This window comes from Hibiscus syriacus, unplaced genomic scaffold (assembly GCF_006381635.1).
Source record: "Hibiscus syriacus cultivar Baekdansim isolate YM2019G1 unplaced genomic scaffold, ASM638163v2 tig00110053_pilon, whole genome shotgun sequence".
Taxonomy (NCBI): Eukaryota; Viridiplantae; Streptophyta; class Magnoliopsida; order Malvales; family Malvaceae; genus Hibiscus; species Hibiscus syriacus.
The window spans coordinates 1,134,463-1,206,551 of NW_024062577.1; the positions used below are offsets into that span (position 1 = coordinate 1,134,463).

Consider the following 72,089-nt stretch of genomic DNA (forward strand, 5'->3'; position numbering starts at 1 on the left):
ATTCAGACAAAAGGTTGAACAAATTCTTCTCATTATGAACTTCTTCTTCCTTCTTCAGATGAGTTCTTCTCATTATGAACCTTCTCTGGAAATGTCAATCCATCAAATGATAGATTTGAATCTTTGCTAAAATCTTTGAAATTCCTGTTAAAAATTCAACATAGATGAAAATGAATGAAAATGCACCTATTTTTGAAAATGCCTAAATATGATGCATGAATGTTAAGTTATTTGATTTCAGATTGGTGAACTGAGTATTTCTTCAGTCGTAGAAACCCAATAGATCTTTCTTCTTCAAATCAGAGAATCTATCATCTTTGACAAATGTAGATATAATGTCACAAAATCTCTTGAGAATAACATTCAATAGTATAGGCTCTTGAAAAGCTTGTATTCAGGCAACATGTTGATTCTGATAACAACTCATCTGATTATGAAGTAACCTTTCAAGATGATTTCACAGATATCGATAGTTCTTCTAATACCAAGAAATCTTAAATTCTGATTCTGCTGAGGAGAATAAACTGTTATACTTGACAAAAATGGGATTCTCAGAGGCTGAAACTTCAATAGCCCTGGAGAAATGTGGTCCAGATTCATCAATTGCAAAATTGATAGATTTTATATGTGCTGTTCAAATGACTAAGGATACTGACGCACTTCTTCCGGTAAAAGATGAGAAGCCATTATGTGATGATCCCAATTACAAGCAAAGACGAAACTTGTGCTATGATTTTTTTTGCAAGGAATAAGCAAAAGAAGCTTGAAAATAAGTTTCTTAATGAAGACGATCATGCGGTTCATCTTTTAATTCCAATGATTGGTTCTGTAGTTCCTACCAAACCAGATCAGATAACTCAAAGAACACTTCCAGAAGATGCTATTGAGTCTCCTTATTTCTACTATGAGCAAATTCATCTTCCAAATTTAATGATTGGTTCTGTCCAACCAGATCAGATAACTCAAAGAACACTTCCAGAAGATGCTATTGGCAAATTCATCTTCTAAATTCAATGATTGATTCTGTCCAACCAGATCAGATAACTCAAAGAACACTTCCAGAAGATGCTATTGGCAAATTCATCTTCCAGTTAATGTTTGGACTAAGATATCACAATGCTTATTCGATGTAGAGCCAAAATTTGTAAATTCGAAGCATTTCCATGCTACTATACTGAAAAGGGCTATATTCATAATTCTGTTAATTAAGAACAGATTTTCTCTTATTCTGCTTCCTCCATGTGCTGATGCTTTTCCATTGGCAAAGAAATGATGGCTTTCATGGGATCCAAGAACAAAGTTGAATTGTTTATAAATATGTACAGGAAGTGCCAAATTGACAGAAAGGATCTGTAAGGCTCTTGAAGCTTATGACAATGAGCCACTTTCGAGTGTCCAGAAGTATGTTCTTGATGAGTGCTGAAAATGGAATCTAGTATGGGTTGGAAGGAATAAAGTTGCTCCACTTGAACCTGATGAGGTGGAAATGCTTCTAGGTTTCCTTAAAAACCATACACAAGGATCTGTATAGAGATATGTTTCCCAGTGATATCAATGTCTTGTTTCTTTTTGCTGGAATCAGTGCTGCAAAGATCGCCTTCTACAGTCTTAATATATCTTTGAAAACAGAGATGCAAGAACTGAATGGTGATCATAATGGAGCAATTGATGAGTAGATTTGGCGGATTCGACCTTGTTGTCGGTAGCATCCTGTGTAATAATCTTGATGTTCATGGTTTTAAGATGATGATGATTTGCTTACTTTGTATTTCATGTATTTAAAAGTATTAACATAAAGTGATATTCAGAAATCTTTAAATTATTTCAAAATTATGTTAATTCATAGAAGAATAAATTGAATTTTCAAAAATAAATTGAATCTCAAATAAATTGAACTTGAAATAGATAGAATTGTATTCAAAGTTATAGCAAGCATAAGAATGATAAAAATTCAAATGTCTCAATAAATTACAAGCATAAGTATTTCTAAATTAATCAAGTTGACACAATTTAGAGAAATGATGTAAGATTTTGTCTGGAAGATCTCAAACGTTGTCGAAATGCTTGTAGATGTGAAGTTTCTTCCAAACTGTCAAAATCTTAAGAGAGTTCAATTGCCAGATGCCTAATATCAACCTGCATTTGAGCCGCCTTTTCAGGTTTTCAACTCAAATCCTCCCTTTGGTTACAAGATGCCCTTTGTGGGTTTTCACCTTGACCCCCATTTTTCTTTTTTTTCTTTTTTTTTCTTTCTTTTCTTCAAGCATAATATTTCTTGACAGAATCCGAGTTTATTGGATTTCTCAGAATTTTTCCATCCATTTCTGCCAAGATCAATGCTCCTCCGGAAAAGGCATTTTTCACAACGTATGGCCCTTCCCAATTAGGCATCCATTTCCCACGGAAATCTTTATGTATAGGCAAAATCTTTTTTAGTACTAGATCACCCTCTTGGAATTCCCTTGGATGTACTTTTTTGTCATGAGACTTCATCATCCGTTTTTGATACATCTGTCCATGGCAAATAGCTTTCAATCTTTTCTCCTCAATAAGATTCAATTGATCAAATCTAGCTTGGATCCATTCAGATTCATCCAATTTTATTTCTCTCAATATTCGAAGTGATGGAATCTCAACTTCAATTGGTAAGACTGCTTCCATCCCATAGACTAAAGAAAAAGGCGTTGCCCCAGTAGATGTTCGAACAGTAGTTCGGTATGCATATAGAGCAAAAGGTAACTTTTCGTGCCAATCTTTGTAAGTTTCAGTAGTCTTTGTAATAATTCTCTTGATGTTCTTGTTTTCTGCTTCAACTGCCCCATTCATCTTTGGACGATATGCCACTGAGTTTGCATGTTTGATCTTAAACTGTGCACAAAGTTCGGTCATCATTTTGTTGTTCAAGTTCAGAGCATTATCTGTAATGATCCTTTCTGGTAGGCCATACCGGCAAACTATCTCTTTCTTTATGAATTTGCAGACTGTGGACCTCTTAATATTGGTATATGAAGCAGCTTCAACCCATTTGGTAAAATAATCAATTGCCACAAGGATGAAACAATGTCCATTCGATGCTTTTTGGTGTGATTGCACCAATGACATCTATTCCCCACATAGAAAATGGCCATGGTGCTGTCATTACATGTAAAGGAGATGGGGGTACATGAATCTTGTCTGCATATATCTGGCATTTATGACATTTCCTTGCATAATCAATGCAATCTATGTACATGGTAGCCCAATAGTATCCATATCTCATTATTTTTCTGGCCATGGAAAGACCATTTGCATGTGTTCCACATATTCCACTGTGTACTTCTTCAATGACGTTTCGAGCTTCGCTGGTATTTAAACATCTCAATAGCATTTGATCATTGCTTCTTCTATACATAATCTCTCCATCAAGAAAAATATCCAGCAGCCATTCTTCTCAAAGTTCTTTTATCAATTTCTGATGCATTTGGTGGATAACTTTGATTTTTGATATATTGCAGAATATCATGATACCATGGTTTACCATCTATCTCTTCTTCCACACTATAACAATGTGCAGGAATTTCATATACTTGTATTTTGATTGACATCATATCAATTTTCTTAGTTGCCTGAAACATAGCAGCTAATGTAGCCAAAGCATCTACCATTTGATTTTCTTCTCGAGGGAGATAATTGAAGGTAACTTTCTCAAATTCTTTCACTAATTCGAGTGTAAAATTTCGGTATTCCAACAATTTGGGATCTTTTGTTTCCCATTCTCCTCGCAATTGATATACCACCAAAGATGAATATCCATATATCTTGAGACATTTGATTTTTCTTTCTATAGCTGCTTTCAATCCCATGACACAAGCTTCATATTCCGCCATATTATTGGTGCAAAAGAACTCCAATCTACTTGTAAAGGGATAATAAACATTTTCGGGAGAAATTAACACTGCCCCGATTCCTCGTCCCAAAGCATTGGATGCTCCGTCAAAGTAAAGCTTCCAAGTTGCAAATGCATCATTTGTTTTGACTTCTTCATTCATGGATATGCACAACAGATCTTCATCGGGAAAATTGAAGTTCAAAGGCTGATAATCATTTGATACACGACTAGCCAGAAAATCAGCTATTACACTTCCTTTTATTGCTTTTTGGTTAACATATACAATATCAAACTCAGATAATAACATCTGCCATCTAGCCATTCTGCCTGTCAAAGCTGGTGATTCCATTAAGAATTTCAAAGGATCAAGCTTTGATATCAACCAAGTAGTATGGTATAACATATATTGTCTGAGTCTTCGAGTAGTCCACACCAAGGCACAACATAATTTTTGTATTGGTGGATATCGGATTTCACCATCAGTAAATTTCTTGCTCAGATAATAAATAGCTTTTTCTTTTCTTCCAGATTCATCATGCTGTCCTAGTACACATCCCATCGAATTTTCGAAGACCGTCAAGTAGAGAATTAATGGTCTATCAGGCATTGGTGATACTAAAATTGGGGCATTGGATAAATATTTCTTAATAATATCCAAAGTTTCTTGACATTCTTCATTCCAGACTTCAGGATTGTTCTTTCAAAGTAATTTGAACACTGGATCACATTTGTCAGTTAATTGAGAAATGAACCGAGATATATAATTTAATCTTCCCAAAAAGCCTCGAACTTCTTTTTTTGTATTGGGTGGTGGAAGATTTTGAATTGCTTTGACTTTATCTGGATCAATCTCGATTCCTTTTTTGCTGACTACAAATCCCAAAAGTTTCCCAGAAGTTACTCCAAAAGTGCATTTAGCGGGGTTGAGCTTTAATTGATACTTCCTCAATCTCTGGAAAAGCTTCCTCAAATTTTGAATATGTTCTTCTTCAGTTCGGGATTTGGCAATCATATCATCTACATATACTTCAATCTCTTTGTGCATCATGTCATGAAACAAAGTTACCATGGCTCTTTGATATGTTGCCCCTGCATTTTTCAATCCAAATGGCATCACTTTATAACAGAATGTGCCCCACATGGTTATAAATGTTGTTTTTTCCATGTCTTCAGGATTCATTTTTATCTGATTATATCCTGAAAATCCATCCATAAATGAAAACCATGCGTGCCCTGCAGTATTGTCCACCAATGTGTCTATGTGGGGTAATGGAAAGCTATCTTTCGGACTAGCTTTGTTGAGATCTCTGTAATCCACACACATTCGAACTTTCCCATTTTCTTGGTACGGGAACAATGTTGGCTACCCATTCTGGGTATTTAGATGCCTGTAGGAAACCTGCATTGATCTGTTTCATCACTTCTTCTTTGATTTGCAACAACATTTCTGGCCTCATTCGTCTGAGCTTTTGTTGGACCGGTTTATATTCTGGATTAATTGGAAGCTTGTGTATCACTATATCTGTGCTTAAACCAGGCATATCTTGATAAGACCAGGCAAAGATATCTTTGAATTCTTGAAGGAGATTTATCAATTCTCGTTTTATCTGGATTGTCAGAGTAGTACCAATTTTCACCTCTTTTATTTCTTCATCTGTTCCCAAATTCACAGTCTCAATCTTTTCTTTGTGGGGTAGAATTTGTTTGTCTTCTTTTTCTACCAATCTTAATAGTTCAGTAGGAACATCACATTCCAGTTCATCCTCACACCCATTGATTTCTTCCAGACATATAGGCTGCTCTAAATTTATCACTGGATTAAATTTAGGAATAAACATGCTATTAACATGGTGACACCTGCAAATTTAAATCGGACATATTTCCGAAAGAATATAGTAAATTTATGAAATAAATGTAAAAATGTAAGAAAATGTAAAGAATGATTGCCATTTGAAAATTTTAAAGAAAATTTCTTATATTTAACATAATTTCCTTTACAAGATAACAAAAAGTTTTCATATTTTTGAGCTAAACATAAAGATTAGTTCTGAATATTACTCTGCGTTAATATTAAAAACTATAGGAAGATCTTCAGTGGTCCAATTGTTGAGTGTTTCTCCAGGAAAACATGGGCGAATCTTATCCAAGTATTTGCCAGTCTTGTTGTCATTCATGATCATGTTGATAAATAGTCCATTCATAGCTTCTTCAACTATGTCTTGATCCTTCGTCAACTTTTCTTCTTTAAAGGCTTCAACAAGCTGCTGTTCTACATTAATTGTTCCCCCTGATCTGAATATGGTTTTCAACCGTGGGAATGACATGTGTTTCCAAAGGATTTCTCCTCCTTTCAATTTTGCCTTTCTGTCTTCACATCTTCTTTTCATCTCTTTGTTCTTTTGCTGAAAATTGGGCTTAAATCTAAGCCCAAAACGATCTTTTTTCATCTTTATTTTGACAGGAACTGAAATCCCTTGAAGATTCTTTCCTAGACCTTTCCCAGCTTTAGCTCCGATGCCTAAAGTTTGTCGTATCGTCATCTTGGTGCAATCAGACAATCTGGGATATGGAATTTTGCTTCCTTCTGCAATAAAGGTTGCATTTACAAATTCAAGAGCTCGGAAAGAGCATTCAAGAGCATCATCATTGGTGTCGATATATGGAACATCACTTGTTACCGACGCAATGATTTCTTCTTCAGCTCCTACACATATTAGTTGTCCATCAACAACAAATTTCAATTTCTGATGTAATGAAGAAGGAACGGCTCCTGCTGAATGAATCCATGGCCTCCCTAATAGACAATTATATGTAGGGTGGATGTCCATCACCACAAAGTCAATATTGTACACGACTGGTCCAATTAACAACGGTATTTCCATTTTCCCAAGCACCTCTTTTTGAGTACCATCAAATGCTCGCACTACATTCTGATAACTCTTCATGTGTGATTGATCCAGAGGCATTCTTTGAAGTGTGACTAGAGGCATCAAGTTGAGAGCGGATCCATTGTCAATCAATACTCCTGGCAACACATGACCATGACAATGTGTTGTGATGTTCAAAGCTTTTACTGACCCCATTCCGCCTTCCGGTATTTCATCATCTGTGAACGTTATGTAATTGTCAGTGGCTATATGTCCCACAATTCTGTCAAGTTTATTGAGGGATATATCTTCGGGGATAAATGTTTGATTGAGGATTTTCATCAAAGCATTTCTATGTGCTTCTTAATTCATTAAGAGATCAAGAATAGAAAATCTCGCTTGTTGTTTTTGTAGTTGTTCAACCACACTATACTCACTATGTTTCAGGAATTTCAAAAATTCTTGGGCTTGTTTTTCTGTCACAGGCTCATTAAATGCTGGAAGGGATTCATCCTCAAATACTTTCTGAGGTATTGCCATGGCTTTTCCTTTTGCTTTCACTTGTTCTGAAGCATTGGATGTTTCGGGAGAGTAACATCTCCCACTTCTCGTAAAGAAACCGACTTCGCTCACTGCTTCAGACGTCGATGTTGTACCCAAACTCTGTATTTTCTCTTCTGTTTTTTCTAGAGGAACAGATCCTCCTACCATTGAAACATTGGTAGTATAATTCCAAGGTACCCTGCGGGTATCTTTTTATGGAAATGGTAGAGGAGCGGTGATAACTACTTTCGGCTTTATTGGTACAGGAATCACCGTAGATGATTTCACATTAATGATCACAGGATCATTTATTCTTTGACTCGGTTTAGAATCCTCTGATGAGCAAACATCATTTTCTTTTTTCCCTGGTTCTTCTTCAAAGAATTCTATTTCTCTGTTGTTCATCAATTTTTGCACCAAATCCCTAAATTCAGGACATAGTTGAATTTTATGCCCTTTCTCCTGATGATATTCACAATAATTCTTGCCTTCATTCTGTTTTGGCCTGAATTGTTGTGGAATTATACCGGCTAAAGAGAGTTGTTGGAATACCCAAACAAACGGAGATTTAATTTCAGAAATGTCAATTTTTGCCTTCTTTCTGTTCTCTTCCTGAATTGCATTCACGTTTTTATCTCCATGATTTGGCAATGGATGATTTGATGCAGATAGTGTATTGAATTCCAGCTTCCCAGTGTTGATCAAATTTTGAACCACCCTTTTGAATGCCAAACAGTTTTCAATAGAATGACCCGTGATTCCTTCATGGTAAACACAGTGTGCTTTTGTATCATACCAAGGAGGGAATGGTGGTTGCATGGGAACCAAAGGGTAAGGCCGTATGACATCTGCTTTTAACAGTGAATCATAGATTTCAGCATATGGTACTGGTAAAGGTGTAAAAGACAACCTTTCATTTTCCTTTCGAGATCCTCTGGAATCTGCACGATTAGTGTTTGTTTCCTCTTTCTTAACCCTTGGCTGGGTTATTGTAACACTTTTCGATGAATCCTTGCTGTAAGAATTTGCATTGTTGACTTCATTCTCCTTTTTCCGGTACGTAGGTCTTTTGGAACTAGACCCATCATTTGATTCAATCTTGCCACTTTTCAAGACATTTTCAATGAGTTCTCCAGAAATGACCAAATCTGCAAAATTTCTGGTTGCATTCCCCATTAGATGATTTAAATAAAGAGCCTTCAAGGTATGAACAAATATTACTGTGGCCTCTTTTTCTGACAAAGGTGGTTGAACTTGGGCCGCAGTGTCACGCCATCTCTGGGCATACTGTCTGAATGTTTCGTTATTCTTTTTCTCCAAATTTTGGAGAGTCCATCTATCAGGGACCATGTCTGTTACATGGCGATACTGCTCTAAAAATGCTTTAGCCAAATCTTTCCAGGATCTAATGTTGGCTTTGGTCAATTGAGTATACCATTTTAAAGCCGGTCCTGTCAAACTATCCTGAAAGCAGTGAATTAACAATTTCTCGTCCTTCACATATCCTGCCATTCTTCGACAAAACATAGTAATGTGGGATGAAGGGCATGTAGTACCGTCATATTTATCAAATTCGGGAGCTTTGAACTTGATGGGGAGGATTAGGTCTGGAACTAAACTCAATTCACTAGCATCAAACCCATAGAATGATTCAGTTATTTCCACAGATTTCATTCGTTCTTCTAAGCTCTTGATCTGTCTGGTCAGTTCTTCATTTACTTTTTGTTTCTCATTCAGCTCATTCAAATCTGGGATCAAATGTTCAGTATTAAGATCCCCTATTTTCATATCGGATATAAGCGGATTTTTGCTTGAAGATGCAGGATTCACTTGTTGATCTTCATGTGGTTTGGCTTCTTGTAATGCAGATGTACGAGCATTGATTTGTATAGGTGTAGTACCAGAGTGATAAATTGGTTCTGGTGGAAAACCTAGAGGATATATGGGTTCTTGGTCTAAAGATACAGGATTTTCATGCATTTTTCCACTGATAGCCTGCCTTTTAAACATGTCCTCTATTTTCTTCATCATACTGTCTTGTGAATTTGCAATACTGGCTTCAATTTTTTCCAGCTTCATTCTCATTTCTTCTTGTTCTTTATGATGATGTTCCTCAATACGCTGTATTTTATCCTCCATAATTCTCTTAGTAGCTTGTCTAGTACCGTAGTGATGTTGTATTTCTCTTTTGGCCAGAATAACTGCGATTGAAAAATCTTTTAATATTATTATTTTTTCTCAAATTTTAATTAATGAATTTTATCTTAATAAATAAAATAATAAAATTATTCATAAAGAAAATTATGAAATGAATGATGAATGTATGCAAAATGTATGTATGCAAAAAAGGTATTGATCCCAAAAAGTTAACTGTCATAGAACAACTTTTATCGGCATACAAAAGTTTCTTTATAATAGTTCATAACTACAGATAAGGCGTAGCTTTCCTATTAAGCTCTATAATTTCTTTCATTAACCATGACACCTTCTTTCCGCACTTAGAAACTGGATCAACGTGATGCTCAATTATTTTGGCTTAAACAGCTAATTCCCCAACATATCTAGCAACTTCGCTCATTTGAACCATGGCCTCGAACACCATATTACTTCTTTCTTCACTTCTTTCCACATAGAAATCAGTTGACTTTTGCCATTGTTCATTCGTTCTTTCAAGAGTTTGCTCTAACTCAGTGATTCTGACTTGACAATTGTGTAGAATTTTTTCAAGATCTCTAATGCGTCTTCGCAGTGAAGCACTTTCCTCATTACTTTCTTTGAGATCATTAGGTCCTAGACGAACCTTTTCTTGAAACAATGATTCTTCAAGTTGCAAAATGTAAGCATTAAACTCTGAGTTTTTATTTCTAGACTGATCCAGATCTTCTTCAAGTTTTGTTCGTGCTTCTTGCGTTCTTTGATTAAGCTTCTGGATTTGAACATCCTTGTTTCTGCATCTTTGCATCCAATTACTAGCCACTTCCTGCTCTACCTCAAGTCTGGTGTTGAAATTTTTTCTTTCTAGCTCCCATTTTTCTTTTTCAATATTGGATTCTTCCATCTTTTGGCCTCTGACTTCAAGTTCGGCAATCAACTGGTTCATTTCAGATTCAAATCCCTTGAACATGATATTTTTCTCGCCTTCAAATTTATCAAAGATGTAATTCTTCATCTCTTCTAAATCTTTGGCTCGATCCCTTTCTCTTTGCATTTCATTCATGATCTCGCGGTGTTTAGCCTTGTGTTTTATAATTCGCTCTCTTCTGTCGACCTCAAAATCTTCCATTTTTTGCTTTCCTTTCTCAAGGTTTTTGAGTAGACGGCTATTCTTTCCTTTCAAATCTTCAACTCGTCTTTTCTCGATGTTCAATTCTCTGGTCATCTGTATTGTTGCTTGGCTTGATCCTGATGCTTTCCGGGATTTATATAACTCCTGGTAATTTTTCTGTAATGCTCTGAACTCATCATCACCTTTTTCTTTATCTTTTCTCAATATTGCACATTGTGATGAATGAAAGTCAATGTCAACCCCCAACATAGCTTTATCTTGTATCATTTGCTCTAATTCTTTCGACCAGCCTTCTCTTTCTGCTTCAAACTCAGCTCTCAATTTCAATCTCTGACGGAACCACCTTAATGCGATCTTCCATAGAGATATCCTCATTTTGATCTGGTAGAGGAATATTTTCATTTTTCCTGGCAGATCTCCATTCTTCATAATCAGGAGTTAGCATTTCTTTTGCTGCTTTAGCTCGGATACAAAAAGTTGTTTTCCAAGCTGTAACGACTTCCATGATGTTTCTTTTATAATTTTTGCTGTGAAATGCGAACTCAGATGACTGTAATCCAGCAGTGACAGGTACAAATTGACGACCTTCATACTGTCTTATGACCAGAAGTGGTGCATATCCAATTCCTCCCCATAATCCGAGCAACATTATCCAGTTGTAATTTCCACATTTGTAAAAGAATTCCCTTTGAATTTGCCACGGGGCTCGCCAAACAATGTCATTGCTTTGCAAATTTCTAAAGGCATTAATCCACATATCCTTCTTAATTTCTTTCGGCCATTCCTGCTCCAAAAATTCTTTTAATGGTGAATAATCCGTATTAAAACGTCGGTATAAAACCTTTTCTGTCCTCCAGAAATGACTACGGATCCAAACATATAACAACTGGGTACACCCTGAGAATCGTCCACCTCCTATCTTTCTACAAGCATTTAACGATCTGAAGGTCTCTGCTAGGATTGCAGAAGCAGGATTAATCTTTTTCGGTAGCTGTTCAAACAAATCTACCACTGCAGCTTCAACATATCCCAATACTTTTGGGAAGATGACCATACCATACATACCCAGAGCAAATAAATCGAATCGTACTTTAATATCTGGATGACTCTGAATCAGTTCTTTAATGTTGGTCCAAGCAATGCCTTCGCTTTCTCCTTTTTGTTTTGTACGGGATGCTACCCATTCTTCTCGTACCCCGGCAATCCTTGCTAATTTAACTCGAAAGGGTTGAGTTTTAATTGACTTTGAATAGATTCGATTTTCCAAAGCCCCTTCGATATGTAACAAAGTTGTGTACTCTTCAATAGTAGGGACCAAGTCTTCTTTATTGAGAGTGAAGCAATTGTACCCTGGATTCCAGAATTGAACTAGGGCTCTGAGTAATTCATCATCAACTTCGACATAGAGCAAATATGGGATGTCTCCGTAAGTCTGATAAAACTGCAATTTTTTGTTTGAATCCCAACTTTCCCAAATGCTTCGCAAATCTTGCATATCATTTCTTTTTAGTGAAACTGGAGCATAACTGGCCAAGTCAGATACATAATCATCCTGCAGACTGTCTCCTTCTTGTCTTTGTAAGTCCTCAGCCCACTGTCTTACTTCTGAGTTTAGAATTACTTGATTTGAACACTTTTTATCCATAGATGAAAGCTTTCCAATAAGACAATTAACACAAGGATCAATGCCTTTTATCCTGTATGATGCTATGCAAACAGAAAAATAAAGAACACACAAAAAGAAAATAAATTAGTTTACATAATAAAGAAATTCAATAATAACATTTACATAAATATTTTTTATTTAAACATGCTTTTCTAAATTTAAATAATTTAAATATACATGTAATTTAATCAGTAAAATAAATAAACTAGAAAGTTAGAATTCATTTCTCCTGTGTGTACACCTATTTTAGACAAAATTTTGGCATGACTTCAGATCGGAAGGGTTTCTAGGGTTTTTTTATATGCAAGGTTTTAGATCTAAGAATAAAGGTACCCGAATTGTCCTTGTTAGTGCCCCCTTGGGTTGCTAACCCTCAACCCTAGTCCATCACAGACTAAAATGGATCGAGTTCAATTCGAGGGGATACATTTCTCTATGCCTGACACGGAGAATAAATTCTCACGAAGACATAAAGCATATGAACCCCGAAAGTTACTTGCTAGGTCTGACACGGAGAATAAATTCTCACGAAGACGTCGCTTTCACTCCCACTTAAAAGGGACAACTCAATTTTAGAGTTTTATGTTATGCAATGCAAGTGTGGTGTATGAGGAGAAATGTTCAAACCTTTGGCAGAAAAATAAATAATGAAATAAAATACTTGCAAATAAAATAAAACATATAAATATTATGAAAATAATAAGTATATATAAAAATTTTGAAAAGAAAGAATTAAAAATTAAATATATGAATTTTTAATTTATAATTAATATAGACAATTTATAATTGATTTTAAAAGATTGACGGTCCCCAGCAGAGTCGCCAATTGTGTTATGGGATTGTAAATGAAGGATGTTGGGATTCCCACAGCATTGGAACATATACATGCATGGTTCAAATGATGCATATTTGTCAGATTCTTTCAGGGGAACAATTAGGGTCGGGCCATATCTGGTGCTGAACCTATTTGTGTTGTGGGAAAATTTAATGTTATAGCCAACATCTCTATTGAAAAATGCGATTTAAATAGTTTTGAAGGGTTGATCAAATTTAACTTCAAAAAAATAAGGATCACATTAACAAAACGTGTACTCTTTAAGGCTAAATTTATCTTTATACCTTACAATTTTATTGACCCTTAACTTTTGACTTTTTTCAATCTAACTTCAAAAATTAGCTGACCCTTATTCCCATATGTAATGGGGTAAGGGGAAGGTAAGATAGTAGGCTGCTCCCAACTCCAGGTTGAGAGCAACTTTCGTGGGAGACCTCCAAATTATGAAATTGAATTAAGATAATAAACTATGATATATTAACTCGTGTTAATTTTTGCTTAAAGGATATAGTTCATTTATTCAATTTTCATCACTCAATTTTATAGCATTTCTCATATTATTGATATACGGTTACAACAACCCCTAGCTACAATTGCCAACTCATAACATTCTGCCAACTCACCAAAATCTCCTAACCAAATAATACTAACATTCAACCTATTCCATCTCAAGACAGCACCTTATTCATGTTGTAAAAAATATTAACCCCTACTGAAACAAAACAAAATAAAATCAAGTCAAAGACTTAGTCAAACCATTTCTCTTTTGATGATGAGCCATATGTAATTAACACGAAGACTGTCATTCTCAACCTTTTTCTTTCAATGAAGTTCTAACTCAACATGTTTTGAACGAACGTGAAAAACAGGATTGACAATCATCACAATAGCACTCGTGTTCTCATTCCACACAACCAGAATACTAACCAGAGTAATTCCCATATTTTTCACCAAAGCTTGCAATCACACAATCTCAGAAACAACATTGACAATGCCTCGATATTCTATCTCCGTAATTGAATGCGAGATCGACCATTGACGTTTGGAGCTCCAAGAAATCAAATTGCCTCCTAAATACACACACGATATCCAAAAATAGAACGTCGATCATCCGCATTACTCGCCCAATCAGTATTAATAAATTCAACTAACTAAGTCAGATCAGAAGATCGAAGAAACACCAAACTAAAGTCAAGAGTACCACTAAAGTAACTCAGGATACATTTTACAGTCAACCAATACCTCACACATGATTATAAATATATTGTGCTACATGATTAACACTAAAAGAGACTAAGTATGACATAAATAAAGAAGTCCCCTAACCACGTTGCGATAGTTATACACATCGTTAAGTAAAGAACCAGCATCACTAACAAGTTTGGAGGAAGCAAACATCGGTGTCAAAACCGGATTAGCGTCCCTCATGTTAGCTTGATCAAGGAGATCTAGAGTAAATTTTAATTGTCGAAGAATAAGGGACTCATCATGACATTCAACTTCGATTCCGAGAAAATAACTTAACTCATCAAGATCTTTCGAAGAAAACAATTCGCCCAACAATCGAACAATGTGTTCAATTTCACCAACATCATCCCTTATGACAATATTGTCATCAACATATAAATCAAATAATCAACTCTATGATGAATAAAGAGAGAAGCATTAGTCTAAGTACCAATAAAACACACATCAAGAAGAAATTTGTGAAGCTTAATATACCATCTTCGAGGTGTCTGTTTAAGGCCATACAACACTTTTTCAAGCTTGCACACCAGCTTAGTCCCATCATCAGCATATGTTTATATCCCGGAGGTTGCATCATGAACAAATCTTCATGCAAATCATCATTCAAAAATGCTTTATTCCCATCAACTTTTTCAAGTTAGTTAATGGAAAATAAAAGGTTAAATGTTTTAGTAGGTGAAAGGCCAAGGGGTGATATAGGAGTTAGTGGTCTTTTATGATTTTTAATATAATTTATTTTTTGTTTTTAGTAGAGTACCTAGTGCCTATATAAAGGCCTTGTTGATTTCATTTGAAAACAACTCAGAGGAATACACAATCACTTGGAAACAGTATAGTAGTTGTTGGTTAATTTGATTTCTATTTTAAAAATTGATATCAGAGCCAATGGAAAATGTGACGGGTCAAATGCCGCTACCACGACTAACGAAGGCAAACTACGAGAACTGTAGCATTTAAATGAAAACTCGTCTCAAATCTCAAGATGCATGGGAGGTGGTCGAATAAGGTTTCGAAAAACCAACAACTACCACGGGATATACGACGGCTCAAACCAAGACGTTGAAAGGGGCACAATTAAGGATAAGGTGGCATTATACATGTTGTTTCGAGCCATTGACGAGTCAGGATTTGAAAAGATTATTGGTGCAACTACTTCAAAAGAAGCGTGGGACATTTTGGGAAAAGTGTTCAAAGGAGCCAACCAAATGAAGCAAGTGCGTCTCCAAACTCTTCATGGCGAGTTGAAAAGCATGAAGATGAAGGAGTCGGAAAGTGTATATGACTACATCATGCGTGTACAAACCGTGGTGAACCAACTCATTTGTAATGGTGAAGCGTTAACCAATGCACAAGTTGTGGAGAATATTTTGAGATCATTAACTGATAATTTTGAGAATGTTCTGTACACGATAGGATAGTCAAAGGACCTTGCGACGCTCACATTCAACGAGCTCACCGGTTCTTTTGAGGCACATGAACAACGTAAGAAGAAAGAGAATGAGGAGACACTAGAGCAAGCACTTCAAACCAAGGAGTCAGTCAAAGAAGAAAAAATACTATATTCTCAAAATTTTTGAGGTAGAGGACATGGTTGTGGAGGTCGTGGATATGGTCGCGGCGGTCAAGGTGACAGTCATGAAGGGTACTATGAGGAGAAGGGACAATCAAGCCAATCAAATTGGGATGGAAAAGGACGCGGTCAAGGAAGAGACGGTTGATCAAACTATTCCAGCATCGAGTGCTACAAGTGTTACAAGTATGGTCACTACGCGAAGGATTGCAACTTTGACAAATGTTATAACTGTGGTAAAGTAAGGCATTTTGTAAAAGATTGTCGAGTCGATAAAAAGATAGAAGAAACAACTAACCTAGCCTTGGAAGATGAAGCGAATGAAGGCTTTCTCTTGATAACTCAAAATGAAGTCAACATCAATAATGACACTTTAGGTACCTCGACTCAGGCACAAACAACCATATGTGTGGTCACAAGTACCTATTCAAAGAGATGCAAAAGATTGAAGATGGTCATGTGTCTTTTTGAGATTCATCAAAAGTGGAGGTAAAAGGCCGAGGTACAGTTTGCTACTTACAAAAGGATGGCTTAATAGGGTCAATCCAAGATGTTTATTATGTACCATATTTCAAGACAAACATTTTGAGTATGGGTTAACTCACGGAGAAAGGTTAATCGACACTTTTAAAAGACCGAGTACTACACTTGAAGGACAAGCAAGGGAGTCTGGTTACTCGAATCGAGACTGAATTTGAGAAGCGTGCGAGAAAAATATTTGCGAGTCGACATAGAAGACAAGGCATCGATGTGGCATATCCACTTTGGTCACTTACATAATAGTGGTCTAAAAGAGTTAGTAAAGAAGAACATTGTAACATCCGCAATACCGGGTTAGTGACCAAATTGTAAAGTTTCAAAATTTGGTGACTAAAGTATAAGAATGAAATAATTCAATGATTATTGGAATATATAATGAAGGTTATTTAGTAATTATTAAAAGAAATTAAGGGTATTATGGTCTTTTCTTTTAAAAGATATTTTTCCCCTTTTATAAGAGTGAAAAACGTGGGAAGAGAGCTATCTGGAAGCTTTCTTCTTCTTGCTTTCTCTTCTTCACGTGGGGCTTAGCTACAATAGGTAAGTTTAATTTCAGTTGGTTAATTCTTGAGTTTTAAGCTTAGTTTTGATTCTTTGGGTATTAAATAAGCTTAAGGAAAGCTTATATGGGATTTAAACAATAAGATAAAGGAATTAAGAAGGAATTTGTACTATGAGTTTTAAGATGAAATTTTGATATGGTATGGTTGTTGAAGTTTTATGGATGAATTTGACTTGTCATCAATCTAATTAAGAAGTATGAAGTGTTAGAATTGGAATTAGAACACATTGAAAATTTAGTGTGATTCTTGAATGCCATGTAAATGATGGAATATTGGGTTTAAAGAAGTGATTATGGAATAGAAATGAGTTTAAATATGTGTATGGAAGTTAGGAATATTAAAGGAAGTAAAATATGAAGGTTTAAGCTGAAATGAAGTGAATTTCGAGCTCAAAAATGTGATTTCTGGGCAAGGGGAATCGGTACCCATTCAAGGGGAACCGATACCCCTTCAAACGAACAAAAAATTTCCAGAATGTCATGAGGGAATCGATACCCCCATAGTAGGGAACCGATTCCCCCTAAAGGAAAAATGTGAATATTGGTTTAATAAGTTCGTTTAAGTTGCTAGTATCCAATTACAAGGTGTATGTATCTAATGATTGCCTCAAAATGTACATTTATGTAGATTCTGCGCGTAAAGCAATTCCGGAACATTTGGCAAGTAAGATCGATCAAGGGAAAAGATAAGAGATTGGAATTGACTAGTGAGGCCAAGGTGAGTGCATACTAGTGATATGTAGTGTTTAATGGAAATAAGACTTGCGATGAGTCTATTTCCTAGAGTAATATGCATGAAGTCATGGACATGATTATGTGTTGTTATAATTATATGTGATTATCTGTATTACATTGATTGTATGTATGCATGACTAAAGATAATGATATGCTTTGTATATGTTATGTGATTATGAATAGGTAGAAAGGAAACAAATGATGATATAAAAATCTATTATAAGATATATAATATGAAAATATGATAATGAGCTATGTGAAAGAACTATGAGATATATGAGCTATGTGAGATATGAATATAAAATCATATGAGAAGTGAAAAGAATTACATGAAAATAGACTAAGTGATTACATGTATATGTGAAAGAAGCTATGAGCTTATATGAACATGTGATATGATATGGAATACATGGTTACACATACATGTGGTATGTGACAGAAGAGAAATGACAAGTAATGTGAACTGTTAAATGATAATGCCCATGTTATGTGATATGAGAGCTAGGGTATAGTTGGCATGCCAAGGGTCGAGGGTTTACCTATGTTCTTCAGGACATATGGACTGTTTACCTATGTTCTTCGGGACATATGGACTGTTTACCTATGTTCTTCGGGACATATGGACTGATTACCTAGGTTCTTCGGAATCTATGGACTGGTCCTTCGGGACATTGATCGAGCTGTGGTGACAGCATATGTGTGCACAACCTCAATGTACTCACATACCTTAAGTTCTCACTAGTGTACATGGGATAATAAAGTGATTAAACAAGCATACTGAATGTGATATGTATACGATGGGTTTATAAATGATTATCAAAGGTAAGTGGTTTGAAATGTGTTACATGAACCATATGATGTTATGTGTGTTTCTTAATGATAATGATAGAGATTATGATAACGATGGTATATGTTTATGTATGCTTTATGTTATATGAAATATTATATTTTTATATGCCTCACTAAGTCATCGACTTAGCATGTGATTGTTTCACACGTAGGTTTGGAAAGCGAAAAGAAAAGTAAAGAGGAACAAGACAGGTCAGTTACTTCTTACCGAAGATCAGATCAGAAAAGATCTCTTGAATTAGATGTATTCTATACATTGAAAATAGTTGGCATGTAATTAATGTTTTTGAATTGTATATGCTCTGATCGGTTTTGTCAAAAACATTTAAGCTCTGAATAGTTCTGGAAATATTTTGAATAAGTTACATGTACAAAAGTTTTAAATTACTCACTATTTTATACGAGTAAAGGTTTTTGAAAAGTCAATGTGACACTTCGGACTCGTATCCTGGTCGGATACGGGTTGGGGGTGTTACAAACATGGTGCTCGGGCTGTCGAATATGGATTATGAGGGCAAAATTTCTGAAAAATGTGTGATTGGTAAGCAATCGAGAACCTCGTTTCAAAAAAAGATATAATATCGAGTTAAACATCCTCTCAAGTTTATTCATACCGACATATGTGGACCAATCACCCCTGAATCTTTCAATAGTAAAAGGTATTTCATTTCCTTTATCGATGATTTCTCATGAAAAACTTGGGTTCATTTTCTAAAAGAGAAATCTGAGGCATTTGAGGTGTTCAAAAAGTTCAAAGTGATGGAGGATAAGGCAACTGATAGACACATCAAAGCCGAACAATCCGATAGAGGTGGCGAGTATACTTCAATAGCTTTCATGGAGTATTACGAGGAGCAAGGCATAAGGAGATTTCTAATCACGCCATACTTTCATAAACAAAACGGTGTGGCTGAAAGAAAGAAACGAACCATTCTTGACATGGTTTGATCAATACTCAAGAGCAAGAAGATGCCGAATGAATTCTAGCCAGAAGTCGTGCAATGTGCCATATATGTACAAAATTGATGTCCATATGTGAAGTTAGATTATCAAACACCACAAGAGGCATGGAGCGGAAAAAACTGATATTTTCTCATCTTAAAGTGTTTGGTAGTGTTGTTTATGCAAACGTACCGAATCAATGGAGAATGAAGCTCGAAGACAAAAGCAAAAGCTATATTTTTATTAGGTATGATGAGAAGACAAAAGGGTACAAGCTACTCGATCCGATGAGAAAGAAGGTGATGGTGAGTCGTGATGTGCGGGTAAATAAAGCAAGCAAGTAGGACTTGAATAATTTGACAGAGGCTATTATCAAAGTCGGAGAATCATCAGTCATTGCACCAACAAGCATACCAACAAACTCTGAAACTACCGATGATGAAGATGAACCACGACAACCCAAAATATGAAGTTTTCAAGATTTTTATGATTCGACAAATGAAGTAAACCTTGTATGTCTTTTGGAAGATGTTAAAAATATCATCTTTGAAGAGGCGTTGCGAGACAAGAAATGGCAAACTACCATGAACGAGAAGATTGAGGCGATTGACCGCAACACATGGGAGCTAGCAGAATTACCGAAAGAAAGTCAGCCTATTGGTGTGAAGTGGTTGTTCAAGAAAAAGATGAATGCTCAAGGCAAGTTAGAGCGGTAAAGGGCGCGACTTGTTGCGAAGGAATACAAGCAACAGGCAGGAATCGACTATGACTAGGTGTTGTCTCCCGTTCCAAGAATGGAGACAATTCGATCACTCATTTCACAAGCTGCTCAATTCAAATGGCCGATATTTCAAATGGATGTCAAGTCGGCATTCTTGAATGGTGTGTTTGAAGACGATGTCTACATCGAACAACCACCCGGGTACATGAAAGTCAGAGAAGAGAATAAGGTGTTAAAATTAAAGGAGGCGCTTTACGAGTTGAAGCAAGCACCAAGGGCATGGAATACACATATCGATGCATATTTCAAAGAGAACGTGTTCAAGCAATGTCCCTACAAACATGCTCTTTACGCAAAGAAGAATGGAGGTAACGTGTTATTTGTTGCTCTTTATGTTGATGACCTAATTTTTATGGGTAACAATGATGAGATGATAGTTAATGGCACAATGACATGAGAATTTGAGATGACAGATTTGGGCTTAATGAAGTTTTTTCTTGGTTTAGAGGTTACACTTGTAGATAAGGGTATTTTTGTATTACAGGAGACATATGAAAAAGAGATTTTAAAGAAGTACAAGGTGGCAAATTACAACCCGGTATCAACACCAATGGAACCAGGTGCAAAATTCTCAAAGTTCGATGGAGGGGAACGTGTCGATGCGAGTAGATACCGGAGTTTTGTAGAAAGCCTTGGCTATCTCACATGCACAAGGCCGAATCTTTCGCTAAGTGTCAACATTGTAAGTCGGTTCATGGAGGATCCAATTTAATCACATTGGATGGCATTGAAGTGAATCCTACGGTACATCCAAGGAATGGTGTCACTCGGGTTGTTATACTTGAAAGCAGAAGATTACAAATTGGTTGGGTAGTCCGACAGAGATTGATGCGGAGACATAGATGATCGGAAAAGCACATCAGGATATGTGTTTTTTTTATGGGGAGACACTGCATTTACTTGGCTTTCAAAGAAGCAACCGATCGTGACACTCTCGACGTGTGAAGCTGAATATGTGGCAGCATCTTGGTGTGTTTGTCATGAGATATGGCTTAGAAATTTGTTGAGCAAGATGGAGCTAAAGCAACTAGGTGCAACCATGATTCATGTTGACAACAAATTAGCAATTGAGTTGGCAAAGAACCCGATGAACTATAAAAGAAGCAAACACATCGATGCTCATTTTCACTTTATCTGAGATTATGTGAAGGAAGGAAGTGTGGAATTGGTGCATGTGGCAAGTCAGGATTAAGTTGTGGATATCTTCACAAAACCGCTACCGAAAGTACTTCTTGACAAATGCAAGAAGATGATTGTCATGACGGATGATCGAAGGACTTAAGTTTACGGGGAGTTTTGTTGAATAAAAATTAAATGTTATTTTTAGTGGTTTTCTTTAAATTTAGAAGTTAATGGGAAAATAAAATGTCAAGAGTTTTAGTAGGTGAAAGGCGAGAGGTGATATAGGAGTTAGTGGTCTTTTATGATTTTTAATAGAATTTGTTTTTTGGTAGAGTAGTACCTAGTGCTTACATAAAAACCTTGTTGATTTCGTTTTAAAACAACTCAAAGGAATACACAATCACTTGGAAACAATATAGTTGTTGTGGGTTAATTTGATTTATATTTTTACATCTCAGAGGAATACACAACCACATGGAAACAATATAGTAGTTGTGGGTTAATTTGATTTATATTTTACAACATCCACCCATTCACAACAGCTAATGAGAGAATGACATTAACAGTTGACGGTTTAACAACCAAACTAAACATATCTCAAAAGTCGTGACCCAGAGCTTGAGCAAATCCTTTCACAATTAAACGAGATTTGTATCGAGCAACAGTTCAATCCGCATTCTTCTTGATCCCAAATATCCACTTATATCCAATAGTTCGATGTCCTTCAGATAACAGAATGATATTTCATGTCTTGTTACGGATCAAGGCACCATGTTCTTGAATGACATCAGCCTTCCATTCAAGTGAGGCAAGTGCATGAGAAATGGAGATAAGTTCCTCAAACGTGGTCCCCGTATGTAAGAAAAATACCCTGATTTGAATACCTCAGCTTTGCTTATCATCACCATGAGACGAGTATTATTTTACGCTGCACCATGAAATGAAGATGCATTAAGAGGACCAGAAGTTGGCAAGTTTCCCGGGGTTGAAACAGTGCCATCATCACAAATATCACCTGAAGAAGTCGAAGAAGACAGAGAACCATAGTCCCCCTCAAAATCGGTATCTCTTGTCGAGTGAGTAGCACCTACTAATGCAACAAAATACACGCTCCCTAAAGACCCCAGTTGTGCATCTTGAGATGGCAACTCAACTTGAAGCACAACACTCACGTTCGCTAAACAATGATCTGCACCAGGAACTAAAGGAACGGTTGCACTCGGTAACTAGCCTCCACCCTGAGAACCCAAGGTCAAGTTAACAAGTCCTGCAAAAAGAAACACATTTTTATCAAAGCGAGCATGTCGAGAGATGTAAATTTTGCCTTCCGGTGCTAAACAAATGTATCCATTGTGTGGTAAACTATAACCAAGAAATGTGCATCCTTCTGAGCGGAAAACAAACTTATGATTTTTAATACGAACGAAGATAGGGAAAACACTTGCACCGAATAATTCTCAAATGATCATATAACAGTTCCTGCCCATGTAATTTTTCAAATAGTTTCGGCGCATGACATTTGTAAGCAAGCGGTTAAATAAGTAAGCAGTCGTGACAACCACACAGGACCAAAATTTAAGTGGTAAAGATGTTTGAGCCAACAACGTAAGTGTCATATCTGTCACATGCCTATGCTTACACTCAACCACGCCATTTTTCTAGGATAAGTGATACTGTGGTGAATTCTTTACTTAGAAAATAACCGAAACTCGTCACCCCAATCACTATGAACTTCCTTCATTATGTCACCAAATTGAGTCTTAACAAGTGGCTGAAATAAACGAAATGCATGAACAACATGCGATTTATCTTTTAACAAGTAAACCCAAGTATATTGAGTGTAAACATCGACAAACGTAATATAATATTTAAACCCACGAGAGGCAACGTGAAGAGGTCCCCATAAATAAGTGAAAATTAATTGAAATGGTTCAATATACATAGAGTGCAAGCTACCATTTCAAGTTGACAAGTATCACATAATATTTCATATGCAAGAGAAGAAGAAGAAACATTACAACCACGACAAATCTTAAGCAAAGTATCATGCGAATGATGTCCTAAACGCCTATGCCATAACAAAGAATTAACCAAAGATCCATGAACAACATGACTTTCAGTATTTAGAACATAATTATTAAATGAACGACGACAAAACTCGTAGAGACCACCTGTTTCATGCCCTTCAGGTAACACCGCATGAGTATCTTCAATACGAACTACACACTTTCTATCATGAAATTCAAGATACATACGATCAATTATCTCGTGCAAGTTTAGAAACCGATAATAAATTCTTTAAAAAGTGTGGAACAATTGAAAGATTATTCAAATGTAAAGATTGTCTTAACCATTTTTTTAAAAAAACAATTAAATATCATTTGAAAAACAATTATGACTTTATTTTTGAAAAATTGATGATTTTATATTAATTTGAATTAAATTGAATAGGAGTCACCATCAAACTTTGAGATAGGTAGGTCGAATACCTAAAAACGTCATTTAAAACAATTTTAGGAATAATCGTTTTGTAAGACAAAAATTGGTCTGCGTTTACCAAAAATCTGATTTAACGGATCCATAAGTCAATTACTCGAGGGGAGGTACTAGGACAGTGAAGTGGGCTGCCCAGATTGATGTCGTGAACTGAAAATATTATCAGGTGGTGTTTTCGGTGGAAAACCATCATTTAAATCCCCTGTAAAACCATAAACGAGACAATATATTAGAAATAGTTGAACGAAAATAGGATCTGAGTTTACCTTAGGAGTATTATCCGTTGTCATCAAATGATTGGAACAAAATGGAAATCCAGTAGACGTGGTCAAGAGGAAGAGGTGGCCACAGTTGGTATGGACTAGAATGACGGAGACGACGAGAACAACAAAGAGGAATGACGAACAGTGCGGGGTCCGGGGTGGAGGAGCGTTGGCATTGTCAGGTTGGTTTCGTGTGCGCACCATCGTGGAGTAAAGAGGAGCGGATGGTATGGAAACTCGTTAGAACAAGAAGTGTTCTTCGTTGATTTCGCCGGTGGTTAGTCGAAGGAGAGCCAATGAGTTCGTGCTTTGGGTGGGGAGGGGAGTACGGTTATGGAGAAGATGAAGGGAAGAAGTTTGGTTGAATTGGGTTTAATTTGGTGTTGTCGTGTGTGGGAGGGGAGGAGAGTTTAAATATGAGTCAAAGTGGGTTTTGTTTTTTTTAATGATAAAGTGTATTTAAAATTGAAAAAGGTGGATGAATGGTGATAGGGTGGGGTCCACGATATAGTGAAAAGGGAAAGGGGAGAAGGTATTGGGAGGTGGGGCGGCAGTGGAATCAAATTAGGGGGAAAATATTTTTTGGGTTTGGCTAACGTACGCCGAGCCCCCTTGGGTTCTGCTAACGTGCACCAGTAATGAAACGTTGCGCACAGCTGGGCCTCTTTGTTTTTTGCTTTGTTTGATTGTGTATTACACTGTAGGTTCCGAAATCGGTACTGTTCGAATGAAATTTCCATAATTCTTCGTCGTTTAGGTTTGAATAAAAATATTTGGTTCCTGCAAAATAAAATTAAAAATTAAATAATGCATACTTAATCGAAATAAAAACAAAAACAAAAAAAATGTAACAGAATTAAAAACAATGGGTTGCCTCCCATGAAGCGCTTTATTTAACGTCGTTAGCTTGACGACATGGTTCAGACTACAGGTTCCGTGACAAACACTTCCACTTCATTCTCTTTTCCAACTAAGAAATTCCTTATGAGAAATTTGAAAATTCTTACAAAGATTTCTTCGGATATTTCCTAATTTTAAAATCTTGTCCAAAAGAATGGCCGTCAAAACATTTTTTTACAAAAAAATGATTTCTTCAAACGATTCCTTGATGATTTCGACTTAATTTTTGGTGCATGCAAAAAGGAAGGTAAATCTTTAGTTTTAAAGGAGTTAAGATCAAATTTGAATCAACAACTAAAATATTTTTCAACTCCCTTTTGTCGTCTTTTTTTATCATCCGATTCCTTGCATAAATCATCAACAAAGTTAGATTCATTATCAACAGGTTTAATAGCACCAACAAAATTAATACTATGCACAGTCTTAGGATATCTCATTGCTTTATAAACATCAAATTTTACGATCTCACTGTCGAACTCCATAGTAAGAATACCGATTCGAACGTCAATTTTTGCATTTGTTGTGCTCAGAAATGGACGATCGAGGAGGATTTCAAAACCAATTTTGCTACGATCATTTTCCATATCAATTACATAAAAATCAGTAGGGAAAATTAAGTCTTCTACCTCTACTAGAACATTTTCTATGAGTCCTACAGGATAAATAATTGATTTGTCGGCTAACTGAAGTGTAACTCTCATCTCCTTCAAAGGCTTGCTGGAAATTAAATTATAGACGGAGAGAGGCATTACATTGATAGAGGCACCTAGATCGCACATAGCTCGCTTGATTTTAACCTCACCAATTTTACAAGGTATTGAAAACATACCTTGGTCTTTATACTTCGGTGGAAGCGGTCGTTGGAAAACTGCTGAGACATTCGCACCTAAATCACTTTCTCGACCCCGATAAGTTTCCTTTTAGTTGTACAAAGATCCTTCAAAAACCGAAAATACCTTGGAACTTTCCGGATAACCTCAAGGAGATGTATGCTAACTTCCACCTTCCGAAATACATCTAATATTTCTTTTTCCTTAGTTTTTTATCCTTTTTAACTAACCTCGATGGAAAAGGCGATGGCACGTCATAGGGAGATGGCGTCAGGTCGTCCATTTGTTCTTCGTCATTCTCTTTCTGGGATCCTGAATCATCAGTCTTCTTCTCTTTTTGGGTTGCTTCATTTGATGGAACATGTGGCGCCACTACTGTACTGCTCCGAAGAGTGATGGCGCTGACGTTCTTCCTCAGGTTTACTTCAGTTTGAGATGGAAGCTTACCTTGTGATTCCAAGCGGCCTACGGTTTGAGCTAGTTGGCTCACCTGCTTGTCTTCTCTTGTAAGTGGGCTTCAGTACGATTCTGGAATTTTTCTTGGGAAAGAGCTAACCTCTCAACAATCAACTCTAATGATGTCTTCTGCGGCTGTGGTGGTGGTGGAGGTCTCGCTTGATAGCCTTGATTTGGTCTTGAATTATGAGCATAGCTGAAATTCGGATGATCCCTTAATCTTGGGTTGTATGTATTACCGTAGGGATTATAAGCTCTTAGGGGGCTCCCGAAAAATTTCCAACTGCATTGACTTGAGCTGCTGCGTCATCTTGAATCAGTGGACAACCGTTTTTCGGATGATCAGGTAATGTACATATTCCACATAATCGGTTTTGTCATGTTTTCCCTGCAATAAGAGAGTTTACGACTTCAGTTAACTTATCTATTTTATTTTCCAAGGAATATGAACTTATCTCATGAACCATTCGAGATGGTTCATTATTTGTGCGAAATTGTTGGGAATTTGTAGCCATCATCGATATTAAGTCTCTAGCCTCAGTAGGAGTCATATTCACCAAGGCTCCAACGCTGACAGCATCTATCATCTTCATTTCCAGGGGATATAATCCTTCATAAAAATATTGAAGGAGTGTTTGTTCAGTTAACCCATATTGTGGGAAACTAGAATATAACTTCTTAAACCGCTCCCAGTAGTCGTAAAGTGACTCTCCATCAAGCTGCTTGATTCCAAGTATTCTCCTTCGTAGTTCACTTGCTTTTTCCGCAGGGAAAAACCTATCAAGAAAAAGACGAGAAATTTGAGCCCATGTAGTTACAGAATTAGAAGGAAGATAAAATAACCACTCCTTAGCCAAATTGGCTAAGGAAAAAGGAAAAGCTCTGAGTTTTATTTGGTCCTCGGTTACTCTCTGTGGTCTCATGCTAGAGCAGACCATATGAAATTCCTTGAGATGTTTGTGCGGATCCTCGTTCGTCAATCTGCGGAATGTAGGGAGGAGATGAATAAGGCCAGTTTTCAATTGGTACGGAGTTTCACCTTGGGGAAAATCAATGCTCAAAGGCACTTGTTCAGTAGATGCTGCGGCTAACTCCCAGATAGTAAGATCATCTATTGGATTTATATTACCTAAATTTGATTCTTCTTCTGGATTTGTTTGTTGTCTTCTTCTTTCCTGAAGCGTCTGCTCGTGGAGTCTCCTAGATTTGGCTTTAATCTCCAGGTCATACTCCACTAATACTCCCGGATTAGACCTGGTCATAAATCAAAAGCAAACAAAAATTAGTAACTTTGGCGAAGTCTCCGGTAACGACGCCAATTTGACAACTGTCGTTTTGAACGTCAAATAAATTCCTTTTTCTCAATTAAATAATAAGGAAATACTTATTATAGAGAAATAAGGGTCGAATCCTTAGGGACTTAGAAAATCACAAATTAATGCTTGAATGGTTCTAACCAGGTGAAAAATAGTAAAATAGAGGGGGTTTGTAATATGAGATTTAAATAGTAATAAAACGATTAAATAAAATAAAAGCAATTAAAATAAAAATAAGAGGATAAAGATTGAGAATAAATACGGTAAAACTAGCCTCAAGCCTTGCTTCGGTTACTTTGTCTACAAGGGCTATCCCCGTGACTTTATCTTGTATATCGAATACCCAAGGCAATCTTTGATTCCAGCTTCGAGAATTAATTCTATCAACATCAATTGTCGTAGATCAATTACCGTTTAAGTTCGTGGTGACCGACTTGGATTGTTGCTTCAATAACCGTCAATTCCGATCTCAATTCCCTCTTGGCGAAGCCATCTCGTCAAGTGTGTTCCCAGGAAGTCGAATTTTCTTTCTATAAGCCGAATCTTCCTCCCACACATTTAATCGCAACAACCTCTTGACCAAAGTCAATCTTTGATTTTGAAAATTGTTTTGATTTTGAAAAATAAGCGTAAAGATTGAGAGATATATTCTAAAGATATTAAGAGTCTGTTTCAATTCTCCCGTTGGAATTGAGTCATCGCGTCAGCTCTCTGCTTATGAAAAATTTAGCTAAGCATGAAAAAAGTCATATTTAGCATATTAAAAACAAAGCTTGAAAATAAAGAAAAATGAAAATAACTTAAAAAGTAAAAAGAGAAAGCTTTTATAAACTAGAGTGAAAAGAATATTGTAATTTGAGTGATGAGTTTAGGCTTACCCCAAGTGGGTATTTATAGCCTCTCAAAGCCTAAGGATAAAAAAGAAAAGAAAATAATCCTAAGATAATTTTTTTTAATTTAAATTCAAACTTAAACTAGTCTCTTAATGCAACTCTGCTCATCAATCTTCCAGAAGGCGTGCGGAGGAAGTCTTCTAAAAGTCATCGCTGACTGGACCTTCTAGAAACTGCCACGTCACACCGCGTCGTACCTAGAGTTGTGTCCACGTCTCCAGCCGTGACCAAATAATACAAAAATGCATAATTCACACGTTTTGTCACTAATTCTGGAAAGTAAGGACCTGTACAAAAACAAGTATAACACGACCAATTCAACAGCAATAATTCCACAAAATCGAAGAAATAACGAGCATAGATTAACGACTATGAACACTCATTTAACTTCAAGAGTGAATGGTCATTCTTTAACTGGTTCAATTTACTCGAACTTCGAGTTGATCATTCTTTGGGTAGAAATGCTCCTTGAGTTGTCCCAAAAACTCATCCCATGTCATAATAGGAAGTGACTTGTCTTTCACCTTGGAACACTTACGTCGGCACCATAAATTAGCAACATTAGTAAAATAATTAGATGTAATATTTACCTTGGTGGTCTCATCCTCGATGCCACTACCGCGGAAGTATTGCTCCATGCTCCAGATAAAATTGTCAAAATCCTATGCAACTCGACTCCTACTAAAAACCTTCAACTTAGGGACGTCGATCCAAGGCCTAGATGTCTGCCCTAGCACCCCATTGTGCACAACAACCTTGTAGACCAACAACTCATTCCTAAGCTCCATCATCTCCCTCATCAGCTCCACCCTCATAGAAAAATACATGCTCTCGAGACCCCTGGTCTGCTCATCCAACTTCTCAGATAAATCCTCGATTTACTCTTGGCTCTACATGCCTTCTTCCTCGGGCTTTAGTATAGATAGACGGGACTCGGTTGAATCCTGAGTCTCCTTGATCTCGTTGTATATGTCTTCAAGCCTACCAACTCTTTATTTAAATGATGCCACCATATCCTTCAAACTAGCTTGCTTCTTTATTGCAACTGCATGGGTCTCAACACCGTCAGCAACAATTGGGACCTTATCTTGGTTTTATGGTTCTATCTCATCAGAAAACCTTGGCTTTGATACCACTTGTTGTGTCCTTGGAACTTTAAATGCCTCAGACGTGCAACATTGGTCGCTTCTTCAAAGAATGCGACCAAGTTAGCCTAAAACAATCCAAACAGAGATGGTTAGATTAATATAAAAAAACAAAAGAACTTTGAAAGAGAAAGCAATCACAAGAACAAGACAATAGGATTTGAGAAAATTCTATGTGATTTCTCAAAATGAAGAAATGAGTAAAAATGAGAAGGAGAGGCCTCAATTTATAGTAGAGGCTCTCCTCAATTGACGACTAAGATCTAAGTACATCGATGGACCAGATCGAATACAATCCCCCAATCTAAAGAATCATAATTACAAGATCTCTATAATTAAAGAAACTATAAAATGGCCTTGATAACTTGCCTTAGAAAGAAGATTACAAAGATTATGGAAAGAATCAAGATGATCCTGCATTAACCAAGTGACTCTTCTTCCACAATTATGCAAGGCTCTTCATCTCCTCGAAATAGGTCAGTCTGGAAGGGTCTAGCAAGGCATAAAATGACATATAGGTTGTCACAGGTTCCTTCTTGCATTGTGACCTCGGTAAAAAAGGCGATACTCTATATCTTTTTCCTTAGGTTGTTAGTTGTTTAAAATAACATTTAATTGCATATAGTTGCATTTAGACCCATGTAGTTACATTTGTTTTGCTATAGCATTTTATTCATGAAATCGATGTTGGTTGAAGAGAAATGTGGTGTTTTGGTGGTGAATTGTGCAGGTGAAGGAGGGTAAAAGAGAATTGGAAAATGTTGCAGTATTCTGGATATCATTTCTAGGCAAAATATTCTGCAGCATTATAGACTGTATTACTGGGTGCAAAAAAAGGACAACAATCTGAAGATATTTTATGATGTCGTTCATGTGAATCCTTTTTTCCAACTGTCACACTTGAATTCCTTCTTCCAGCTGTCCAACCCATATATGTGAAGGGTATATTCCACTATGGAAAAAAATGGAATTTGGGTACAAAACCCTAAGAGCCCTTAGTATAAATAAATAAGGATACCTCATTTTTATGAAGCTTTTGAAAGATATGAGCTAAGAGAAAGGAAAAGGAGGTAGCAAGCAAACCTCTATTATTCTTCATTTTCTTCTTCCTCCTTCGTGGTATCCTTCATAGCCAAGCTCAAGGGGATAGCAAGCTAGGCCTTTGAGAAAAGCTAGCTTTGCTAAGTTGGTTCGAGGCAGCGGTTCAAGCTCACGATAACTCATCTGTTTTGGAGTTTCCTTCTCCCTTGTGCTTTTTATTTCTATTTTCTTTGTGGGTTTGTAATAGGCTAAATGATGATGATGGATGATCTTAAAACTAACTTATTTGGTAAAAGTTTACTTTGGATGATTATGATTTGTTTGTAATGAATGATTTATGTTTTTCAAGTTTAAATGTTGCTTTGTTTATTGTTTAAATACCTAGAATTGTAAGAGATTTTGAGAGTTAGCCATTTTTTATATGTTGGATGCTTAATATTGAGAGAGTTAGGCTTAGATCGATGTGAGCAATGGAGCTAAATTAAGAAGCAAGGCTCTAACCCATCTTAGAGATAAAGAAAAGGTTTTGACGACTAAAAGGGGTAGGACTTAGTCGATATTATTATGTTGCAGTTTACGCTGAGAGATATTATCATAGCATTTTCATTATCAGGTTCCTTAATAGATATAGCTTAGGAACACTTTAGCAAACCTTGTCGAGCAGTATACTCATGTAAGACATGAACCATTCTAGAGACAAAGTATAGGATCCCTTGGTAAACCAGTCATTTATCCTTCTTGTTGCTTGTTGTGAGAGGTTGTTAAGTATCTTCATTCTTACTCCAGTGCTCAACATAATTTTTCCATAGCATTTTGTACTTTTTGCCATAACATTCTTTGTTGTTTGTCACAACATGTCACTCTACAATTCAATACTTCGCCACAACATTCTTACTTAATTGTTTATACCATCTTACATTTTAGTTATTTATAATTCACTGAATAAACCTAACTTGAAGTCCCTTCAATCCTTGTAGTCGACCCTGAGGTCATTTGCTGATACGGTATGACCTAGAAATGAAACTCTAGTAACCAAAACTCACACTTCATAAACTTGGCATACAACTTATGGTCTAAAAGTGTCTTGAGGATGATGTAGAGATGCTAATCATACTTCTTTTCTAATATGGAGTAAACTAGGATGTCATCTATAAATACCATTATGGAGTAAATTGACAGTCTAAAAGACTCGATTCATCAAGTCCATGAATGTCGTCGGGGCATTGCTGAGTTCAAACGACATAACTAGGAACTCATAATGATCATATCTCATCCTGAAGGTTGTCTTTGCTACACTGGAATCCTTGACTTTAACTGGTAATAACCAGACCTTAAGTATATCTTTGAGAACACATATGCTCCCCTCAGTTGATCGAAAAGATAGTCTATCCTAGAAATTGGGTAACAGTTCTTGATGGTTAACTTGTTCAATTATCTGTAGGTGATGCACAACCTCATCGACTTATCCTTCCTCTTGACAAACAAGATTGGTGATCCCTAAGGAAAGATGCTTGATCATATGAAACCCTTCTCTAGAAACTCCTGAATCTGAGTCTTTAACTCCTTTATCTCTGTCGCTGCCATGCGGTAGGGTCAATGGACACTGGAGTTGAACCCGACATTACCTCGATGCCAAACTCTAGTTCACGGTCGGGTAATAAATCTGACAAATCCTTTGGAAACACATCGGGGAAATCTCGCATTGTTTGGATATCCTCAAGTATTAAAACTAAAATTTGGGTGTTGGTCACATGAACCAAGAAGGCCTCACACCCATGATCAATCATCTGTTGGGCTTTTATGGTTGATTTTATCCTCGACTGACTCGATTTCTCGCTAGTCATCACTAACTTGGTTTTATCGTCTGCCCTGAGCTTGAGTTGTTTGTCCTTGCACATTAAATTGGTATAAAGCTCAGATAGCCAATCCATGCCTAAAATCATGTCAAAATCTCTAAAGGGTAACTCCATCAAGTCTACTAAGAAGGTCTGAATTGAATTTCTATTGTACATTGTTTGTGAATCTTGTCTACAAGGATATATAGACCTAGAGGGCTCGATACTCGAACTCCTACCTCTAAGTCTTCTATTGAGATTTTTGTCTCTTGGACTAAGTCAGAATAAATGTAGAAGTGGGTGGAACCGGGGTCTATCAAAGTAGTAACTAGAATTGAAAATAATGTGAAGGTATTTGAGATCACGTCGGTTGTATCACACTTCTTGAGGGCTCTCACTGTGTACTATGTGGAGTCTACCCTCAATTCTGCATCAACCATTGATCTAGTTGTCCCTCTGCTCTACTTACCAGATGCAATACTACAACCTCTCGTCGGCCCTCAGCCCTCTACACCGATGGTGCTGACCTCTGGGTCACTACTAGTCGGTCCCTAAATTCATAGACAACCTCTGATAAGTTAGTCTAAGGAACCACAACTGTAGTAACCCCTCAAACCCTAATGGCAAATCCTGGATACCTCCTCTTGCACTAAGCATAGACAGGATATGTAAAGACTCTAGTCGACTTGCTAGCAATAGCTCTTGAAACTAGTGACAATGGTCTCCTCAGAGTCTCAAATCTGCCTCCATATTCGAAACTCTGGTCGATTCTCCCAGACTAAGATGTTGTGGTCTCCATGAACCTTGGTTATCCCTGGCCTTTTTGGCCGGATGCTGAATTGATATTCCTAATTGGGGGCTCTTCTGGTCTTCCCTATAGTCTCAGTGATCTGTTTAGACCTCCTACTAAGGACTCTCTCAACCATATTTTCCTGGCGGGATAACTCAGCAAAAACCTTGGGAGGGTCAACAGCAAGGTGCGATAGGATGTCGAGGTGTAAGACTTTCCTGAACCTACAACAGTGGTTCTCTTCTGAAAAAATCAACTCTGACGCGTACCTACTCAGTTTGAGGAACCCACACTCATATTCTATCACTGATCGGTCCTCCTGGACTAAATGTAGAAATTGTTCCATCAGATCATTAGTGTGAACCTCACTAATGTATTTCTGGCAGAACTCTGATAAGAACTGCTCTCATGTCGGTCTCTCTGGCTATAGTACCATCTCTATGGTCTCCCACCAATCTATATCATCACTCTTGAGTAGGGTGGTGACGCACTCGAGCTTACCATCTGGGTAAGGTACAGTTGTCTAAGGGTGTGGAGGGTCTCTCTAAACCACTGGTCCCCCACTATGAGATCATCATCCCCTAAACCAAATATCAATGGATTACGATGTCACGTGAGATCACCAGAGTGGCTAACCCAAAAATGTTCTTTTAAAAAAGGTTGTAAACTATAATACGTAAAATCCATCCATGAAAATGATAAATGAAAACATAAATAACTGAGTTTACGAGTATGGGGAGCTGCCAATTGTTCAAAATAATACAACATTGAGTTTCAAATCAAAATAGAGTTATAACAAATATAAATAGTGCCTACGATAGTACATGCCCTCTAAACAAGATCATGGCATACTCTAAATCTCTCGATTGATCTGGAACTACTATTGATGATAAGCTCCACTATTATCACCTAGGAACCTACGCACGAAAACAAATTTCGAATGTTGAGCTTACGACCTCAGTGTAACACTAACTAATAACTATACTATACTACATGCATTCACTAAATGAGATGGCTAGCAACACATGTATGAATACATGTAAAATACTTATATGTACTATTGAAATAGTTATCATTGTTCGGTTGAGGATTCTGCATCTCAGAGCTCACACACCCCTCTAACCTTTCTAAAATACCCTTGGGTATCTTGGGTGAGATCCGGAGCTACATCAGAAATGTACACCAGGCCAACTTACTATGTTTAGTCTTAGGGAATCTGCACCCAATTGACTACTGAAGTGCCTTGGCACTGACTATCGTATTCTACTAGAGGGACTCGGGTGTCCTGGTTGTTTCTCAAGTGAAAAAAGTATAGTTTTATGTTACCTAGTTGTTACTATTTCTATGTGTTCTGAGTTTATTTATGTTCTCACTTGTAGTTTGATTTGTTGATATTATGATGTTATTGGGCCCTTCAAGTTTAATCCCTTAATCAATGGATTATTTATCCAAAACTGTCTGTTGGTACTAATATTAGACCTTCAGTATCGATAATGACCCCTGATTATCGATACACACCTCTTAGTATCGATACTAACTGACTGAGTTACGCTGATAAAGGAAAAATAGTATCGATACTCTTGGCTGAGTATTGATACTCTAGTGTTTGGTATCGATACTGGACTGAGTATCAATACCAAAATTTGGTTCGATGTTTTGAAATATACTTTAGTATCAATACCCCTATTGAGTGTATCGGTAATGGTATTGATACTCCCATGAGTACCGATACAAATTTGGCTATTAGAATTGAGTTAATTAAAATCAATATCAATACCACCCTACGAGTATCGATACCACACCTACAGTATGGATACCCATTGCATGAGTATCGATATTACTATGCCTAAAATCTCTTGTTTTCACACCTGAAGAACAGTATCAATACTATTTTTCTAGTGCTGGTACTCATGTCTAGAAATACCCTGTTTTGGGAACAAAAATACTAACTTTTATACCCAAATGCCCTACTGAGGGTCCCAATTGTTTTTAAAGTCTTATGAGTGTTAAAAGGGATCATAATAGGTTTTTAAACATGCTGAAAACATCAAAAGATGTAAACTACCATGAGCATGCTTCAAAACTCATGTAACCTACCAAAACTTAGCTACTGATCTACATGTGGTAAAGTTGAGTTAGAAGTGTGTAACCTTTAATTTCTAAGTTGCTGGAAGTGTCCAAAGCTCAACCCAAGGTAAGTTTTCCCTTCCTTTTACTCTTGAAGCTTTCTTCAACTTCTCTCACTAAAAAAAAATCAACATATAGATTACTAACGTTGTTGAGAAGTTTAGGAAGGAATTTAAAACATCTCTTAAAGCTTAATTCTTTCAAAAATGGACTGGTTTCCTATGGTTTTCTAAACCCCCACTAAACCCACATTTTGGGAACCATAATGAAATAAAGAGGCTGAGAGCTTAAATTGAGACTATGGAGATGGAGATTATGTTTTTACCTTTAAATCACCAAACTATGATTGCAAAGTCACCAATTATCACCTTTGAAAATTGTGAGAGAGAATAATAAGAGCAAGATAAAGGAAAAAGACAAAGGTGGAGAAAAAGAGACAAATCTCTCTTCCACATTGACATCATCCCACATTAAGGGAATTCATCTTTTTGGGAAAATTGATAGGAAATTTGTTATTTTGGTCCCCTAAGTTCTAATTTATTATAAATATGCCCCCTTTTAAAACTCATGTTGGGCTCAACTAGGCCTAATTTCGCTCAACTTGGATCATGGTTTTCTTACAAGCTAATGGGTTGTACTAAGGCCTTATCGGGTTAGCCCAAACTCTTAACCCAAAATTTGTGGCATTACAACTCTCTCCTCCTAGAAAAAAATTTCATCCTCGTAATTTACTTGAATAGAAGAGGTGATGATACTGAAGTTGCATGTCCTCCTCGGTTTCCCAAATTGCCTCCTCAATGCCATAGTTCCTCCATAGCACCTTCACTAAGGGAATCCTTTTATTCCTCAACTCTTTTGCATCTCTAGCTAAGATCTTGATAGGTTCCTCCTTATAGGTCATGTTTGGGTTCACTTCAATATGTTCTAAAGATATGACGTGAGAAGTATCATAACAGTATCTTTTGAGCATGGATACATAGAACACATTATGGATGTACGGTAAACTACTAGTCCAATTCTCTCTAGTACCTCGTAAGGCCCTACGAAGCGCAAGGTCAACTTTCTTTTGCGACCAAAATGAAGAACTTTCTTCCACGGGGAAATCTTGAGGAATACCTTGTCCCCTATTGAGAACTCTATATCCTTACGCTTTAGATCTGTGTATGATCTCTACATATTTAAGGTTTCTCTCAACGACTTGAATCAACCAAATTTTCTCTTTGGTTTCTCTGATTAGGTCTAGATCCACTATCTTACCCTCACAGAGCTTTGTCTAATATAGTAGAGTTCTACAAAGCTCTCTTTCACGTTGACATCATCTCACATTAATGGAATTCAACTTTTGGGAAAGTTGATGGGTAATTTTCCATTTTTGTCCCCTAAGTTCTAACTCCATTATAAAGGTGCCCCCTTTTAAACTCATGTTGGGCTTAACCAGACCTAATTTCACTCAACTTGGGTCATGGTTTTCCTACAAGCTAATGGGTTGTACTAAGACCTAATCGGGTTTGCCCGAACTCCTAACCTGGAATTAGGAGTGTTACATTATTTATCTCCTTTTTCTACCCTTATCAAGACAAGAGAATGATTTGCCTAATGTATGATCATGCTTCACTGAAAAAGAAAAAGAACAGAATTTAGAAAAATGGATGCGAAAAAAAGGAAAAAACAAAATCAGTTTGAAAAAATTTTGTTTGATGTTTGTTTCTTATTTTTGCATCTTTTACTTTACTTTATTTGTGAGTTTGATCTAATTATTTGTGAGTTCCTTTTCTTGATATTTAGCCATTATTCTAATCTTTCTCCCTACCTTTACCTAATCCTCATTACAACCTATTTAAGACCCTTTGATTATTGTATTTTGTTATAACTAATAATGGAGATTTGATTTTCTTACAGGCTTATGGTAATATCATGTTTGGTTCTGTCTTTGAGCGTTTTTACACCTAAAATATATTAAGTGAATTGAGTGCATCTTTGTGAGGTGTTGCGTTTGGTTGCGTGAGATTAATGAATGAATGTATATCATAATTTTGTTTAACTTGATCCAACTTGTGCTTTCCAACTGATTGATATCTTAACTTGGATGATTGTTGTGAACTTTACTTTCATGGCTTTCTAGGATATGAGACTTGACGAAGAAAGGTAAATGGAGTTTTAACTAGTTTGATTGAAGCATGCTTGAGGACAAGCATGAGACAAGTGAGTGGGAATTTGATAAGTGTTTTAAATTGTATACATTTACTTATTAATTATCACATGTTATTGATTTATTACTACTGATTTGGTTCTGTTTCACTTATTTATGTGTAGGAATCTATTTTCAGAACTAGCAGTAAGATGGGTGCATTCTGTATTTTTTTTATTATTCGATCGTGGTTGGAGACATGGGCACAACTTGGGGTACGATACAGTCTGACGTGGGAGTTTCCAGAAGATCCAGTCAGTAGCAACGGTTTCTAAAAGCAGTTCAGTCATCATTATCTAGGAAGAGGATGGACGAAATCTTTAGGAATTTAGATTGAAGTTTGAATTTAAAAATATTTGAGATTTATCTTTTAATATTTAGGATAGATTATCTTTAAACATGTTATCTTTAGGATTTTAGAAAGCTATAAATACCACTTAGGTAAAACTTGAAATACACTTGGATTCGATTTACTTTTATTTTATTTTTACTTTTATATAAGGTTTTCTTCTTTTCATCTTTGTTTTTACTCTAAGTTTATTTTCACTTTTTTAAAAAAAATGCTAAGTATGTTTACCGATTCTCATTGAGACAACATAATCCGAGTCGGGCTTTTCTTATACTTAAAAATATTTCATTACTAACGGAGATAACCGTAGTTAGTCCAAACAAGGACTGAATTTCAAAGATTGACTTGGAATATATGTTTACCGAAGAGAAAAGTAAGTTGCAAGGGTTGGGCCTTGTAGAGTGTAACTGGCATGAATCCCGAAGTAAAATCTCTTTCAATGATCAAAATGAATTGAGGCAAAGCGAAGCTTGAGGCTATTTTATTTCATTGATTTCCTTCTCTCAAATTTTACTTTCGTTATTTTTCTAGATTTAATTTTTCACAATCACTTTTACTTTTTTGAAAATACTTTTACTTTTTTACATTATTTTCGCTCTTTCAATTAAAACTCCTCCCATTTCCTCTACTTTTTCATTAAAATCAGAATCAAGACCTCTCAACATCATAAGCTCCTTAGTCCATGTGGATCGATCCTTCTTCTCTTTACTATATTTATTATTCATTTATTTTGAGATTAAGAATTATTTATATGACAATATATGACACTTATCAACCCTAGGCAATGGCTGCAAGTTAACCATTTCAAGAAAAGTAACTTCATAGAGATATGGGGATCCAGAGATCTAAGGAATATATACTCATCATCATGGCGTGGAACTTTAAAGCATTAACATATGATTTCAGAGCAGTTATTATCCCAAGAAAATGTCATCTTTAAATCTAAACCAGTTTTCTACTTCAAACTACACCAACCCTATGTGAATCGACATCATATCCTTTGAAATACGTAAAATAGATTTCTTAATTTAAAATCACAAATTTCCCCTTGGTATATACAAGTAACCTGGCTAATATTCATCCTTAAAGTCTTCAGCTTTAAATCCACCAACTTTCCTGCAATGGAGAAATCTGTATTCTCAATGCTGATCTTTATGGTAGAACTGCTTGCATTTTCTGGGTGCACGGCTAGCTGGCGAAGTACATTGCAGTAACTGTGGCCGCATTCCGGTACCTGACCCTCTCCGCACGGGGCCGAATTGCGGTGATCAAGCGTCACAGGGACACTATGGTTTGATGCTATGAAGGGATCTTATATGATCATATCCATCAACCCCATGACTCAGCGGATAGTTCTCCGGCCGCCAAATCTTTTGTTTGATAGTTGCATTTCAAGCGATATTGGCACACAGGGAATCCAGCTTGATGATGATCTCCCCTTCAACATCACTAGCAGTAACACCATTTTGTTGCTTAACTGTACGAATGCAATGTTGAACTTGCAAGCACCCATAAATTGTACACCAACAAGCTTATGTCATAACTATATAAATGATAATGCAGCGGCGTGCACGAGGAGTCCGTTGTGTTGCGTGCTCAAGATCAGTGGATCGCAAACCGCTTATGTATTGAGGATTCATGATAGAGGTTGTCTGGCATATCAGATCTTTGTGAACATTGACACTGTAAATCCTCCAAAGAAATGGCCTCAGCCTGGTTTGGAGATAGAGTGGACATTGCCACAAGAACCGGCTTGCAAGACTCCGGTGGATTGTGATAACTTGTTCCATTCCAAGTGCTTACCTGATCCTGCAAATGTTGGAACAACAAGGTGCTTCTGCAGCAAAGGGTTCAAATGGGATCCTCTCAATGGATTATGTGCAACTATTTACCTCTTGAACCAGAAAAAAACGACTTTTAAAACAGTTCTTAACATGGCCGTAAGCATTAAGATACTATGTTCTCTTTGTTTAGGTACAAAATGCCGACCGGGGAGACGCTGCAAAAGCCGAAAGAAGCATACAGTGCTCGTTTCTGGTATGTACCTGCATAGAACTAGAAATTCACATGAAATCATTACAGATGTTTACTATTTTTTTGATGTATGCCTAACAAGAAGTTACTGTGATGGTGGTCATATGCTTTTCAGGTATATCGGCTGCATTGGGAGGAGTTTTGCTTGCTATTATGATCGGAATTCTAGTTTACAAGCAACGCCAGAGCGTAAAGAAAGAACTGCAGAAGAGGCTGATCAAGGAAAGGGAAAAGATGTTTAATGCTAGAAACAATGGCAGATCAGCCAGTGTTTTCACTGGCAAAGAAATAAGAAAAGCAAGAGGTAACTACTCTGCAGCGAATCTCATAGGATCAGGAGGTTTTGGTGAGGTCTTCAAGGGACTGATCAAGTCCTTAATGAGGTCCGAATTCTTTGCCAGGTGAACCATAGGTGTCTGGTAAGACTCCTTGGTTGCAGCGTCGAGCTTGAACAGCCACTCATGATATACGAGTTTGTCCCTAATGGAACCTTGTTTAATCACCTCCATTGTAGTCGTTTCGGAAAATATGCTCCCCTCACATGGCAACATCGGCTTCGCATTGCTCACCAGACTGCAGAAAGTCCTTATCTCCACTCTACGGCAGTTCCACCAATTTACCATCGAGAAGTGAAACCAATCAACATTTTCCTTGATGAAAAGCTTAATGCTAAAGTTTCTGATTTTGGTCTGTCCTGGCTAGTCGAGAGAACCGAAGGCGATGCTAGTTACACCTATACCTCTGCTCAAGGAACCATTGGATATCTTGATCCGGAATATTATCGTAGTTTTCAGCTTACCGATAAGAGTGACGTTTATAGCTTTGGGGTTCTTCTTCTTGGGCTCTTGACTTCTAAGAAGGCTATAGATTTTAACAGAGAAGATGAGAACGTGAATTTGGTGGTTTACATGAAAAATATAATGGAGGATGAAGAGAGACTAATAGATGTTGTTGATCCAGTGATCAAAGGAGCTAGAAAGTTAGAACTTGACACCATTAAAGCATTGGTGCTATTGGCAGCATCTTGTTTGGATGACTAGAGACAACACCGACCTTCAATGAAAGAAATTGCTGATGAGACTGAGTACATGTTCAACATTACTGCAGGAGAGATTTCGGATAAGTAAATGTTATCAATAGTGAAAGTAAAACTAAACCCAGAGCTGATCAAACAATTGATCTTTCTAACTTGCATTTAAAGTATATCAGGCAGTTTCAACCATATTTTGCATAACATGATAAAATTCAACACCGGTTTCAAGATTCGGGTTCAATCCCAAACTCTACACAGCAGTAAAGACTACAGCAACAGGACACCGCCACACATGTTTAAGCAGTGAACCACTTGTAGACTTGTGGTCACTAGACTGCAAGATTCTAAAAAGCGTGTTAACAAAATCAATCCAGAAATGAAGTTTGATCCATGTTTTCTTTAGGATGACCAACTGCCCTGGAAAATAGTGATGTTGCTTAAATGAAATACGAAATATAAATGACTTCATATTTTTCAAGCATGTATCTACAACATATCCATGGCAGGCATAAGCTTGAAGGATCTCAGTGCTTATCTCTTGATCAGACATGAAAGTATACAACACCAGACAAAATGTGACGTCTGTTGGGAGATGTAAGAAGAGGCAAGTCACATGCCTTTCAATTCAACTTCTTAGTTAAGATCACAAAGAAAAATCTTTAGTTTGCAGAGGCAAAACTACAATTCTCCAAAATTGTCAAAAACTAAGGAATGTGAAGCAAAAGAAAAAGAAGCATTTACATGTTAAATGGGAGATACTATTTTGTGGACATTGTTATGAGCATGGGAACCTTGAATCCTTCAGAAAGAGGCTAAGATCCAGAACATGACATGGGATGACATAGCAACCAAAATCCATGTGATGAATGCCAAAATTATTGATATTTCAAATTGATTGCATGGGAGGTGACTTTGAGCCCTGCAGAAGTCCAAGTCTCTTGCATACAGGACTATAACCCCTGCTGATGAACATGCAGCTGCCAATGATAACATAGCTGTAACCTGCATATTCAAGAAAGGTTAGCCAAGTAATATCCAATTTTGACCAAATGTGTATCAAGGGAAAAAAGGCACAAAAATTAAGCTGCATTGTAGGAAAATCCGATAGAAAAATAAAAAGATTGAAATTTGAAGACCCAAATAACAATCGCTAGCACCACTTAAAAAAATTAAAGTGAAATGAATAGAGTTCATATACGGATTGTGAAGACACTGATCCTATCTCCATGTAAGATTCACTTTACCATCATTCACAAATGGGAACAGGTCACCATAGAAACCAGCAATACTAGACATGGAAAGGCTGTATTTGATAGAATAAGAACTCCTCCAGATGGTCATGTAAACCATATAAGGAATCATAAACGGCCTGAACATGAAAAATCTAATAATAATATGGGGAATAAGTGATAACTAAGGTGGAATATGACAAATACCAAATAGCACTATAGCGGGCAATTTTTGGTAAAGAAAACCTGACTCACATTAATGTTCATACGTGCATTTAGGGACTAAAGGATATTAGAGGGGATTCTTAGAGAAAGTTGCATACCCAATCACCTACAACAAATAGGCTCACTAGAACAGGATTCTGGAGATCTCTCTTTTTCCTCAAAGCATAAACATCGAGACATGCAAGACCAAAGCTCCATAGCAGTTGAAGCCCCATAGATGCAATCAAATAACTGAAACAAAGAACATAAAGAACATCAAAGCTGCATCAAATCAAAATTATTGCAGTGCATTTCTACTCTACTTTAACCATCCTTTCCACCCCATCAAACCTAAACATTTTCCCCCTTTCCCAGGAATATAGAACTATAATATTCCACAGGAGAAAAGCTTAAACGTCATCTTACATCTAGTCAAAACAGCAGTTTTCAACATTTTCACAATAGAAACCCACACTTTGTGAGACTTCAAAAATGAACTAGAACAAGTTCCAACAGCGTTGCACATTTGAGACTTCAGTCATGAATAACAGAAGACACAAAGAGAATACATACTTCCAGGCAACTATGTACTCAAGTTCATTCAAACCTATATTATACCTCTGTCTTGTGTGTCATTGACACAAACGAATGGCACTGTCAAAGACTATCACTATAAGCATAAACAAGTCTTAAAACAAAGTGACTGCACCATTCATTCATATCAGCAGAAAATTTGCACAGAAATCAATTCATTTTTCCTGCTGTGCTGTTAGCCCCAACATAATCACTCAGTTCAAAACAAAATTTGCTATTACAATAAAAAAGCACGCTTTAAACAACCAACTTTCGAATATTTCCCTAGACACCATAGTGACAATATTATCGGCGTGCAGATGATTCCTTCTGCTTAACCAAGCTACAGCCAATTTGCACTTCATATTCAACTTAAATACAGTTTCAGAAGAACTGATAGGCTTTTAAATCAAAGCTTCTAATATCTCATCCAATAGTCATTACAAATTGAAGTCGGCAAATTCTCATTCATTTCCATTTTATAATACAAAACACAAAATTTAGAAATGAAACCCTCTTCAAATTAGGGCCCAAAATTGATCTAAACTTGAAATGCTGAAAAGGGTCATCTTTTTACCCAATAAATTCAAATCAGAAAACCCAGAGTAGCAAAATCCAGTTGCATGATTAATATAATTGTTAGTACTTTTAACAAATTTGCATCAACAAGCTGACTAAAAAATTATGCTCCCCAGCTGACTAAGTTATCTGATTCAAACAAGTCATTTTAACTAAAATTTATTTAACCAGAAAAGGTAAAATTTGAGAGCAAACCGAACGAAGGGAGAAAGGAAAAGCAGAAGTACCAGAAAGCAGTGTAGGAAGAGAAATCAGAGGCGGAGACCATGACTGCAATGGAAGCAGCTGCAAATGCACATTGATATACCCTTAGCATTAACCCACTCATCGTCCCTGGACTTCCGATAAACACTTTCATCCTCTTCCTTCAAGCTAAGGGCAGGGTACCCACTATCCCCTAAAATCAAAGGACTCTTCTTTCAGAAGAAAAAGGAGAAAACCCAATAACCTAGAATCTTAAACCGCTTCTTCCATTAATGACAACCCAAATCCGGTGTCCAAATCAGCTTCTTTTTGGTTCCATCAAGAAAAAGAATTGACAAATGGAAGTGGGGATTTGGAGATCCGGAGTTCGTACCTTTATCAGCTAAAAACTTAAAAAGCGTAGGATTTAAGAAATACCCTGAAATTATGATCAGTTTAGCAGATCATAATTTATATATATTGATGTTTTTGATTTGATGGACATAAAGAGAGAAAAAGCTATATTACTTCAGTTGGGTTGATGAATATACGTATATACTATGTGGATTTTTTCAATCGGGTAAATTATGTATTTACTCCCTAAGTATTTTCCCAGTTTCATTTTAATTATTTATTTTTGGCCTAATACAAAAATACGATTTGATGTCTAAAGAATTTTTCGTTAAAAAATGGGGTTCTCACGTTTTTTTCGTTATCATTTTAGATGACAGACGTTAATGAACAATAAAAGTCATGTTCTGGTCATTTTGAGAATTTTTATTTAAAATAAAAAATATAATTTAAAAAAAAACTAATTTCTTTTCAAATATTAAAAAAATAACCCAAAACTTTTAAAATCTTAATGTAGATCCCTTTTCCATCGTCGGTCGAACACCCAACGACATACGACTAGCCAACCACCCATAACCAAAACCCTCGTACTTTTGTAATCGATCAAACACCCAAAAATGATGTAAATGAAATATTTTGTTTTAGGAATTCGAATCCTAAACATCACTTAGATTGATCATGGTAATCAGTCGTTTGATCATATGTGACGATCGATTGTTTACCGTTTAGTCAGTCGTGGCAGTCAGCCTTTGGCTGTTTCAGAAGGTTGCAAGGAACACGGGGGATAAAGGAGATGTAGAGGGGGTGACATGGTTGTTGAACCTATATTTTGATATAACAAATAAGGGTAAAATGTTTTTGGACTAAATTAAATTTGATTAAATAATTCAAAGTCCAAATTAATTTGAAAAAAATATGTCCTAGATGTTTTCGAAACTTTGTCATACTTTTAAACATTATTCTAAAGCTTAAAACTTTTGAAATTTGCCAAAAATCCTAGCCAGTCTCGAGACTAGAATTCTAGAAGGCTTTTCTGGTATCAGTACCATGGTGTTGGTATTGATACTAGAAGGTGAGTATTGATACTCCTTCAAACAGTATTGATACCAAGGCCTCAACGGCTATAATTTTGAATGTTTTTCATGCTCGGTCTTGATACCAACTTCCCGGTATTGATACCAAAGTTGCAGATGAGCATTTAATGCTCAAAATTAAGGGTTCTAACGGCTCCAAAACATCCCCAATAGTTAGAAACGACTACAAACTCATTCTAACATATAAAAACTAGTTGAGGACACTTGAAGAAGGTTACAACACCTATCCAAGCGATCCACATCAAGTGAAAATCTCTTTTAATCTTATTTTTCCTTTTCTCTTATACACATAATGTTTTAGTGAGCTAAATTGTGTAAAAACCTTCTTTTGAGGGGTTTCTTGTTTACAACCTTTTATCTTTGTTAAAAATGGGTTTTGGTTTTATCTTAGACATTGTAAAAGATAGGGAATTTGTAAAGGTTACTCTTAGGCCTAGAAAAAGAAAGAACAAATTAGTGAATCTGTTAGAAATCTTTAGTGACAAGCTAAGGTAGTGGATTTAGACTTCATTGAGGAAGTTGTACCACTATAAATCTTTGAGCAAATTTTCCTACCCTTTCTTCTTAATTCTCAAAAATTTAAAAAGGTCAATTCACCACCTATTGGCAACAATTTTGTTTGATCTAATAGAGAATCATAAATCCTAACATTAATAAAAAAAATATTTGGTCAAAGGGTAATTTTTTCCCTTGTAGTAGACTCAATTTATCACTTTCATCCCTATTATATTTTCGCATCAATTTAGCCCTCCAAGTTGCTCAATTGCATCATTCTATACTGCTGAACCTATTTTGATATAACAATTTTAATGAAAAAAATATTTTTGGACTAAATTGAATTATTCAAAGTTTTCAAAAATAATTCAAAATTCATAAAACTTGAATTTGAACACAAAAATGATTTTTCTAGAAAAGAAGTATCGATATTGTTCTTACAGTATCGATACCATATGAACAGTATAGATATTGTTCTTGTAGTATCGATACCCAAGGTAAAGGAAGTATCGATACTGCCTATTTGTTGTAAATGTGTTTAGATTCCAGTAGGCATTTTTTGTACTAATACTCAAAGGAGTATCGATACTACTTTGTATAGTAGTATCGATACCATGACCTCAATACAGATACTCCCAGCCCAACGGTTGAAAAACACTTAGTTTTTATTAGTGCGGTATCGATACTCCAAACCCAAGTACTGATGCTCCCTAGTCTGGGAAGATTTATTTTGCAGCAATTAAGTTCCCAACGGCTCCAAAACATTTTCAACGACTAGAAACTGTCACAAACACATTCCAACATATAAAATAAAGTACAATACATTTGAAGAAGGTTACACAACACTTATCCAAGAATTGATATCAATAGAAAAGCTTTCATTATTTATTCTTTATTTTCTCTTGTAAATAGTGTGTTTTTAGTGAACTTAATTTGTAAACACCTTCTTTTGAGAGGTTTCTTATTTATATTTTGTTTATCCTTTTGGAAAAGGGGTTAGTTTCTAGTTTAGCCATTGAAAACTAGGGAGTTGTAAAAGGTTACTCTTGAGCATAAAAAAGAACAAATTAGTGAATTTGTTAGAAATTCTTAATATGAAGCTAAGGTAATGGACGTAAACTTCATTGAGGAAGTTGAACCACTCTAAATACTAGTATAATTTTTCTATCATTTCTCTCAATACTCCCAATTTTTTTATTTAGCCAATTCACCCCTTCTTGGCACTTTTTCGATTGATAAATAAAGCATCATAAATCACAAATATACACTACCCCTAACTTAAAACCAAATTATAAACTTTAAACCCTAAACTATATCCTCTAACCTTTAAATCATAAACCCTAAACATTAAACCATTTAAAATTTAGGGTTTTAAGTTAGGGGAAGAGTATAGAATGATACAATTGAGCAACTTGGAGGGCTAAATTGATGCGAAAATACGATAAGAACAAAAATGATAAATTGGGTCTATTACAAATGCAAAGGTGGCTTAAGCCAAAATATTTTTTAAATAAATTCTCAAAATTACCAAAACGTGACACATGTAATACCCCAAACATCGGGTTAGTGACTAATGAGTAAAGATTTAAAATTTAGTGGTTTCATTTTGATAAATTAAAAAGTTCAAGGACTGATTTGGAAATTTTGTCTAGGACTTATTATCAAAGATTGAAGAATGAAATGGTATAATGGTCTTTTAGCAGGAAATGAATTTAATATTCATTTTTAATGATATTTATCATGTGATGAAATAGGGGGAAGAGGAAAAGAAAATTCTAGAGTTCATCTTCTCTCCTTCCCTTTTCTACCATGGGCCTCCCCTTTGCCAAGGTAAGTGATTAAAGTTGGTTGTTTCTTGTATTTTTGGTTTGGTTTTGAGTCCTTGGGTATTATAGAAACTTAAGCAAGCCTAAAGGTGATTAGAAGATAAGGGATTAAGGAATTATTGGTGAATTAGTAAAATGGGTTTTTAAAGGAATTGATGAAATTTGAGTAGTTATTGGATTTTAAATGAATATTTGACTTGCCAAAGGTCTAATTAAGGTGTTTGAAGTATTAGAAATGATTAAGAACATGTTTTAATGATGGGTATGATTTTTAGCTTAAAGTATTCTATGGAGAATTTTGGATGTTAAAAGGGGATTAATGGATATAAGTTGTGTGGGATAAGTGTTTTTGAGTTTAAGGGCTTGAATGGAGTTCGAGGTATAAGATTTAGGTGAGTTTTGAGTAAAATTCAAAATGAAATAAGTGAAATATGAGTAAGAGTATTGGTACTGGAAGAACAATACTGATACTATAAGGTTAAATTGAAAGAAAGGGTATGAATTTGGATGAACAATATCGATATTGATTAAAGTAGTGTCGATATTGATGTGGAGGTATCGATACCAAGAGTAAGATATCGATACTGTAATTGAAGATGAAATTCCAGAATGTCATAATGGTATCGATACTAAAGTAGGTATCGGTACGATAGAAGAGAAGTATCAGTACTGTGGGTAGAGTATAGACACTATTCAGTCTAAAATGTTAAATTAGGTGTTTCATTTCATTTATGTAAATGCTAATTTGTTAGCCGTTAATTGAGATTTGGTATTTATCTTAGACATGTTGGTGTATAGATTTGGATCGAAAGTGTACCGAACGAAGCGATGTAGTAAAGAAATTGAACGAAAGTTAAAAGGATTTCGTTTAGGACTTACGTGAGGCAAAGGTGAGTGCAACTTATTTATTGTATATTAGTTATGAGGACGTCTTGCGATAAGCCAACCTCGAAGGTTTTCAATCGAAAACAGTTTATTTCTTGTATGCAATATTTTTATCATGTTTTATATAAATGGTATTTTCGAAATACTGTTTTGATTTTATTTGTATGTGAATATGTTATATATGAATGTGTTCTACGTGAAGAAGGTTCTATGAGAATGTGTTCTATGTGGATAAGAGATACTTTGAATAATGTAATGAAAAATAATTATATGGTTGAAACCCAAAGTATATGTATGAGAATTAAAGGTATAATTGGCATGCCAAGAGTCGAGGGTTCTACGCAGTCCTTCAGGTCAATTCTATGTGGTCATTCGGGACAAATTCTACGCGGTCCTTCGGGAAAAATCTATGCGGCACTTCGGTGCATATTCTACGTGGCACTTCGGTGCAAATTCTACGTGGCAGTTTCAACTGCAGTTATAGTGCACAACCTCAATGTACTCACATACCTTGAGTTCTCATTGATATGCGTTGGCCTATTTAAACAAATTTATATGAATTGAAAAGTGTATAACATTATAATTATGGTTATGAAATGTATATTTGCGTGCATATACAATGTTCCTTGAAAAGTTGAGTAAATGATTTGTTGTTTTATTATGCTCATTATTGCCTTACTAAGTCAATGACTTAGCGTGTAAGTGTTTTCACACGTAGGTTCAAAAAGATCCGAAGAGTAAAGCTAGGAAAGGACATCATACACTTGAAGACGATCAGATTAGAACAATTTGAATTGTAGGTATTTATTTTTGTTATTTTGAAATTTTGTTGGCATATATCATAAAGTTTTAAATCGTAATACTCTGATCAATTTTGTAACCGTACTATTTTTCATTTATGTAAATTATCAAGTATTTAATTTCATTTTGAAATATGAATTTTCAATATTAACTTTTGTATAAGGGTTTATCCCTAAAAGCAAAACAAAAGTTTAAATTTAAAACAAATTTTCGGAGAGTCAAAGTTTTGAAATGTCAACGTGACACCTCAGATTTGTATCCGGGTCGGGTATGAGTTGTGGTGTTATATTTATTGATTTCAGAGCTATGGTTTAACTAATTTTAAATTCAAAACAAAGTAATTTATGTTTTAAAATGTGTAAATGCCAACGAAATGTTAAAAATTTATGATCTGATAGGGTAATTAGTATGTTATCATTGCTAATAGAGTTAGAGATTATATCTTGTTAGATGTTAGACTACGAGGGCTCCCGAAGTGAAGCGGGAGATAGAAATAAGGGCAGTAGTAATTCACCTGGCTCAGATAGGCAAGATGAAGAGAACGTAACTCAGGGAGTGCTTATACAAGAGAAGTGAGTATTGTTTCAGGACGTTGGATGCGATTCTGACGCGTTTCCAACCGTCTACTCCCCTAACTCGTAGGATGAATGTGGCTAAGGAGCTAAAAAGTTTAGGAGCACCTAAATTTAAGGGAGAAGCTGAGGAAGGTCCCGTTTCTGTGATCTTTGGCTAAACGATATTAAGATTATGCTTGAGGGTCTCTATTATTTTGAAATAGAGAAGAAGGATGGAGTAGTCTCATTTCTACGAGGACAAGAACGTATATGGTGGACTAACATGACGATGAGAGCTTCTAGTGACCAAGTGACATGGTCGTTTTTTCTGGAAGAGTTCAAGAACAAATATATTAGGGATCAGTTCATTAGACAAATGAAACATGAGTTCATGAATTTAAAGAAAGTGAATTGCATTGTGTATGAGTACGAGTTTAATAAATTGAGTAGATTTGCAACTGAATTGGTCCCGACAGAAAAAGACTCATGTGATTGGTTCATGGAGGGTTTGCGCCCCAGATTGAAGGAGCTGCTGATAGCGCCGAACCTTTCTATATTTCAAGAGGTGGTGAATTGAGCTAAAGCCTTGGAGCAAGCTCAGAATGAAGATTTGGGGAGCAAAAGACCCAGTTGACCAAGAGAGCGGGTGCGTCATTGAATATATCACAATCGAAGAAAAGTTAAGGTTCGAGTTTTCAACCTAAATCTAGAATTGAGTTAGCTGCATCCTCAGGTAGAGGATCAAATACGACAAGAGATAAGTAGACATAATCAACTGAATCAGGAGCTGGAAGGCTAAGTCAATGTCAACATTGTGGCAAACATTATAGTGGCATATGTCCAATGGTCTCCGGAGTATGTTTCAGATGTGGGGATACTGGACATTTTATCCAAGATTTCCCTTTAATGATCGGAGAGTCTGCACAGTCTGAGAGATATGTTACTGTACCTAGAGAGGTAAAGGACGAGGTCGGGGAAGAAATCAATCTGAATCGGCCACTCAACCTGAAATGCGCTCGACTGCTGGAGTTTACAACCTTAAGCCTAACGAAGATTGTGATGATCCGGAGATAATTACAAGTACTTTCCAATTAGTTGATAAAATTGTTTTGGTTTTGATTGAACCAGGATAAACTTATTCTTATATTAGTAGTAAATTGGTGAGATATTTGAAAATCCAATTAGAAGCTATAAGTAATTATGTGATTGTGACTAACCCGCTAGGGCATAGTGCTCGGGTGAATCAAATGTGTCGAGGGTGTCCCATAAGGATTCAGGGAATTGAATTCCCTGTTAATCTGATGGAATTACCTTTTGACGAGTTTGAGGTTATTTTGGGAATGGATTGGTTGTATCATTACCATGCCAATGTCGACTGTCGATTGAAGCAAGTAGTTTTGAGAAGTTCTGATGGATCAGAAGTCATTGTGGTCAGTGAGAGAATTAATCCATTAGCTAATGTGATATCGGTAATGTCAGCTAAGAAGCTAATGTTGCAAGGATGTCAAGCTTTCATCGCCAATGTGATTGATATTCGAGCCTAGGAGATGAGATTAGAGGACATTCCTACGGTACGAGAATTTCCATATGTGTTTTCAGATAAGTTACTAGGATTACCTCCAGATAGAGAGGATGAGTTTCAAATTGAAATTATGCCTGGAACAACACCAATTTCGATAGCTCATTATAGAATAGCCCCAAAGGAACTGAGTTAGTTAAAGGATCAGTTGCTAAAGCTATTAGATAAAGGATTCATCAGACCCAGTGTATCACCTTGGGGTGCGCCTGTGCTATTTGTAAAGAAGAAAGATGGTTCGATGCGTCTATGTATTGATTATCAACAACTCAATATGGTGACAATAAAGAATAAGTATCCTCTCCCAAGAATTGACGATTTATTCAATCAACTCAAGGGAGCTTCGGTGTTCACCAAAATTGATTTGCGCTCTAGCTATCACTAGTTGAAGATACATGAAAAAGATATTCCAATAACGGCTTTTAAGACTTGGTATGACCATTATGAGTTCGTAGTAATGTCTTTTGGGTTAAATAATGCACCTGCAGCGTTTATGGATCTCATGCATAGGGTATTCTAAGCGTACCTCGATCAATTCATGGTCGTCTTCATTGACGATATCTTGGTTTATTCAAAGACAAATGAGGAGCATGACGCCCACCTTCGAGTGATTCTTCAAACAGTTCGAGATAAAAAGCTTTATGTTAAGTTGTCTAAGTGTGAGTTCTGGTTACCTGAAGTGGCATTCCTTGGACATGTGGTATCCACATAGGGGATTCATGTGGATCCTCAAAAGATTAAGGCTATTATAGATTGAGAAGTTCAAAGAAATGTTTCTGAAGTACATAGTTTCTTAGTTAGATATTATCGAAGGTTTGTAAGGGACTTTTCGATGATTTTCTATCCTTTGATAAAGCTATTAAGAAAATATTTACCATTCATTTGGACAGATAAATACCAAGAGAGTTTTGAATCTTTAAAGAAGGTTCTAATGGAGGCTCGAGTGCTAGTACAACCAGAATTGGGCAAGGATTATAAAATTTATAGTGACGCTTCCCATAACGGTCTAGGATGTGTTTTAATGAAAGATGGAAAGGTAGTAGCCTATGTTTTGAGATAGCTTAAGATACATGAGAGGAATTATCTGACACATGATCTTGAGTTAGCAACGGTGGTGCTTTCATTGAAGATTTGGCGCCACTATTTATATGGTGAGCATTGTTATATTTACATTGATCACAAAAGTTTGAAGTATTTACTAACTCAAAAAGAGCTAAACTTGAGACAAAGGAGGTGGATCGAGTTACTTAAATATTATGATGCAATTATAGACTATTACCCCGGGAAGGCTAATGTTGTAGCTTATGCCCTTAGCCGAAAGACTTTTGCAGCTTTACGCATGTTAGATGCCCAATTTTTTTTAAAGGACAATGGTGCTCTAATGGCTGAATTAAAGCTAAGACCTCTATTTTTGGAGCGAATAAAGGAGTCACAAATGAGAGATGATAAGTGTTTAGCAAGAATAGAACAAGTGATAAAAGGTGGAATCAAGGACTTTGAAGTAAAGTCAGATGGATACTTATACTAAAGAGACCGAGTTTGTGTTCCCAGTGATGAAGAGTTGAAGAATGATATACTTTCTGTAACACCCCAACCCGTACCCGACCCGGATACGAATCTGAGATGTCACATTGCCTTTTCAAAACTTTTACTCTTTGAAAACTAATGAAAATGTTAAACTTTTATTTGTATTTAAGTGATGAAACCCTTATAACAAAGTAAATATTAAAAATTTATAATTCACAATAAAATAAATACTTGATAATTTACATAAATGTAAAATAGTATGTTTACAAAACTAATTAGAGCATTTCCATTTAAAACTTTATGATACATGCCAACAAATTTACAAAATGATAAGAAACCTATGAATCAAATGGTTCTGATATGATCTTCCAGGTGTATGCTTTCCTTTTCTTTCATAGCTTTACTTCTCTGATCTCTTAGAACCTACATGTGAAAACACTCACACACAAAGTCGTTGATCTCTTAGAATCTAGGATTGAGTTTCCCTTTGCGTCCAAAATGAATAATCTTTTTCCAAGGCGATACTTTGAGAAACACTTTGTCACCTTCTTGGAATTCAATTTCTTTTCTCTTTAAATCCATGTAAGACTTCTGTCGATCAACAGGCTATTTTCATATTATCTTAAATAATCTTCAACTTTTCTTTGACTTCTTTGATCAGACCTGGCTTCATTAAGTCTCTATCTTTTAATTCAAACCAATTCAATGGTGTTTGACATTTTCTTCCATATAAAGCTTCAAAGGGCGCCATCTTGATAATCGCTTGATAACTATTATTATAAGTAAACTCTGCGAGCAGCAGATACTTTTCCCACAATCTATGGAAATCAATAACAAATGCTCTTAATATATCTTTCATAACCTGAATTGTCCACTCCGATTGACTATCGGTCTGTGGGTGAAAATCTGTGCTAAAATTCAATTGAGTACCTAAAGCTCCATGTAAAGACTTCCAAACCCTCGAAGTGAACCTTGGATCTCTATTAGATACTATTGAAACTGGCACTCCATGAAGTAGAACTATCTCCTTGATGTATAGTTCCACATACTTATCCATTGAAAAATCAGTTCGAACAGGAATGAAATGTGCGGTCTTTGTTAAACAATCCACAATTACCCAAATTGAGTCTTTTTTGTTCGGTGACAAAGGTAACCCAATTATGAAATCCATCGTAACTCTTTCCCATTTCCATTTAGGAATAGAGATTGGTTGCAATAGTCCTGAAGGCACTTGATGTTCAACTTTCACTTATTGGCAGGTTAAACACTTTGCAACAAATTATGTAATCGCTCTTTTCATGCCTGGCCACCAATATCTCCTTTTTAAGTCTTGATACATCTTGTTTCCTCCTGGATGCATAGTCAACGGACTAAAATGAGCTTCAGAAAGTATATATCTTTTTAACTCTTCATCATTGGGAACACAAATTTTGTCTCTGTAGTATAAACATTCATTTGACTTTACTTCAAAGTCCTTGATTACAACTTTTCCATTAGTTCTATTCTTGTTAAACACTTATCATCCCTCCTTTGTAACTCTTTTATTCGTTCTAACAATAACAGTATTAGCTTTAATTCAACCATCAGAGCACCATTTTCCTTTAACGTAAGTCGGGCATCCAACATACGTAAAGCGATAAAAGTCTTTCGACTAAGGGCATCAGCTACTACGTTAGCTTTCCCAGGGTAATAGTGGCACCAAATCTTTAGTGCAAATACCACCGCTGCTAACTCAAGATCGTACTTCAGATAATTCTTATCATGTAGCTTAATTTGTCTCGAAGCATAGACTATTACTTTTCCATCTCGCATCAAGACACATCCCAAACAATTATGGGAAGCATCACTATAAATTGTATAGTCCTTGTCCGATTTTGGTTGCACTAGCACTAGAGCTTCCCTTAGCACTTTCTTTAAGGATTCAAAACTCTTGGCACTTATTCATCCAATTGAATTTCACATATTTCTTTAACAGCTTTGTTAATGGGGAAGAAATTGTCGATAAGTCCTTAACAAAACTTCAATAATATCCAGCCAGTCTTAAGAAACTCCGTATTTCAGAAACATTTCTTGGAACTTCCCAATCCATTATAGCCTTAATCTTCTGAGGGTCCACTCGAATCCCCTCTGTAGATACCACATATTCAATGAATATTACTTCAGGTAACCAAAATTCACACTTAGACAATTTAACATAAAGTTCTTGTCTCGAAGTATTTTAAGAATTACTCGAAGATGGGCGTCATGCTCCTCATTTGTCTTTGAATACACCTAGATGTCATCAATGAATACAACCAAAAACTAGAAATACTCTATTCATAAAGTCCATAAACATTGCAGGTGTATTGGTTAATCCAAACAACATTACCACGAACTCATAATGGTCATAATGAGTCCTAAAAGACATTTTTGGAAAATCTTTTTCTTTTATCTTTAGTTAGTGATAGCCAGAGCGCAAATCAATCTTGGAAAACATTGAAGGTCCCTTGATTTGATCAAATAAATCGTTGATTCTTAGAAGATGATACTTGTTCTTTATGGTCACCTTGTTGAGCTGTCGATAGTCAATACAGAGGCGCGTCGAACCATCTTTATTCTTTACAAATAGCACTGGAGCACCACAAGGTGACACACTAGGTCTGATGAATCCTTTATTCAATAGCTCTTGCAACTGAGACTTTAACTTACTCAGTTCCTTTAGGGTCATTCTGTAAGGAGCCATCAAAATTGGAGTTGTTCCTGACATAACCTCAATTTAAAACTCAACCTCTCTATTTGGAGGTAATCTCGGTAACTCAGCTGGAAATACGTCTGGAAATTCTCAGACCGTCAGAATGTCCTTCAGTTCTCTCTCATTGACTCAAGTATTGATCACATTGGCGATGAAAGCTGGACATCCTTATAACATTATCTTCTTGGACGACATTACCAATATCACATTAGCTAATAAATTAAATCTTTCACTGACCATAGTTACTTCTAATCCATCAGGACTTATCAAAGCTACTAGCTTCAATCGATAATAAACATTGGCATGGTAATAATACAACCAGTCCATTCCCAGAATAACTTCAAACTCATCAAAGGGTAATTCCATCAGATTAGTAGGGAATTCAATTCCCTGAATCCTTATGAGACACCCTTGACATAACTGATTCACCCAAGTATTATGCCCTAATGGGTTAGTCACGATCACATCATTACTTATAGCATCTAACTGATTTTTTAATTCTCTCACCAATTTACTACTACTATAAGAATAAATTGATCTTGAGTTAATCAAAACTAAAATAGATTTATCAATTAACTGAAAAGTACCTGCAATGATCTCCTGATCATTGCGCTCTTCATTAGTCTTGATGTTGTAGACCCAAGCAGTTGAGCATATTTCAGGTTAAGTGGCTGACTGAGACTGATTCCTTCCTCGGCCTCATCCTTTACCTCTCTGAGGTACAGTAGCAGATCTCTCAGACTGTACAGGCTCTCCGGTCATCAATGGGCAATCCCGGATAAAATGTCAAGTGTCCCCACATCTGAAACATGCTCTGGAGACCATCCGACATACTCCACTATGATTTTTTCCATAATGCTAACATCGAGTTAACTTTCCCGCTCCTGATTCAACTGATTAAGTCTATTTAGCTATCATATGATTTAATCCTCTACCTGAGGATGCTACTGACTCTGATCTAGACTGAGGTCGAAAACTCGAACCTCGACTTTTCTTCAATTATGATACACTCAATGAGGCACTCGCTCTCTTATTCCACTAGGTCTTCTTCTCCCCAAATCTTTCATTCTGAGCTCGTTCTAAAGCTTTAGCTCAATTTACCACCTCTTGAAAGGTAGAAAGGTTCAACGCTAACAACAGCTCTTCAATCTGGGGCATAAACCTTCAACCAACCAATCACATGAATCTTTTTCAATTGGAACCAATTCAACTACAAATCTACTTAACTTATTAAACTCGTACTCGTACTCATATACAGTGCGATTCCCTTGCTTCAAATTCATGAATTCTTGTTTTATTTGACGGATGAACTGATCATCGATATACTTGTTCTTGAACTCTTCTAGAAAGTACGACCATGTTACTTGGTCCCTATGAGCTCTTATCGTCACGTTAGGCCACCATATTCGTGCTTGTCCTCATAGTAATGAGACTATTCCATCCAGCTTCTTCATTTCAGAACAATGAAGACCCTTCAGCATGATCTTAACGCCATTTAACTAAAGATCCGCAGCAACGGGACCTTCCTCAGCTTCTCCTCTAAATTCTTGTGCTCTTAGACTCTTAAGCTCCTTTTCCACATTCATCCTAGGAGCTGAGGGAGTAGACGGTTGGAAACGCGTCAGAATCGCATCCAATGTCCAGAAAAAAAAAACTCCCTGATCTTGTACTGCACTCATTGAGACGTCTTCTCTTCACCTTGCCTAACTGGGGTAGGTGAATTACTACTTCCCTCATGTCCCTCTCCCGCTTCACTTTGGGAGCCTTAGTAGTCCAACATCTATTAAGATATAATCACTAACTCTATTAGTAAAGACAACATACAATTTACCCTATCAAATCAGAATTTTTTTAACCTTTCGTTGGCATATACACTTTTTAAAAACATAAACTGCTTCGTTTCGAACTTAAAATCCATTAAACCTTAGCTCTGATACCAATAAATGTAACACCTCAACCAGTACCCGACCCGAATAGGAATCTGAGGTGTCACATTGCCTTTTCAAAACTTTTACTCTTTGAAAACTCATGAAAATTTTAAACTTTTATTTGTATTTAAGTGATGAAACCCTTATAGCAAAGTAAATATTTAAAATTCATAATTCACAATAAAATAAATACATGATAATTTACATAAATGTAAAATAGTATGTTTACAAAACTAATCAGAGCATTTCCATATAAAACTTTGTGATACATGCCAACAAATTTACAAAATGATAAGAAACCTATGATTCAAATGGTTCTGATATGATCTTTCAGGTGTATGTTGTTCTTTCCTAACTTTACTCCTCTAATCTCTTAGAACCTACATGTGAAAACACTCACACGCTAAGTCGTTGACTTAATGAGGTAATAATGAGTATAATATTCAATCCACATAAAACATTTCATATTGAAGTCAATATACATTTCATGAAAATACATATATTGATACATGCACCACATGCCCTAAAGCTAAGGATGATGAATTTACTATACCACTTTGCCCTATCACACGAGGTCGGACCAAACTTTTTAAAGACAAGCTTCAAATCGCAGTTCAAGCATTCATTCGGAAGGGTCTAATAGCAGCAGATTTGCAACAACTTTTTGAAGGGGATCCAGTTGTTATCCGGTCGACATGTCTTCTGGAGATACAACCTTCTTTCTCTTATCTTTCCAACGGTTCTTGAATCGCATCAATCCGATATAGGGAACTCAAGATATGGCCATTTTACTGAAGACGGTGCATGCAGGAAATCCTATACGAGATTAATACGTTATTTTGTAAATATTACGAATTTTCAATATTTATGTTGATTATTTGTAATATAATTTAATATAGGATAATTAATTATCTTTTAGTATCAGATTTATTATTTTATTAGGAATTAAGGTTAGGTTAAAACAATATTTTTAGTTATTATATTTTATTAGGAATTAGAGTTAAAACATGTTTAGTTTATTAATATTTTATTCTTTAGTTATTTAGGACCTTTAGAATTCAGCCCCTATATAAAGGAGGCTTCATTCAACTTTGTAAATCAGATTTCTTTGATCAATAATACAACGAGAGTTTGTTTTTGCAAGTGCTGATTGCCTTGTGCCTTCGAAGCTTCTTCTCCTGGAGTTCTTTCAAGTTCTTGTGAGGGAGATTAATCTTCACACTCCAATTTGCCTTTTCATCGCGACTAGGAGGGTTGGTTAGAGCCATATTATCGTGTTTGCCTTTTCATTGCGACTAGGAGGGCTCGATAGGACATTATCCATCGATTTTCCACATCCATCCACGCCATCAATCATCTTTACCGTTCACTTTCATAAGGGAGATCTTTGATTTCTTGGTTATTTTTCTCTATTTTTAATTCCTTTATATTTTGTTTATCTTATTTTAATCTTGTTTCTTTTCTTATTTCCAGTACCAAAAAAACCCTAAAGAACCCTAGCTATTGCCGCCACCTTCCTCATTCATTCCTTATTGTTCTTTATCGAGTCTAGAGCTTTTCTAGGTTTGATTCTTCAGCAAGAGCAACGTTCATCAATCTGCCACCGCTTCCCTATAAATTGGTATCAGAGCCAGGTTCATTCTTGGAAAGAAGCAAGCAATTTTGCTTGTTCTTGCACACAAAACCGTCAAGGTACCCCAACGGAGCTAGTTCAGAGAAGATTCGTCATTTCAGGTTCTTTTTATTTAATTTTAATTTAGATTCAAATCATTCTTGTTAGTTTGTTATTTTTAAAAAAAAAAAGAAAAAGGCAAAAAAAAAACAAAAAAGCCAAAATTTCAAAAAAATTGTAAACAAAGGTATTTTGGTCTTATTTTCTGCAGATATCATATCCATCTTAATTTTAATCTCCAATCCAAAATTCACTTTAATCATAGTTCATTAGAGCCTTCAAATACATCATTCAAGTTTTATCGGCAGATTCGGTCTAGAATATTGTCGAATTTCTTGAAAATTCTACAGGAGGAATTTTGTGGTGAAAATTGTCAGATTGAAACTTCATATATTGGAGATCATTCACACAAAAAATCACAATTTTTGGAGATCAAGAACAACTTCGAAAAAAGCGATCAAGAAAAACAGATTGTTTGAGGACTCACCGTTCAATAGAGTCTACTGGATAATACTGAAGGTATTTGGTTCTGAAATTTTAAAGGAGGTTGCTTGACGCATCGAAATACATTCAAGAATATTTTCAGAATTTTTGGACACTGGTAACCCCTTCAAAAACGTTGCTCAATTTGATCCAGCGTTTTCTAGGTTTTCTGGTTTGGTCCATTTTTCTTTGACTCTTAGTACTTTAGGTTCTTTTGTTTTTTCCTTTTTATTGTTCTTTTGCATTATCTAACACATTATCTTCTTTGTGTTAGTAGGACTAAAGAGTTTGCATACTTCTTCCTTCTTTGCATTCTCGTTCTCTTGGAGTCTAACCTTTGTTTGGCCTCTTAGAGCTTTTAGGTTTTTCTTATCGCCTTTTCTAGTAATCAAACTCCGATACGAACTGTGAAAGACTACTTGGTAAAGTGAGTTTTAAAGAGTACAAGATCGGCTTACTTGCCTCTCGTTGTGTTACTTTCTTGGAGTGACTTGTGAGGTTTCTTGCTTTGTTGAATTTATTTTCTTTTATTTTTATTCTACTTTAAAATCTTCTTTTGAGTGTTATAATTGCAGGATGGGCGACAATAACAATGAGACACTTACGGCTATCTTAGCTGCACTTGAACGACTCACAACTCAATTTGATCAACTTATCAATGCCTTGAGAGAACGACAAGAACTACAACTGGATCTACCAAACCAGAATCCAAGGCCAAACAATGCTGAACTTTTGGCCCCCAGGCGAGCACAACCACGTTTTCAAACACCCGAACTCTTTGCAAAACCAAAGTTCACGATCCCGTCTTTTAAAGGAGACTACGATCCAGACAAGTACATCAATTGGGAAGGAAAAGTTGATCTCTTGTTCACATACCATGACTGCCCCCAAGCTGAACAAGTTCCCCTCATCACCTTGGAATTCGAAGGATATGCTCACACTTGGTAGATGCAAACAAGGAAAAAGATCGACAACTACCAAATTCAACCAATCACGTCTTGGACCGAACTCAAACATGCCATGAGGAACTGATTCCTACCGACACATTATACACGAGAAGTTAAACAACGACTACACCGACTTCGACAAGGTAGAAGTTCAGTTGAAGATTACTACAAGGAGATGCAGTCTTTACTCAATAGGGCTAACATAACTGAAGAAGAAGAGGACACCATGTCAAGATTCGTCGTCGGCTTAAACTCAAACATCATTGATCTTCTTGATCTCTATGGGTACGAAAACCTTGAAGATACACTGAAGAAAGCAATGACAATCGAAGCACAAATACAAAGGAGATTCCGATTCAGAGAACATTACCAAGGTACTTCATTCTCTTACCAAGGTAATCCTTCAAATCCTTCCTCATCTTCTACTCCAACTTCTCAAAAAAAGTCGAGAGATGACAAACTTGACAAAGAGAAACAACGACCAGCGAAGAATGAGACACTTCCAGCCCCTAAAGACAACACCCGAGCAAGAGACATCAAGTGTTTTAAATGCTTAGAAAGAGGCCATATCAGCCGCAATTGTCCAAAAACGAGGACCTTAACCATACTAGGTGATGGATCTTACAATTCTGACTCCGATGACGACATCGCCGACATTCCAGCACATGCCGAAGCCAAAGAAGACAGTGATGACTATGGAAGCGATGAGTACAATGGCACAATCTTGGAGATCCGTCATACATTGAACATCCAAGCATCCGACGAGTCTGACATACAACGTTCCAACATCTTCCACACACGCTGCCTAATCAAGGAACAACCATTCTCCATCATCATTGAAAATGGTAGTTGTGTCAACGTCATTAGCTCCAACGTTGTTGAATCACTCAAACTTCCTTGCCAACGACATCCGAAACCTTATTGCTTACAATGGCTTAATGAGAGTGCCGAGATGAAGGTAGTTAAACAATGCCTCGTTAATATCAAGATGGGAAAGTATTGTGACGACGTATGGTGTGATGTAATTCCGATGCAAGCATCCCACATTCTCCTAGGACGGCCTTGGCAATACGACAACGACGTCACATATTATGGTCGAAAGAACATTTACACAATTCCATTAAAAGGTAAACCATTCCGACTTAACCCCCTAACCCCCAAAGAGATTCTCATAGATCAACAACGAATTCTCAAGGAAACAGGGAATTTGAAACAAAAGGCAAAAGAGGTCACAACCGATAAAAGCCAAACAAATGACCCACGGGTGGTGAGTGAACCTCAATGTGAAAATAAAAGAGTGTCTCAAAACATTTATACGAGTACAAAAGACATGAGAGAGACCCTTTTTCAAAATAGGCCGTGCATTCTAGTCCGTTTCAAGGACTCCATTTTATCAACTATCACTAACATCACATATTTGCCTAGTGTGTTTTCTTCTCTATTACAGGAGTTTCAAGATGTCTTAAGCAACCCACCGGATGGTTTACCACCTACAAGAGGAATCGAACATCAAATCGACTTCATCCCTGGATCAACCATACCAAACCGCCCCGCTTACCGATGCAATCCTGAGGAAACGAAGGAATTGGAACGATAAATAGATTCATTATTACAAAAAGGACACATCCGTGAGAGTCTTAGTCCTTGTGCGGTTCCCGTCATTCTAGTTCCAAAGAAAGATGGCACATTCCGAATGTGTGTAGATTGTCGACCTATCAATCGGATAACAATCAAGTATAGGCATCCTATTCCACGCCTAGATGATATGTTGGATGAACTACATGGTGCAAGTATCTTCACCAAAATTGACTTGAAGAGTGGTTACCATCAAATTCAAATGAAAGAAGGTGACGAATGGAAAACAGCATTCAAGACAAAGTTCAGCTTGTATGAATGGCTTGTATGAATGGCTTGTTATGCCCTTTGGACTCACAAACGCTCCAAGCACCTTCATGAGATTAATGAATCACGTTCTTAAGGAGTTTATAGGTAAATTTGTTGTCGTTTACTTTGATGACATTCTTATATACTCATCTTCTTTTGATTCTCATGTCATTCATGTTCGAATGGTTCTCGAAGTTCTTCGACGAGAACATTTATATGCTAACATGGATAAGTGTGTGTTTTGCAGTGATAAGCTTATGTTTTTAGGCTTTATAGTTAGTGTACAGGGTATTCATGTAGATAAAGAGAAGGTCAAGGCAATTCAAGAATGGCCCACGCCTACTTCCATCACCGAGGTAAGATATTTTCATGGTTTGGCAAGTTTCTACCGTCGCTTTGTCAAAGATTTCTCAACCATTGCTGCACCATTAACCGAGATCATCAAAAAGTCAGTTGAATTCAAATGGGGACCACTACAACAAAAAGCTTTTGAACTTCTTAAAGATAAGTTATGTTCTGCCCCTATTCTTCGTCTTCCCAATTTTTCTAACACCTTTAAGCTAGAATGTGATGCTTCATGCATAGGCATTGGTGCCGTCCTCATGCAAGAAAGACAACCTATCACTTACTTTAGTGAAAAGTTAAAAGGTGCACAATTGAACTACTCTACCTACGACAAGGAACTTCTTGCACTCGTCCGAGCACTCGAAGTGTGGCAACACTATCTTCTCCCTAAAGAGTTTGTCATTCACACGGACCATGAATCACTCAAATGGTTAAATGGAAAAGGTAAGTTAAACAAATGACATGCTCGATGGGTTGAGTTCATTGAATCTTTTCCTTACATCATCAAATACAAACAAGGGAAAGATAACATCGTAGCTGATGCATTATCCCGACGATACGCACTTATCACTCGAATGCATGCTACTGTTCTGGGTTTTGCACATATCAAAGAACTTTATCCTAACGATCCAGATTTTTCTGAGATTTATAAACAATGTGTAAAAGGTGCTTTTAACAAGTTTTATCTTGTAGATGGCTTTCTTTTTCGCATGAACAGGTTGTGTATACCACAAGGCTCTTTGCGAGAGTTCTTGGTTCACGAGTCACATGCCGGAGGAGTTATGGGACACTTCGGTATTCACAAAACACTTGATATGGTCATGGAACACTTCTTTTGGCCACACATGCGTAAAACAGTGGAAAAGATTTGTGCATCATGCATCACGTGCAAACAAGCAAAGTCAAAGGTAAATCCTAATGGTTTGTATATGCCTTTACCAATTTCTTATTCTCATTGGATCGATTTATCGATGGATTTTATACTTGGCTTGCCCCGTAATAAGAAAGGACGAGATAGTATTTTTGTGGTTGTGGACAGATTCTCAAAGATGGCACACTTCATTCCTTGCCATAAAACGGACGATGCCACACATATTGCTGATTTATTCTTTCGAGAAATAGTCCGCCTTCATGGCATTCCTCACACAATTGTGTCCGATCGTGACACTAAGTTCATAAGCCACTTTTGGAAGGTATTATGGGGTAAGATTGGCACAAAACTTCTTTATTCTACTTCTTGTCATCCTCAAACCGATGGACAAACCGAAGTAATAAATCAGATTCTAGGATCTTTGCTAAGAACTGTGGTAGGTAAGAATACCCGTAATTGGGAAGAATGTTTACCTTTTGTTGAGTTTGCTTATAATCGATCCATTCACTCCACAACAGGTTATTCTCCATTCGAAATAGTTTATGGTTTTAACCCACTAACTACTTTGGATCTTATTCCCTTACCTTTAGATCAGGTTGCCAGTTTAGATGGTGAAAAGAAGTCTTCCCTTGTCAAAGACATTCACGCCAAAGCCAAACTCAAGATGGAGAAAACCTACGAGGCAATCACAAACCGAGTTAACAAGGGCCGACGACATGTCACCTTTGAACCAGGAGATTGGGTATGGGTTCACATGAGAAAAGAAAGGTTCCCGACACAAAGGAAATCCAAGCTAGACCCACGAGGCGATGGCCCATTCCAAGTTCTTGAACGAATCAATGACAACGCCTACCGCATTGATCTTCCCGGTGAGTATAACGTGAGTGCATCCTTTAATGTTTCTGACTTATCTCCTTTTGATATTTTAGATTCGTGGACGAATCCTTTTAAGGAAGGGGGAGATGATACATGCACCACACACCCTAAAGCTAAGGATGATGAATTTACTATACCGCTTGGCCCTATCACACGAGGTCGGACCAAACTTCTTAAAGACAAGCTTCAAATCGCAGTTCAAGCATTCATTCGGAAGGGTCTAATAGCAGCAGATTTGCAACAACTTTTTGAAGGGGATCCAGTTGTTATCCGGTCAACATGTCTTCTGGATATACAACCTTCTGTCTCTTATCTTTCCAATGGTTTTTTAATCGCATCAATCCGATATCGGGAACTCAAGATATGGCCATTTTACTGAAGACGGTGCATGCAGGAAATCCTATACGGGATTAATACGTTATTTTGTAAATATTACGAATTTTCAATATTTATATTGATTATTTGTAATATAATTTAATATAGGATGATTAATTATCTTTTAGTATCAGATTTATTATTTTATTAGGAATTAAGGTTGGGTTAAAACAATATTTTTAGTTATTATTATTTTATTAGGAATTAGAGTTAAAACATGTTTAGTTTATTAATATTTTATTCTTTAGTTATTTAGGACCTTTAGAATTCAGCCCCTATATAAAGGAGGTTTCATTCAACTTTGTAAATCAGATTTCTTTGATCAATAATACAACGAGAGTTTGTTTTTGCAAGTGCTGATTGCCTTGTGCCTTCGAAGCTTCTTCTCCTGGAGTTCTTTCAAGTTCTTGTGAGGGAGATTAATCTTCACACTCCAATTTGCCTTTTCATCGCGACTAGGAGGGTTGGTTAGAGCCATATTATCGTGTTTTCCTTTTCATTGCGACTAGGAGGGCTCGATAGGACATTATCCATCGATTTTCCACATCCATCCACGCCATTAATCATCTTTACCGTTCACTTTCATAAGGGAGATCTTTGATTTCTTGGTTATTTTTCTCTATTTTTAATTCCTTTATCTTTTGTTTATCTTATTTTAATCTTGTTTCTTTTCTTGTTTCTAGCACCAAAAGAAACCCTAAAGAACCCTAGCTATTGCCGCCACCTTCCTTATTGTTCTTCATCGAGTCAAGAGCTTTTCTAGGTTTGATTCTTCAACAAGAGCAATGTTCATCAATCCGCCACCGCTTCCCTATCATATATTGTACTAATTATTCAATTTATATCGCTTTATTACTTTAGCCCAATACATATTACTGAGAACTCAAGGTATTTGAGTACATTGAGGTTATGCACTAATGCAGTCACAACTGCTCATATAATTTGCACCGAAGTGTCATATAAAATTTGTCGCGAATGACCATGTAGAATTTATCCCGAAGGACCACATAGATTTATCCTGAATGACCGCGTAGAACCCTCGACTCTTGGCATGCCAACTATACCTCTAATTCTCAAACATATACCTCTAATTCTCATACATATACCTTAAGATTTAACCATATAATTATTTTTCATTTCATTATTCAAAGTGTGTTTTATTCACGTAGAGCACATTCACATAGGGTACTTTCACGTAGAACATTTTCACTTAGCACAATTTCACATACCATTAAAATCAAAACAATAATTTGAAAATACACTTTAAATAAAAAAATCATAAAAATAATTGCATAAAATAAATAAACCGATTTCGATAAAAAACTTCGAGGTTGGCTTATCACAAGCCGTCCTTATATCTACTATAAAAATATAATTTGCCTCACGTAAGTTCTAAACGAAATCATTTTCCTTTCGTTCAATCTCGCACTATATCGCTTCATTCAGTAAGTTTTCGATCAATCTACACATCAATGTATTCAAGATAAATATTGAATCTCGATTAATGATTAACCAATTTGAAAAATAAACCATCCAATTTAAAATCTCAGACTTAATAGTATCGGTACCCCTCCTACAGTATCGAAACTTTTCCTTTATGGTACCGATACCCACTTCAGTATCGATACCATTTTGGCATTCTGGAATTTCATTTCAATTACAGTATCGGTACCTTCCTCTTGGTATCGATACCTCTATATTAGTATCGATACTACTTCAATCAGTATCGATACTATTCATCTGATTCATACCATTTCTTTCAATTTAACCCTATAGTATTGGTATTGTTCTTCCAGTACCGATACCCTACCCATATTTTACCTCTGTCACTTCTAAATTTTCCCATACTTCACCTAAATCTTAAGCTTTTAGCTCCAATCAAACCCTTAAAACTGCCAATATTTAACACAACTAACTTGTATCCATTAATTACCTTTTTTAACTTCTAAATTCTCTATGGAACACTTAAAACTTAAAATAATACCAAATATTCAAACATGTTCTCAATCATTTCTAAGACTTCAAATTTCTTATTCACACCATTGACAAGTCAAATATGCTCTTGAAAACCAACTACTAACCAAGTATCATCTATTCACTTAAAAACCCATTTTACTAATTCACTAATAATTCCTTAATCACTTAGTTTCTCTTCATATTTAAGTTTCATTAATCTTATATACCACTCAAAGTTTCAAAAGAACCCACAAATTAAAGAAACAACCAACTTGAAACATATCTTACCTTAGAAATGAAGTCACGGTAGAAGGAGGAAGAAGAGAAGATATCCCAAAGGCTTTCAGATTTTTCTATTTCCTTACCTCCCATTTCCCACATGCTCAATATCTTTTAAGAAAATAATATTAAATTCATTTCCTTTTTAAAGACCATAATGTCCTTCCAATATTCAATCTTTGAAAATAAGTCTTTTACATAAATTTCCAGAATTAGTGCTTAAACTTTTCAATTTATTCAAATTAAAACCACCAAATTTTAACTCCTTACATTTTATTCACTGACCCGATGTTTGGGGTATTACACTTTCTGAAATGCGTCTTAGCCTATTGACTATGCATCCAGGAGGGAACAAGATGTATCAAGACTTAAAAGGGAGATACTGGTGGCCAGGCATGAAAAGAGCTATTATAGAGTTTGTTACAAAGTGTCTAACCTGCCAACAAGTAAAAACTGAACATCAAGTGCCTTCAGGACTTTTACAACCAATCTCTATTCCTCAATGGAAATAGGAAAGAGTTATAATGGATTTCGTAACGGGGTTACCATTGACACCGAATAAAAAGGATTAAATTTGGGTAATTGTTGACATATTGACAAAAACAACCCACGTCATTCTTGTTCGAACTGATTATTCAATGGATAAGTATGTTGAAATATACAACAAGGAGATAGTTTGACTACATGGAGTGCCAGTTTCAATAGTATCTGACAGAGATCCAAGATTCACTTCGAGGTTTTGGAAGTCTTTACATAGAGCCTTAGGTACCTGATTGAACTTTAGCACGACTTTTCACCCACAGACAGATGGTCAATCGGAGCAGACGATTCAGGTTCTGGAAGATATGTTAAGGCTGTGTGTAATTGATTTTCTTGGATCTTGGGTGAAGTATCTGTCGCTCACAGAGTTTGTGTACAATAACATTTATCAATCAAGTATCAAGATGGCGCCCTATGAAGCTTTATATATAGAAGAAAGTTTCGAACACCATTAAATTGGTTTGAATTAAAATATAGGAATGTAATGGGCCCTGCTTTGATTAAAGAAGTATAAGAAAAAGTCTATATAATCCAGCATAATATTAAAGTGGCAGCAGACAGACAAAAGTCCTACGCGGATTTGAAAAGAAAGGAGATTGAGTATTAGGTAGGAGATAAAGTATTTTTGAAAATATCTCATTGGAAGAAAGTTCTTCGTTTTGGTCGAAAAGGAAAGCTCAGTCCTAGATTCATTGGACCATATGAAATTATAAAGAGAGTGAGAATAGTAGCATATTATTTAGTATTGCCAACAAAAATAGAAAAAATCCACAATGTATTTTATGTTTCGATGCTCAGAAGATATTGATAAGATCCTTCACACATCATAGCACCAAAAGAAATAGAAGTTCAATCTGACCTGGCTTATGAGATAGAACCAATACAGATTTTAGCACATGAAGTCAAACAACTAAGGAACAAGATGATTCCGTTAGTTAAAGTTCTTTGGAGAAATCACAAAGTTGAAGAGGGGACATGGGAACGTAAAGAGGATATGAGAAGATAATTTCCTCATATCTTTGTGCAGTAAAATTCGAGGATGAATTTTCTTAAAGGAGAGCATTGTAATACCCCAAACATCGGGTCAGTGACTAAAGAGTAAGGATTTAAAATTTAGTGGGTTAATTTTGATAAATTAAAAAGTTCAAGGACTGATTTGGAAATTTTGTCTAGGACTTATTATCAAAGATTGAAGAATGGAATGGAATAATGGTATTTTAGTAGGAAATTAATTTAATATTCATTTTTAAGTATATTTATCATCTGATGAAATAGGAGGAAAATGAAAAGAAAAATCTAGAGTTCATATTCTCTTATTCCCTTTTCTACCGTGAGCCTCCCCTTTGCTAAGGTAAGTGATTAAAGTTTGTTTTTTGTTGTATTTTTGGTTTGTTTTTTAGTCTTTGGGTATTATAGAAACTTAAGGAAGCCTAAAGATGATTAGAAGCTAAGGGATTAGAGAATTATTAGTGAATTAGTAAAATGGGATTTTAAAGGAATTGATGAAATTTGAGTAGTTATTGAATTTTAAAGGTATATTTGACTTGCCAAAGGTATATTATTAGAAAGGATTAATAACATGTTTGAATGATGGGTGTGATTTTTAGCTTAAAGTATTCTATGGAGAATTTTGGATGTTAAAAAGGGATTAATGAATTGGATGAACAATATCAATACTGATTGAAGTAGTATCGATACTGATGTGGAGGTATCGATACCAAGAGTAAGGTGTCAATATTGTAATTGGAGATGAAATTACAGAATGTCATAATGGTATCGATACTGAAGTAGGTATTAGTACCATAGAAGAGAAGTATCGATGCTGTGGGTAGAGTACCGATACTATTCAGTCTGAAATGTTAAAGTAGGTCTTTCATTTTGTTTATATAAATGCTAATTGTTTAGCCGTTAATTGATATTTGGTATTTATCTTGGACATGTTGGTGTGTAGATTTGGATCGAAAGCTTACCGAACAAAGTGACGTAGTAAAGAAATTGAACGAAAGTTAAAAGGATTTCGTTTAAGACTTACGTGAGGAAAAGGTGAGTGCAACTTATTTATTGTATATTAGATATGAGGACATCTTGCGATAAGACAACCTCGAAGGTTTTCGATCAAAACATTTTGATTTCTTTTATGCAATATTTTTATGATGTTTTATATAAATGGTATTTTTGAAATACTGTTTTGATTTTATTTGTATGTGAATATGTTATATGTGAATGTGTTCTACGTGAAGAAGGTTATATGAGAATATGTTTTATGTGGATAACAAATACTTTGAATAATGTAATGAAAAATAATTATATGGTTGAATCCCAAAGTATATGTATGAAAATTAGAGGTATAGTTGGCATTTTAAGAGTCAAGGGTTCTACCCAGTCCTTCAGGACAATTCTATATGGTCATTCGGGACAAATTCTACGCGGTCCTTCAGGACAAATCTATGTGGCACTTCGGTGCATATTCTACGTGGCACTTCGGTGCAAATTCTATGCGTCAATTTCGACTGTAGTTAGTGCACAACCTCAATGTAATCACATACCTTGAGTTCTCATTGATATGCGTTAGGCTATTTAAACAAATTTATATGAATTGAACAGTGTTTAAAATTATAAGTATGGTTATGAAATGTATATTGGTTTCCATATACAATGTTCCTTTAAAAGTTAAGTATGTGCTTTACTGTTTTATTATGCTCATTATTGCCTCACTAAGTCAATGACTTAGCGTGTGAGTGTTTTCACGCGTAGGTTCAAAACGATCCGAGGAGTAAAGCTAGGAAAGGACAACATACACTTGAAGACGATCAGATCAGAACAATTTGAATTGTAGGTGTTTATTTTTGTTATTTTGAAATTTTGTTGGCATGTATTAATTTATGTGAGTGTTTTTAATGCCTTTGTAGTAATTTCCATGACTCCTATTTTTAATATGTTTCTGTCATTGGAATTTATGTAGGCGTAGAACTAGGGTAGCAGGGTAATGTTGCCTTAGTTTAGGTTTTAACCCATTTGACTGTATTCTTTCTCGTAGCTTGCTATAGCTGACTTCTGTGTAGCATTCTCTTCATGTTTTCTCTTTTTAAATTTAGTCGGGACTTACGTTTGTGTCTATAAGAAGAGATTTTTACGCAGAGATTTATTTGCAGGGATTACTTCCCATTACATACACAATATGAAGACTGCATATGAAGACTGTTCAACTATGTATTTATTGATTTATTTATACATGTATTGTATTTTATCTTTATTTTTAATTTTCATACTGCCAGAGGTCTTCCACGGAAGCTGCTCTCAACCTAGCGTTGGGGGCAGCCTACTACTCCACCTCCCCCTTACCCCATTGCATATGGGAATAGGGTTTTGTTGTTTGTTTGTTTGTTTGTTGGCATGTATCATAAAGTTTTAAATCATAATGCTCTGATCAGTTTTGTAACCATACTATTTTACATTTATGTAAATTATCAAGTATTTAATTTCATTTTGAAATATGAATTTTCAATATTAACTTTTGTATAAGGGTTTATTCTAAAAGTAAAATAAAAGTTTAAATTTACAATGAATTTTCGGAGAGTCAAAATTTTAAAAATTCAATGTGACACCTCAGATTCGTATCCGGGTCGGGTACGGGTTGAGGGTGTTACAACACATGTCACTTAACGGAGCTTTTTAACGTCGGTTAACGCCCAAGCACCTAAGATAGTAATGAAGAAAACATTATGCACCTATTCTTAGGGAAAATTCTTTAGGCACCAAATTTTATTTCGAGGTATAATTTAGACAATTGTTTTTGTATTAATTATTTTTAAAAAAATCATTAAATTGACATTTTTTTGTATATTGATTATTTATTGTTAAAAAATAACATTAATGGCACATCTTCATTAAAAAAAATTGAAATTTTTATATCAATAATTAAAATGATTATTGTTATTTTTGGAGATCTTGAGTTCGAGTACACTTCTTTACAAAAATATTTAAACATTTATTATTAAATTAGTATAATTACACATTTGGTGATTGTGACTTATATATTCTATCAATTTGATGTTAATGACACGGTGTCGCCACTTGATTAAAAATTTAATTTATTTTAATTTAATAATTTGATTTCCCACCAATCAGAGGATGACACTAGTGGAAAGAAAATCAAAGTTATTGCATTAAGGGAACGGGGAATCAAATCAAGGTCTTAGGGGGTGTTTGGTTCAA

The 72,089-nt window shown here is 36.0% G+C and overlaps 1 protein-coding gene and 1 pseudogene across 1 annotated transcript; one reads left to right on the top strand and one right to left on the bottom strand.

Moving 5' to 3' along the window:
- Positions 1-39,164: 39,164 nt before the first annotated feature.
- On the top strand, positions 39,165-41,204 carry LOC120214110 (annotated as a pseudogene).
- Positions 41,205-41,737: 533 nt separating this feature from the next.
- Positions 41,738-44,396, bottom strand: LOC120214120 (CASP-like protein 5B2). The gene is made up of 3 exons (XM_039212092.1): positions 43,923-44,396; positions 42,663-42,795; positions 41,738-42,112 (listed from the first exon to the last, which is right to left on the bottom strand). The coding sequence occupies exons 1-3, from the start codon at positions 44,051-44,053 to the stop codon at positions 41,912-41,914; spliced, it is 465 nt and encodes a 154-aa protein (XP_039068023.1). The 5' UTR covers positions 44,054-44,396; the 3' UTR covers positions 41,738-41,911.
- Positions 44,397-72,089: the final 27,693 nt, after the last annotated feature.

Coding starts and splice junctions, on each gene's coding strand:
- LOC120214120 (XM_039212092.1), bottom strand. CDS start 44,053: ATGAAAGTGTTTATCGGAAGTCCAGGGACGATGAGTGGGTTAATGCTA. Junction 42,796..43,922: donor TCTTCCTACACTGCTTTCTG/GTACTTCTGCTT, acceptor TCTTTGTTTCAG/TTATTTGATTGCATCTATGG. Junction 42,113..42,662: donor TATTTGTTGTAGGTGATTGG/GTATGCAACTTT, acceptor TTGAATATGCAG/GTTACAGCTATGTTATCATT.